This window comes from Rhinopithecus roxellana, chromosome 19, assembly GCF_007565055.1.
Source record: "Rhinopithecus roxellana isolate Shanxi Qingling chromosome 19, ASM756505v1, whole genome shotgun sequence".
Lineage (NCBI taxonomy): Eukaryota > Metazoa > Chordata > Mammalia > Primates > Cercopithecidae > Rhinopithecus > Rhinopithecus roxellana.
This window is the reverse complement of record NC_044567.1, coordinates 13,920,593-13,982,558: the sequence shown is the minus strand read 5'-3', so window position 1 is coordinate 13,982,558 and position 61,966 is coordinate 13,920,593. Positions and strand designations below refer to the sequence as shown.

Genomic DNA, 61,966 nt, shown 5'->3' with positions numbered 1-61,966 from the left:
ACTGGGTGTGGCCTACAGCCTAGCAACACACTGCCCCCTGGTGTCTGCTAAAGCCAGCAATCAGGAGACGTATGTGATCTGGAAGAAGCTCAAGGCTGAGGAGCACTGGACCCTGGGGTCAGAAAACTGCCATCTCCAAAGCGAACAGTTCCTTGTGTGTTTGTTTGTTTGTTAGTTTGTTTGTTGAAACAAAGTCTCACTCTGTCACCCAGGCTGGAGTGCAGTGGCACAAACATGGCTCACTGCAGCCTCGACCTCCTGGGCTCAAGGATCCTCCCATCTCAGACTTCCAAGTAGCTGGGACCACAGGTGTGTGCCACCATGCCCAGCTAATTTTTTTTTTTTTTTTTTTGAGATGGAGCCTCATTCTGTTGCCCAGGCTGGAGTGCAGTGGTGCAATCTTGGCTCACTGCAAGCTCCGCCTCCCGGGTTCACGCCATTCTCTTGCCTCAGCCTCCTGGGTAGCTGGGACTACAGGCGCCCGCCACCACACCCGGCTAATTTTTTTGTATTTTTAGTGGAGACGGGGTTTCACCATGTCAACCAGGATGGTCTCGATCTCCTGACCTCGTGATCTACCTGCCTCGGCCTCCCAAAGTGCTGGAATTACAGGCGTCAGACACCGCGCCCAGCCCACTCTGAGCCTCTTCAGGGACTTTCCTTCTTGTTGAAATATCTGCCTCCTTGAGTACATGCATGTCCATTTCTTGGGGCATCTGCCTTTTCCATATATGCTTGTATGCTTCCTGGAACATGCCTATTCATTCTCTGAGACACACATCTCTCAGGGCACATCTGTTTTTCTAGGCACACATATGTTCCCTAAAAATATTTTGAGTTTTCTGACTGGGCGCAGTGGCTCACACCTTTAATCCCAGCACTTAGGGAGACCGAGGCTGGTGGATCACCCGAAGTCAGGAATTCGAGACCAGCCTAACCAATATGGTGAAACCCGTCTCTACAAAAAATATAAAAATTAGCCGGGCACTGGGGCGTGTGCCTGTAGTCCCAGCTACTTGGGAGGCTGAGATAGGAGAATCGCTTCAACCTGGGAGGCAGAGGTTACAGTGGGCTGAGATCGCGCCACTGCACTCCAGCCTGGGTGACGGAGTGAGATTCCGGCTCAAAAAAAAAAAAAAAAAAAGTATATAGATTTTGAGTTTTCACCTGAAATACAGGTTTGCTTTATTTCTATGAATGCATCTGTCTTCCCTAAAGGTATATCTACTCCCTTTGTGGCATGTATTTGCCTTCATGCATTTTATTAATGTACATCAAAGACCTGCTGGTATAAGACATTGTGTGCACAGTGGCTTACGCTTGTAATCCCAGCACTTTGGGAGGCTGAGGCGGGTGGATCACGAGGTCAGGAGTTCAAGACCAACCTGACCAAGACGGTGAACCCTAATCTCTACTAAAACTACAAAACTTAGCCAGTTGCAGTGGCAGGCACCTGTAATCCCAGCTACTCCGGAGGCTGAGGCAGGAGAATCACTTGAACCCAGGTGGCAGAGGTTGCGGTGAGCCGAGATCATGCCACTGCACTCCAGCCTGGGCGACAGTGAGACTCTGTCTCAAAAAAAAAAAGACACTGTGTGGTATATTATGTTGGAAAGATAGATAGAGTCTTATTTCCTGCCCTCAGTGGCTTTCATCTAGTGAGAAAGTTGACATGTATACACATTAACAAACAAACAAAAAAAGTGTAATAAGAATCATGCTAGGGATACAAACCAAATGTTATCTGAGTTGGAGGGAAAAAGGGATCACATCTGGCTGAGAAGATCACAAGGGATGTGATCACAGGAGGGTGACTGCAGAGTTGGTAGATGTCTAGGTCATAGTTGGAGTATGTTCTCCTAGGGGAAAGAGTAGAAAGGGAGGTGAATTAGGAAATTATTGCAATAATCCAGACCTGAGAAAACGAGGACATGGAGCAAAGGAGTGTTGAATGGGGAAATGGAAAATAAGTATAAAGCAGAGGATAGGATTAAAAACGGGAGGGAGAGGCCAGGTATGGTGGCTCATACCTGTAATCCCAGTGCTTTGGGAGGCTGAGGTGGGAGGATCACCTGAGGCCAGGAGTTCAAGACTAGACAGAGTAGCATAGTGAGACCATGTCTCTACAAAAAAACAAAACACAGGCAGAGCGAGGTGGCTCATGCCTGTAATCCCAGCACTTTGGGAGGTTGAAGCGGGTGGATCACTTGAGGTCAGGAATTTGAGACCAACCTGGTAAAACACCATCTCTTTTTTTTTTTTTTTTTTTTTTTTTTGAGACAGAGCATTGCTCTGTCACCCAGGCTAAAGTACAGTGGTGCAATTTTGTCTCACCACAACCTCTGCCTCCCTGGTTCAAGTGATTCTTGTGACTCAGCCTCCCAAGTAGCTAGCACTACAGGCATGTACCACCATGCCCAGCTAATTGTCATATTTGCAGTAGAGATGGGGTTTCACCATGTTGAGTTGACCAGGCTGGTCTCAAACTCCTGAGCTTAGGTGATCTGCCTGCCTCGGCCTCCCAAAGTGCTGGGATTACAGGTGTGAGCCACCGCGCCCGGCCTGAAACCCCATCTCTACTAAAAATACAAAAATTAGGCCAGGCACGGTGGCTCACTCCTATAATCCCGGTACTTTGGGAGGCTGAGGCAGGCAGACCACCTAAGCTCAGGGCTTCGAGACCAGCCTGGCCAACATGGTGAAACCCCAACTCTACCAAAAATACAAAAACTAGCCAGGTGTGGTGGTGCATGCCTGTAATCTCAGCTACTCTGGAGGCTAAGGCAGGAGAATTGCTTGAACCTGGGAGGCAGAGGCTGCAGTGAGCCGAGATCGCAACACTGCACTCCAGCCTGGGCAACAAAGCAAAACTCCGTCTCAAAAAAAAAAAAAAAATGCTGGCACAGTGGCTCACGCTTGTAATCCCAGCACTTTGGGAGGCCGAGTCGGGTGGATCCACGAGGTCAGGGGATTGAGACCATCTTGGCTAACATGGTGAAACCCCGCCTCTACTAAAAATACAAAAAATTAGCTGGGTGTGGTGGCACGCACCTGTAGTCCCAGCTACTCAGGAGACTGAGGCAGGAGAATCGCTTGAACCCAGGAGGCAGAGGTTGCAGTTGCGCCACTGCACTCCAACCTGGCGACAGAGTGAGACCCCATCTCAAAAAAAAAAAAATTTGCTGGGTGTGGTGGTATGCGCCTGTAGTCTCAGCTACTTAGGAGGCTGAGGCAGGAGAATCACTTGAACCTGGGAGGCGGAGGTTGCAGTGAGCCAAGATCACGCCACTACACTCCAACCTGGGCAACAGAGTGAGACTCCGTCTCAAAAACAAACGAACAAATAAACAAGAACTCAGCTGGGTGTAGTGGCACATGTCTGTAGTTCCAGCTACTTGGGAGGCTGAGTGGAGAGGATCAGGAGTTCACGGTTATGGTGAGGTATGACTGGGCCACTGCACTCCACCACGGGCAACCCTGTCTCTAAAAAAAAAAAAAATACAAAAATAAAATACCAACAGACCCTTGATGTATATTAATAAAATGCATGAAGGCAAATACATGCCATGAAGGGAGTAGATATACCTTTAGGGAAGACAGATACATTCATGGAAATAAAGCAAACCTTTATTTCAGGTAAAAACTCAAAATATTTCAGGGAATATTTTCCACTTCCCCATTCAACACTCCTTTGCTCCATGTCATTTTCTCAAGCCTAGATTATTGTAATAATTTCCTAATTCACCTCCCTTTCTACTCTCTCCCCTAGGGAGGAAATTAACAGGACTTGGATAAAACAGGAGGGAGAGGCCAGGGCTGAGGGAGAGGAGAGGTTAGGGGTGACTCAGGCTTTGGACCTGAGTTACTAGGACAATGATGGCAGTAATAATAGAAAAGAACCATTGAGGAGGAGGAACTGTCCTAAAGAAAAGAATGTACAATTATAAGGTAATAGTGGAACAAGCTGTTATGTTCCATAGAGAGTTAGAAATGGGGGTGATGGGAGTGGAAAGAGGTTGGGTCTGGAAATACAGGTGTGGGAGTCTCCTGCACAGAAGTGAGCTGTAAAGGCCTTAGATGGATGAGAACTCTTAAGACAGGATGGTTCATTGAAAAGAGGAAGGTCGGCCGGGCGCGGTGGCTCAAGCCTGTAATCCCAGCACTTTGGGAGGCCGAGACGGGCGGATCACGAGGTCAGGAGATCGTAGACCACCCTGGCTAACACGGTGAAACCCTGTCTCTACTAAAAATACAAAAAACTAGCCGGGCGAGGTGGCGGCGCCTGTAGTCCCAGCTACTCGGCAGGCTGAGGCAGAAGAATGGCGTGAACCCGGGAGGCGGAGCTTGCAGTGAGCTGAGATCTGGCCACTGCACTCCAGCCTGGGTGACAGAGAGAGACTCCGTCTCAAAAAAAAAAAAAAAAAAGAAAAGAAAAGAGGAAGGTTGGCCGGGAGCAGTGGCTCACGCCTGTAATCTCAGCAATTTGGGAAGCCAAGGCACGCGCATATCACCTGAGGTTGGGAGTTCAAGACCAGCCTGGCCAACATGATGAAACCCTGTCTCTACCAAAAATACAAAAATTAGTCAGGTGTGGTGGTGTGCGCCTGTAATCCCAGTTTCTACAGAGGCTGAGGCAAGAGAATTGCTTGAACCCTGGAGGCAGAGGTTGCAGTGAGCCAAGATTGTGTCACTGCACTCCAGCCTGGGACACAGAGTGAAACTTCGTCTCAAAAAAAAAAAAAAAAGAAAGAAAAGAAGAAGGCTGAGATTACACTCTTAGGAAACATCACACTTAAAGAATGAGAAAAGGGCTGGGCGCAGTGGTTTATGCCTGTAATCCCAGCACTAGGAGGCTGAGGCAGGAGGACTGCTTGAGCTTAGGAGTTCGAGACCAGCCTGGGCAACATGGCAAAAACCCATCTCTATAAAAATTTTAAAAGTTAGCCAGGTGTGGTGGTGCATGCCTGTAGTCCCAGCTACTCAAAAGGCTGAGATGGGAAGATCGCTTGAGCCTAGGAGATTGGGCTACAGTGAACCAAGATCATGCCACTGCACTCTCCAGCCTGGGCAACAGAGTAAGATGCGGTCTCAAAAAACAAATATATAGGCTGGGCACGGTGGGGTCACGCCTGTAATCTCAGCACTTTGGGAGGTCGAGGCAGGCAGATCACGAGGTCAGGAGATCGAGACCATCCTGGTTAACACAGTGAAACCTCCTCTCCACCAAAAATACAAAAAATTAGCCGGGCGTGGTGGCACGCACCTGTAGTCCCAGCTACTGGAGAGGCTGAGGCAGGAGGATCGCTTGAATCCAGGAGGTGGAGGTTGCAGTGAGCCGAGATTGCACCACTGCACTCCAGCCTGGGTGACAGAGCAAGACTCCATCTCAAAAATAAATAAATAGGCCGGGCGCAGTGGCTCACGCCTGTAATCCCAGCACTTTGGGAGGCTGAGGCGGGCGGATCACAAGGTCAGGAGATCGAGACCATCCTGGCTAACACGGTGAAACCTCGTCTCTACTAAAAATACAAAAAAAAATTAGCCGGGCACGTTGGTGGGCGGCGCCTGTAGTCCCAGCTACTTGGGAGGCTGAGGCAGGAGAATGGCGTGAACCCGGGAGGCGGAGCTTGCAGTGAGCCGAGATCTGGCCACTGCACTCCAGCCTGGGCGACAGAGCGAGACTCCGTCTCAAAAAAATAAATAAATTAAATAAATAAATAAATAAATAAATAAATAAAAGAGTGATGGAGGGAAGATCAGAGATGTAATAGCAGAACAAGAATAAAAGAGTGTCAAAGGCCAGCCGTGGTGGCTCATGCCTGTAATCCCAGCACTTTAGGAGGCCGAGGCAGGCAGATCACGAGGTCAGGAAATCGAGACCATCCTGGCTAACAGGGTGAAACCCCGTCTCTACTAAAAATACAAAAAATTAGCCAGGCTTGGTGGTGGGCGCCTATAGTCCCAGCTACTTGGGAGGCTGAGGCAGAAGAATGGTGTGAACCCAGGAGGTGGAGCTGGCAGTGAGCTGAGATCGTGCCACTGCACTCTAACCTGGGCACCTGGGCAACAGAGTGAGATTCCGTCTCAAAAAAAAAAAAAAAAATTAGCCAGGCCTGGTGGCGGTGCCTGTAATCTCAGCTACTCAGGAGGCTGAGACAGGGAGAATTGCTTGAACTCGGGAGGCAGAGGTGGCAGTGAGCCAAGATCACACCACTGCACTCCAGCCTGGGTGACAGAGCGAGACTCCATCTCAAAAAAAAAAAAAAAAGGCCAGGCCAGTGACCAAGGCAGGCGGATCACCTGAGGTTGGGAGTTTGAGACCAGCCTGACCAACATGGAGAAACCCTGTCTCTACTAAAAATATAAAATTAGCTGGGTGTGATGGCGCATGCCTGTAATCCCAGCTACTCGGGATGTTGAGGCAGGATAATTGCTTGAACCCGGGAAGCGGAGGTTGCAGTGAGCCAAGATCTTGCCATTGCACTCTAGCCTGGGCAATAAGAGCAAAACTCAATCTCAAGAAAAAGGAGTGCCATAAAGGCAAAGGAAATAGTGAGCTTTGAGAAGGTATCATCAACCGAATAGTTCATTCATTCATTCATTTAACAAACATTTGTTGGTCATTCTGTGGACCAAGTACAGTGCATAGTGTTTTTACCTTTTTTTTTTTTAATTTCTTTTTTGTTTTTTTGAGGTAGAGTCTCACTCTGTCGCCCAGGGCTGGAGTGCAGTGGCATGATCTAAGCTCACCATAACCTCAGCCTCCCGGGTTCCAGCAATTCTCCGGCTTGAGCCTCCTGAGTAGCTGGGATTACAGGCGTGCACCACCATGCCCGGCTAATTTTTTGTATTTTTAGTAGACACAAGGTTTCACCATGTTGGCCAGGCTGGTCTTCAACTCCTGACCTCAAGTGGTTCACCCACCTCAGCCTCCCACAGTGCTGGGATTACAGGCGTGAGCCACTGCAGCTGGTCTTTTGTTTCTTTTATTTTCTTTTACTCAGAGACTAAGGTCATAGGAATTGCGCACATGAAGGATTTGGGTGAGGGAAAGGTTGGAAATCAGACAGAAAATTGAGATGGCAAGGTCAAAGTTTGTACTTTTTTATTTATTTATATCTTTGACAGAGTCTGGTTCTGTCTCCCAGCCTGGAGTGTAGTGGTGTGATCTAGGCTCACTGCAACCTCGACCTCCTGGGTTCAAGCAATTCTTGTGCCTCAGCCTTCTCTATAGCTGGGATTACAGGCGTGTGCACCACCACATCCAGGTAATTTTTGTACTTTTAGTAAAGACAGGGTTTCCCCATGTTGCCCAGGCTGTTCTCGAACTCCTGATCTTAAATGATCTGCCCGCCTCAGCTTCCCAAAGTGCTGGGATTACAGGTGTGAGCCACCATGCCCGACCTATACTTTTTTTTTTTCTTTAAGAGAAAGGGTCTTGCTGTGTCATCCAGGCTGGATTGCAGTGGTGCGATCACACCACACTGCAGCCTCAAACTCCTGGGGTCAAGCATTCCTCCTGTCTCAGCATCCCAAAGTGTTGGGACTACAGGCATGTGTCACAATGCCTGGGTAATTTCTAAAATTTTTTGTAGAGATGGAGTCTTGCTATGATGCTAAGGGATGTAAATATTATTATTATTTTTGAGATGGAGTTTCGCTCTTGTTGCCCAGGCTGGAGTGCAACGGTGCGATCTCAGCTCACTGCAACCTCCGCCTCCCGGGTTCAAGTGATTCTCCTGCCTCTGCCTCCCAAGTAGCTGGGATTACAGGTGTCCACCACCACGCCCAGATAAGTTTTTGTGTTTTTAAGTAGAGACAGGGTTTCACCATGTTGGCCAGGCTGGTCTTGAACAACTCCTGACCTCGTGTGATGCACCTGCTTCGGCCTTCCAAAGTGCTGAGATCATAGGCGTGAGCCACCGCGCCTGGCCCAGGGATTAAATATTTTTAATTAAGGAAGACCTGCACATGTTTATAGTATACGGGAGAGGAGCTAAGGGCAAGGGAGAGAAGGAAGATGATAGAGAAGTCCTGGAGGAAGTTGAAAAGGGGAGGCAAGAACATATGCCAAAAGGTGCAACACTTCTTCTGAGTCCAAAAGTAGGGAGTAGGCTGGGTGCAGTGGCTCATGCCTATAATCCCAGCACTTTGGGAGGTCAAGGTGGGCAGATCACTTGAGGTCAGGAGTTTGAGACCAGCCTGACCAACATGGTGAAGCCCCGTCTCTACTAAAAATAAAAAAATTAGCTGGGCGTGGTGGCTCATGCTTGTAATCCCAGCTACTCAGGAGGCTGAAGCAGGAGAATCACTTGAACCAGGGAGGCAGAGGTTGCAGTGAACCGAGATCAAGCCCCTGCACTCCAGCCCAGCGATAGTTTGAGACTCCATCTCAAAAAAAAAAAAAAAAAAAAAAGGAGGGAGTAAAAGTGGAGAGAAATTTTTGAGTGGAGAGAAATTTTTGAGTGATGAATCAAGTATAGAGACGGACAGAGGGAAAACTTCAAGGGTTCACATGCATAGCCTCAATCTCATAAAGCAGGAAGGAAAGGCATTCCACAGAGAGCAGAGAGATGGGGACAGGTGGAGTGGCTTGATGAACGTGGAAAAGTTTGAATAGTTATCTTGAGGGTGACAGGGAGTCAATAAAAGGCAAAGGATCACGGAGCTGCCCTTAGAGCCTGGCAGTGAGGCTAGTCAGGGAATCTGGGGCTTGGCAAACATGCTCTGGTTATTTTTCTTCCAGCAATACTCCAGAGCCCAGGAGTGAAAAAAAGAGGTGGGGGACATGGAGCAACGATCATTGGTTTGGGAACTGACCTGTAGGTAGGTAGGTAAGGGGACAGAACTGAGTAGTTTAGGCTAAGGAGTCAGATAAAACCAAAATGGGTCCTAAGTCTTGAGACAAGAAAGGCGAGGTCACGGCAGAGGTGAGAGATAGGTGGCTGTGGTCAAAGACTGCAGCTCTGAATTATGGAAGTAGAGCTGTCTCTAGTGATTCAAGCTACAAAGTGTGCTCCCATGGGTGCTGCAGGAGCCTTGAGGAATGGTGGAGTCAAAGGAAATTGGAGGGCCGGGTTGGTCACCTGTTATCCCTTTGGGAGGCTGAGGTCTGGAGATTGCTGGAGCCCAGGAGTTTTGAGACCAACCTAGGCCAACATAGTGAGTGCCCATCTCTAGAAAATATTAGCCGGGTTGCTGGGAGTATTAACTCACGCCTGTAGTCCCAGCACTTTGGGAGGCCGAGGCAGGAGGATCACTTGAGCCCAGGAGTTTGACACGAGCCTGGGCAATAGAGCGAGACCCCCGTCTCTACCAAAACAACAACAACAAAATGTATTTAATAACTGGGTGCAGTGGTGTGCACCTGTAATCCCAGCTACTCAGGAGGCTGAAGCCAGACAATCGCCACAGCTTGGGAGGTAGAGGCTGCAGTGAGCTGTGATTGTGCCACAGTACTCCAGCCTGGGCAACAAAGGGAGACCTTGTCTAAAAGATAAATAAATAGATAAATAATTAAAAATAAAACAAAGGACACTGGAATTGAGGAGCTTGGGTAATTGTGAGTTGATCAAATTAAATGGTAATTCACAGAAATGTTAATATTAAAAGAAGTCTAGTACAGAGGAAACAAAGGTAGGCTGGGATCTGGAGATCTGGGGTCTATTTGCCGTTCTACTTCAGCAACAAAAATTCGCCGCTTTGGGGAAGCCATGACCTTTCTCCGGGGTTGAACCAGAAGACTTCCCAGGGCTCTTCCTGCTCCAAAAGACACTGCTTTTTAGGATAACAGCGAAGGACTGGCTGATGACAAGGACTCCTCCTGCAGCTCTTCCTCTTTCCAGAAAGACATCCGGAACCTTTCTGCATTGCTTTCTGCCCGGACGCGCGGAAGCGAAGGCCGGAAGTCCTTAGCCGGTAGCTTCCGGGTTTCCTGGGTTACTACGATGGCGATGAGTTTCGAGTGGCCGTGGCAGTATCGCTTCCCACCCTTCTTTACGTGAGGCTCAGACCCCAAGAAGCCCCGCTGTGCCTCCCTCCCCTCCCGTGGACCGTGGGCTCAGCCCTGATGCTTCAAATGGGGAGGGGGAGAAAAGACCCGGCCGCCAAGCCCCTCAGTCCCTTACTTTCTTCCCGAAACGCGTCCCGGGCAAGTGCTGCCTCTCGCCCTCTAATTCTGCGCCCCACTCCCTTCACCCGGCAGGTTACAACCGAATGTGGACACTCGGCAGAAGCAGCTGGCCGCCTGGTGCTCGCTGGTCCTGTCCTTTTGCCGCCTGCACAAACAGTCCAGCATGACGGTGATGGAAGCTCAGGAGAGCCCGCTCTTCAACAACGTCAAGCTACAGCGTATCCTCCCTCAGGCTCTTCCACAGCCCAAACTGATGTACTTCTGCGCTTTCCCACATGCCCAGACGCCCCCCACCTCCCCCCCACCCGCCCCGCCAGCTCCCCTTTACCCATGGTAGGCAGATTCCTACCCAAATTGGGCTTAAGGAGTGAAAATGTGTAGCTGACATTTTTTACCCCCCAAATGCAGTACCAGATCCTCTTGTTTTTGGCAGTGATGACTGCTCGGATGTCATTAAGGTCTTAGAATTTCTGCCCTGAAGCCAAGTTCCAAGCTTTTCAACCTAAACCTTTTTGACTGTATCTCCCATCCTTTTCTGTGTGAGGCCCAGATTTGGGTAACTATCTTTAATTATTTTTTCTGCCCCTCTCCTGCCAGGAAGTAAGGGTCATTTGTTTTTGCTGCCTGATTCATCCCTAAATATCTGTGGAGAAAAGCTGAAGGAAGGCAACAGACAGAGGGTGAGGAATGACAGTACCTTTCATTTTCTAAAGCTGTTTTTTTTGGAGACAGGGTCTTGCTCTCTTGCTCAGGCTGGAATGCAGTGGCACAATCACATAAAGCTCCTTTTAATTGGAAGAGTTTCTCTTTACCTTCCTCCTTTGAATATCCAGGAAATGACAATTCATATCATGTTGGGAAATTGCACACATATGTGTGTGGGAGAGGAAGCAGCAGGTGTTTCTCAACATGGGACTGGCTCTGAGAATTTTTATCCTACCCAACTCATGTGTATGCCATTCCCTTAACCTTAAACCAGGAAAGCTTCCTGTGGAGTCGATCCAGATTGTATTAGAGGAACTGAGGAAGAAAGGTGGGTTCAGTTCCCCAGATTCCTTATTTTTCTTCCTAGTTGGATTTTCCTGAGGGCAAATTAGGATAACTCTTTTTCCCTTTAATAACTTTTTCTCTCTCCTGGCTTGAAGGCCAGAGTCTTCTGTGAAGTAGGCAGCCCAGTTCCCAAGTCCTTTCTTCTTCTTTGTACACAAAATTGAAATCTCTGTGCCCTAAACCTGAAGAGCAGTGGAAGAAGGATGAGTACCTTGTAGATAATAATAGTAAAATAAATATTGAATCTCTCTGAAAGCTGAGTCTCTTCTACTCTGTCCCATCTTGGTATTTTATTTGCCTCTTTGTTTCTTTTTAGGTCATGATGCTTTTTTTTGGGCGGGGGGAGATAGGGTCTCACTCTGTCACCCAGGCTGGAGTGCAGCGGCTCAGTCATATCTTACTGCAGCCTTGACTTCCTGGGCTCAGGTGATCCTGAGTAGCTGAGACCACAGGCATGTGTCACCACACACCTGACTAATTTTTTGTATTTTCTGTAGAGACAGGGTCTCGTTATGTTGCCCAGGCTAGTCTCAAACCTCTGGGCTCAAGTGATCCTCCCGCCTTGGCCTCCCTAAGTGCTGGGATTACTGGTGTAAGCCACTGTGCCTGGTTATGCTTTCATAAGTATCTGTTTTACAGGGAACCTCGAGTGGTTGGATAAGAGCAAGTCTAGCTTCCTGATCATGTGGCGGAGGCCAGAAGAATGGGGGAAACTCATCTATCAGTGGGTGAGATCATCCTGCTGCCAAATATTCATCAGTGACCCATGGCAAAGGATAACTATATTAGGGCCTAGCAGATACCTGGTGTCCCCAGATCCAGACTGAGCAAAATGGGGAGGGGGCAGAAAGGAAGTGTAGGCCTTCCAGGCAAATCTCTTTCAGTGACTCAATGCCTTTGGCTGTGTAGGACCTCCCTTTCTTTGCCTGTAGGAGGCCAGGGGCTATGTGAGGCCATATTTGGAGAATGCAGAACTGGGAACCCTGAGTGCTATTGTTGGCTGGAGCCTCTGGCCACAGGAGATAAATGGGGAAAGGAGGGGAAAAAACCTGGGGCCCCTCCCCCACTTCACCCTTATGGGACTGTCCACAACATGAATGAGATATTCTGAACCAGTGTGGGTGTGGGGACAGAATACCCTTCCTCCTAAACCACCAGCCCCAAACATTCCCAAGGAAGAGAAGAGGGTAAGAAGCATCAACATTCTAAATATAACAAATACACAGCATCCATTCTTGAACAGGAAAACAACCAGAATGAGAGGTCGAGGTCACTCCTCAGACACGTGAAGACCTGTGGTTTAGTGGTTCCAAATGAGTGTGTACACATATAAATATAGCACTTGTAGGGTTTATGGTTTTTAGGCCACTCTGCAGAGGTGACAGTGAGTCCTGGTTTAGGAATAGGTATCATTCCTGGACCAGAGGGGTGGAGCTGATGAATTTACTGTCTCCCAGGAGATTCTTGTTTCTAATTCACTCCTCATTCTCTGTGTTCACAGGTTTCCAGGAGTGGCCAGAACAACTCCGTCTTTACCCTGTATGAACTAACTAACGGGGAAGACACAGAGGACGAGGGTAATGCCTTTCCCTTCCCACCCACAGTTCATTTTTTGTTGTTTTGTTTTGCTTTGTTTTTGTTTTTGTTTTTTCTGATATGGAGTCTTGCTCTGTCACCCAGGCTGCAGTGCAGTGGTGCAATCTCGGCTCACTGCAACCTCCGCCTCCTGGGTTCAAGCGATTTTCCTGCCTTAGCTTCCCGAGTAGCTGGGATTACAGGTGCACGCCGCCACGCCTGGCTAATTTTTTGTATTTTTAGTAGAGATGGGGTTTCATCATGTTGGCCAGGTTGGTCTTGAACTCCTAACCTCTTGATCCGCCTGCCTTGGCCTCCCAAAGTGCTGGGATTAGAGGCGTGAGCCACCGTGCCCCGCCTGTGTTTTTTTTTTTTTTTCTTTTTGAGACAGAGTCACTCTGTCACCGAGACTGGAGTGCAGTGGCACAGTCTGCTCACTGCAACCTCCACCTCCTAGGTTCAAGCAATTCTAAGTTCTTAACCCATGTCCAAGGATTCCATAAGCCACCTGAATTCACATGCAAAAAATCCCAAATTTTATTTTTGTGGATGCATGTGCATTTTTCTAGGGATAGATATTATAAGATTTCCAAGGGCATCTATGACCCATGAAAGGTTAAGAATTTCACTTTTCAGCTGGGCACAGTGGCTCGTGCCTGTAATCCTAGCACTTTGGGAGCCAAAGGCAGGAGGATTTCTTGATTCCAGGAGTTTGAGACCAGCCTGGGCAGCATACGGAGATCCTTTCTCTCCAAAAAATTTAAAAATCAGCTGGGCATGGTGGTGTGCACCAGTAGTCTCAGCTACTCAGAAGGCTTAGGTGGGAGGATTGCTTGAGCCCAGGAGGTCAAGGCTGCAGTGAGCTATGATCACACCACTGCACTCCAGCCTGGGCAACAGAGCAAGACCCTATCTTAAAGAATAACAATAGGCTGGGCGCAGTGGCTTACGCCTATAATCCCAGCACTTTGGGAGGCTGAGGCGGGTGGATCACTTGAGGTCAGGAGTTCCAGACCAGCCTGGCCAACATAGTGAAACCCCGTCTCTACTAAAAATACAAAAATTAGCCGGGCATGGTGGTACATGCTTGTAATCCAAGCTACTTGGGACGCTGCAGCAGGAGGATCACTTGAACCCGAAGGCAGAGGTTGCAGTGAGCCAAGATCGCACCACTGCATTCCAGCCTTGATGACAGAGTGAGACTCCATCTCAGAAAATAATAATAATGATAATAAAGTATTATAAATAAACTTTCTTCATTCAGCATCTGCTGTAGATGCCGAATGAGGAACAAGGGCAGGGGATTAAGCTTGAAATCTCATTCCTTGCTGACTCAGGCTCTCTTCCACCTTTTATTCTTATAGAGGACTCAAGATTTGTGGCTGTCAGCTGAAGAGATTGGGCAACACCCCCAGCCCATTTAAATAATTTGGTGTCTGGCCAGGCAAGGATTTGTATAGTGTTTGATTTTTACGTAGCGTAAACACTCTTGTTCTTTTTCTCTGACTCCATATTCTGATCCTCTGGATCACCACAAGTTTCAATCTTAGCTGGGATCATAGGGGATGTCTCCCCTTTCTGCCAGGCCCTGGCTGCCCTAGCAGAGTTTACAGCTCTTGGCTGTTCCCCCTCCTGCCCTGCAGGTCTCTGCTTGCTACTCCCACCATCACCCCATGATTTCGGCACTGTAGCCTTGCCCAGCCCACCACTCAGGCTGGGCAAAGTTGGAGGCTTCCTCAGAAAGCAAGTTCCCTGACTTAGCTGAGCCCCCGCAGGGGGTGAGGTAAGCAAGCCTGTCAGGGCTTGTGTGCTGCCTCCCACATCTCCCTGCAGTATCTTACCATATCTCCACATACTCAGCTAGCCATTGGCTCCCAAATTTTTTTTTTTTTTTTTTTTTTTTTTGAGACGGAGTCTTGCTCTGTCGCCCAGGCTGGAGTGCAGTTGCGCGATCTTGGCTCACTGCAACCTCCACTTCCCGGGTTCAAGTGATTCTCCTGCCTCAGCCTCCTGAGCAGCTGGGATTACGGGTGACTGCCACCATGCCCGGCTAATTTTTTGTATTTTTAATAGAGACAGGGTTTCTCCATGTTGGCCAGGCTGGTCTAGAACTCCTGATCTCAACCGCTGACCCTCCCGCCTCAGCTTCCCAAAGTTCTGGGATTACAGGCGTCAGCCACCGCACCTGGCCTGTGATCCCAGCTTTTAACTAGAAAAAGGGCAGATAACAGTGCTAGAGTTTAACAGTCTCCTGGCCAGGGGTAGTGGCTATATTCTTTGTGTTAGGATTGGTCCTCTAGGGTCAGTGTCTAGTGACAATGGCTCCGATCTCCCTAGGCCTGATTTTCACGGCCTCTTTGTGGCCCTAAAGCAGATGGTGTCATTCTTGAGCATCAGACACAAATGGGAGGTGTGGGGGAGGTTGAGTCTGAGAGGAGAACCAGGAAGGGGGAAATAAGCACAAACTCATTTCATGCTGATTCAGGCTTTCTTCCACCCCTTAATGCTAAGGAGTGCCTGGGAAGTGTGGGTAGCAGCTGCAGCAGTATAGATGGCATATGCATACCCTACCTCTGGGAGGTCTCAGCTTCTAGCCAGACCACTCTCCTCAGAGGCCTTGGGCCCCAGGAGCTGATTGTCTCTGACTGCCCATCTCTCCCTGTTCAGAGTTCCATGGGCTGGATGAGGCCACTCTACTGCGGGCTCTGCAGGCCCTACAGCAGGAACACAAGGCCGAGATCATCACCGTCAGCGATGGCCGAGGCGTCAAGTTCTTCTAGCAGGGACCTGTCTGCCTTTACTTCTTACCTCCCACCTTTCCAGGGCTTTCAAAAGGAGACAGACCCAGTGTCCCCCAAAGACTGGATCTGTGACTCCACCAGACTCAAAAGGGCTCCAGTCCTGAAGGCTGGGACCTGGGGATGGGTTTCTCACACCCCATATGTCTGTCCCTTGGATAGGGTGAGGCTGAAGCACCAGGGAGGAAAGATGTGCTTCTTGTTGCCCTACCTCCTTTCCATCCTAGACTGTCCTTGAGCCAGGGTCTGTAAACCTGACACTTTATATGTGTGCACACATGTAAGTACATACACACATGCACCTGCAGCACATGCTTCTGTCTCCTCCTCCTCCCACCCCTTTAGCTGCTGTTGCCTCCCTTCTCAGGCTGGTGCTGGATCCTTCCCAGGGGATGGGGGAAGCCCTGGCTGCAGGCAGCCTTCCAGGCAATATGAAGATAGGAGGCCCACAGGCCTGGCAGTGAGAGGTGTGGCTCGACACCGATTTATGATATTAAAATCTCAACTCCCACTGCCTGCCTCTTAAATTACTACAGTACTGGAATGGGGATGGGGAGGGCTGTGAAGTGTTGCCACCTGAGTAAATCCCAGCCTGGGAGAGGGGAGAGAAAAGAAAGCTTATGGCTTTTGTAGAAGAAAAGGTCCTCCAGGGCCCTGCGGGCTCCAGTGAGCCTGTGGTTTTACATCTGCTGGGTGGGCTGTGTGGAGGAGTGCTGATGGAACACAGCTTGGGGACAGACTGCTTTCTCTCTGAATTTGAGTCACTTAAGGGTTCCCCCTTCCCTCACCGTCTCCCCCATGGAAGTCCTGAACTACTCTGAAGCCCCTCCCTCCATCCATCTGGTCTGGGTGGGGTAACTGTGGCCAAGGGGAGCTGAGGGGGTAAGCCGGATGTGGACTTTGGTTTATTGGAGACTTTGGCAAACAGAAAGGGAGGAAGGAGAGCCCACATTGCAAAAACAGCCACTCTGGCCAGGACTAGGCTGCGGCCAAGGTGGCCTGGAGGGGATGGATGACCGGGCAGTTTGGGGGAGGGACTTATCCTGGGGAGCACACACCCATTCCCTATGCAGACCAGAGGGACAACAACGTCAGACCTTTCCACTGTCCTCTCTGTATGTTCGGCCTGGGGCTACTCCGGACAGCTAGGAGGGGATGGTGCTGCCTTATCTGGGGTGTGCAGGCCGGTGGTAGCCTACTCCTAAGTAATCCTCCACTAGGATCCGAGTGTCTTCCTCTCCTGCACTCCCCCGCGCGCAAACAGGTTTGTGCACTCTTAGTGCGGGAGGACGCACCGCGGTCTCCCACTCAGTTCTGGCCTCAGAGTGAGACTGCGGCCCGGGGCTCGGGAAAGAGGGGGACGCGGCTGGGCGGGGCGGTGACTAAGGTGAGGGGCTGTTCGCGGGGATCCGCACCGCGGGAGCCGCTCGGAGGGGCGGCCGTGGGGGGCAAGGGCGGGCCGCGGGGCGGGGTCAGGGGCGGGGCCGGGCCGAGCCGGGGGCTGGGGCCCCAGCCGCTCAGCCGGAGGGCTGCGCACCCAGCGGGTCTGCCTGTCAGACCGCCTCCTCTCCGGCCGTCTGGTTTTCTACCCTTCGGCGCCTTGCTCTTCCTCATGTTGGCACCCCCGACCACGGAGACCACCGTCCCCATGTCCCAGACTGAGGCCGACCTGGCGCTGCGGCCCCCGCCGCCTCTTGCCACCACGGGACAGCCCCGCCTCGGGCCCCCTCCTCGCCGAGCGCGCCGCTTCTCCGGGAAGGCTGAGCCTCGGCCGCGCTCTTCTCGTCTCAGCCGTCGTAGCTCAGTCGACTTGGGGCTGCTGAGCTCTTGGTCCCTGCCACCCTCACCCGCTCCGGAACCCCCTGATCCTCCGGACTTCTCTGGTCCTGGCCCCGCAAGGAGCCCACCGCCTAGCTCCAAAGAAATCCCCAAGTGCACGTGGACCGAGGGAGCCCCTGTGAAGGCTGCAGAAGACTCCGCGCGTCCCGAGCTTCCGGACTCTGCAGTGGACCCGGGGTCCAGGGAGCCGCTGAGGGTCCCTGAAGCTGTGGCTCTAGAGCGGCGGCGGGAGCAGGAAGAAAAGGAGGACATGGAGACCCAGGCTGTGGCAACGTCCCCCGATGGCCGATACCTCAAGTTTGACATCGAGATTGGACGTGGCTCCTTCAAGACGGTGTATCGAGGGCTAGACACCGACACCACAGTGGAGGTGGCCTGGTGTGAGCTGCAGGTGCGGCTGGGAGCCCCCTCGGTGGCACCTTGGGATGGGACTCTGGAGGTCTTAGGATGAGAGACAGAGGGTGGGGGAGACAGCGTCAAGGGAAGGATATATTTTTCCAAATGTCTATAGACATCTCTGCTGTCTTTGCCCTGAATGATCTGGCTGACTCTGGGCTGCAGAAGGAGAGACTGAGGCAGGTGGTGTCTGGTGACTCCTCCATGGGTATGAACATTCTCACTTTAAAGTCTCCATACTCAACCCTGAGAGGTGGAAGATAGGATGGGAAGTTGGGCAGGGGATCCAGTTCAGGTCAGTTTCCTGCTGGTGGGTACCCACAATCCCTTCCTCTCCCCTAAGTCCTGAGATCCTCAGTTATGGTCCTCTTGATCCCCTCACTCCTCCCCGTCCCCACCTATTTGCAGACCAGGAGGCTGGGATGTGGGAAGCCAGGAACTGGGCAAGGGTCCTCTCCAACTCTAAAAGATTTAGGGCAGTTGTGGCAGAATGGGGCCCCCTAGTCCCTTCTGGAGCAGTCAGACTTCTGGACTTCACAGCTGCGAGGAGGGGGACATAGGGAGCTCCAGCTCTGGAGTGAGTCCAGTTCTGCTTCTCATCCCACTGCCTACCTGTGCTCTCCCTTCCCTCCCATATCTAAAGGCACTAAGCCCATGGGCTTTAGGAAGACCTTCCTCCCATCACTCCCATGCTACATATGGGTTAGGAGAACCCAGTCAACTTGGGGCCCGAAGCTTCGGATTCAGATCGGGGGACAGAGCCTAAGGGAAGGGTCTCTCTCCAGCCCTGGCACAGGGCTCGCCCCTTGCGCCTGCCAGTGCCGCGCCCCAGGCTCTGGGCCAGGCCAGGAGACGCAGCCAAACTGGGGGGTGAGGGGAGGGAGAGGAGCCGGGGCGGGACAACTATGGGGGTGGGCGGCCTTTTGGCACCTAGTTCTGGATCTTTTCTTTCCTTCTCAGTACCTCCCTCCATATCCCTCCTGCCTTCTGTCTGGATCTAGCAGTTCCCAGTTTCTGGGGCCAACCCCCTTGCCGGCCCCAGTTCCCTGCCCGCGGTCTCCTGCTGCCCGCCTGCTGCCTGCTCACTGCCAGCACCCGGGTGCTCCCTCCCGCCCCATGGCTGGCCTGGGCAGCCACAAAGGCGCTATTGAGCTCAGGGCTCCGGGACCGGGCTGCATAAAGGAGCTTGTGTCCAGCAGGGGGTCTAGGGGGCTGCCCCAGGCCCAGGTTGGGTGTGTCCTTGGATCAGCTTATGTGGGGGACTGTTGGAGAGTTCAGGGTCTGCAGCCCACTGGGCGAGAGATCCCACTAACCCCACCCCATCTGTGGGCTCCAACCCTTACCTCTTCCCCCAACCCCACTCCAGGTGTCCCTGTTCCTTTCTGTGGGGGTCCTGGGCCTGACATGACACCTGTCCCCCATCCCACAGACTCGGAAACTGTCTAGAGCTGAGCGGCAGCGCTTCTCAGAGGAGGTGGAGATGCTCAAGGGGCTGCAGCACCCCAACATCGTCCGCTTCTACGATTCGTGGAAGTCAGTGCTGAGGGGCCAGGTTTGCATCGTGCTGGTCACCGAACTCATGACCTCGGGCACACTTAAGACGTGAGCTCTGCGCATGAGTGGGTGGGGAGAGGGAGACTGGGATGTGTGCCCACTGCTTCCTGAACTCCCAGGTTCCTCAAACTCTCTAATATCCAGGTGTAAAACCAGGTTCATCATCTCCCTCTCACCCAGCCTTTGCCTCGGTGAGTGGCAATGTCCACCCAGCACTCCAGTCAAAAACTTGGGTGTCTCCCCAGACTCCCCTCTCTCCACTCTGCCCCCTCATCAGTCTGTCCCCAAGTCTTTCCTTAACCTTTCCCCACCTGGCTTTCACTGCTTCATCCATGCCACCACCTCAATGCCATCTCGCTGATCTGGAGCCTGCAGCAGCCTCCTGAAGGGCCTTTCCAAACTCTGCCACCCTCTAAGCGATCCTATCTTCCTGCAGCCTGGAGGATCTTTCCCAGTCGAAAATCTGAACTGTCACTTCCCTCCTTAAAACCCCTTCAAAGTTTCCCATGGCCTTGGAATAAAGCCCACACAGGCTCACCTGTTCACAAACGCCTTAGGATACAGCCTCATTTTCAGCCTAAGTTCCAATCACACCAAATTCCTGGCACCTTGTCCCACCCTGCCTTGTCACTGGCTTTTTCCGTGCCTTTGAGCACGGTGTCCTGTCTGCCTGGGAAGTCTCCATCCCTTCCCCCTTTCACCTTTGAGCTCCTACTCATCATTCAAGATGCAACACAAAAGTATTTCCTCTCCGAAGCCCTCATGCTTGGAGCAGTTAGTCATCCCTTCCTGCGCTCCCACAGCACCTTGGCTGCGGCGCTGTCAGTTTACTTCCCAACCCGTTTGGTAACGTCACGTCTATCCACCACACCCCCGACTCAGTTTCTCCCTGGGGCCAGGCAGACATAGACTAGGAGAATGCTGGCAGAAGATGCGGAGGCGGCAGCGGGGTGCTGCAGGGGGGAACTTCCCAGTGGGGGACTCCTCCCCATTGGCCGTGTCCCCCACCAGGACCCTTGCTATGTGCCCTCCCCCAGGTACCTGAGGCGGTTCCGGGAGATGAAGCCGCGAGTCCTTCAGCGCTGGAGCCGCCAAATCCTGCGGGGACTTCATTTCCTACACTCCCGGGTTCCTCCCATCCTGCACCGGGATCTCAAGTGCGACAATGTCTTTATCACGGGCCCTACTGGCTCCGTCAAAATCGGGGACCTGGGCCTGGCCACGCTCAAGCGCGCCTCCTTTGCCAAGAGTGTCATCGGTGCGTCTCTCCAGGAGGGTCCATGCCATTCCTTCCTCCCCCACCTCAGAAGAGTACCTGGGTACCCCCTCCCCTCAGCAAGGGCCTTCAAGGTCCACAGAACTACCAGATGACAGGGGAGCTGAGGAGACCTATGGCATCCCTCCTCAACCCCACTGTGGGCCGGGGTCACTTGCACTCGCAGGGCTGCCTGGGGCTACGTAGCCCAACGGAAAGGACAAGGCCAGAGTGCCCAGCAACCTGATCCCTGCTGTTGACCCTACAGGGACCCCGGAATTCATGGCCCCCGAGATGTACGAGGAAAAGTACGATGAGGCCGTGGACGTGTACGCGTTCGGCATGTGCATGCTGGAGATGGCCACCTCTGAGTACCCGTACTCCGAGTGCCAGAATGCCGCGCAAATCTACCGCAAGGTCACTTCGGTGAGAGGGATGGGGCTGGTGGGAAGGGCAATTCCAGGGCCACCTCCCATTTTCCTGCCCCAGCCAGCCCGCAGTCAATGCCCTTTGCCTGCACGAAAACAGGCTAGACAGAGTCGCCTTGGTGAACACAGGATATTGAATGCACACGCACCCACTCCAGTACACGCTATTTAGAATAATATGTGTGGTGCTCCCAAGAGTTCACAAATGATTTTGCATCCCATCTCTCATCCAATCCTTCCAGCTGCCCTGTGAGGTGAGCGGGGCAAATGTTCCACCCTGCGATTTACAGATGAACAAACAGCGGGAGACTTGTTCAAGGTCACACTGTAAATACTTGCGGGGGGGGAGTGAGATTGGAAATCACATCTTCCACTAACAGTCAGGCTTTTGCAACTGCACGCGCAGCTGCCTAAGGCCGGAGTGGCGTAAGGGGTGGGGGGGGTGTCAAGCCTAGAGCTGGGGGTCAAAGTACCGGAGGTGTCATGCAACCCCTTCCCCCAGGGTAGAAAGCCGAACAGCTTCTACAAGGTGAAGATACCCGAGGTGAAAGAGATCATTGAAGGCTGCATCTGCACGGATAAGAACGAGAGGTGGGGGTGAAAGGGCAGAGCATGGGTAGAGTAGGGTCGCGGGCCGCGGCGGGCTGGGCTAACCCCTCGCGTCACCCTCAGGTTCACCATCCAGGACCTCCTGGCCCACGCCTTCTTCCGCGAGGAGCGCGGTGTGCACGTGGAACTAGCGGAGGAGGACGACGGCGAGAAGCCAGGCCTCAAGCTCTGGTTGCGCATGGAGGACGCGCGGCGCGGGGGGCGCCCACGGGACAACCAGGCCATCGAGTTCCTGTTCCAACTGGGCCGGGACGCGGCCGAGGAGGTGGCACAGGAGATGGTGAGCGGAGGACAGACTGTGCTGCCACTGGGCGTGTAAAGGGCATTGACCCGAGGGGATAGTGCGACAGGGATGGGGCGCAGGAGGCGTGGCAGCGATGGGGGCAGGGCACCTTACCCCTCTCAGAATCTCCTGCAGCGTCTCCCTACCTCTCCAGCCCTAACTTACCTGCACCCACACCCAGTTTTCCTTTACAGAGGGAGCCCTGGGTCCTCCAGCATCCCTGCTTTACCTCCAGCTGATCTGTTCTTCCTGGAATGCCCTTCTTGCCAATTTATCTTTTCCTTCTTTCCTCCTTCCCCCTTGTTCTTTTTCTTTTTCTTCCAATATGATCAGAACCATTGATTTCGGGAAACCGTCCCCTCTGGGGACTTAAATGCTTCTTTCCACTTCAGCAAGTTCTCTGTTACAGCACTCCCCACTATCGATCCTGTCTTAGACCTGAATAAGTTCCTATCTTTCTTTTCCACTAGACTATAAACTCCCTGAGGGCAGAGACTGTGTTTATTGATTCTTCTATCCCTGGCAGTGCTTGGCACATAGTAAGAGCTCATTAATAGCCCACATCTGTACATGGCTTAAAGCACTTTCACATGCATTTGATCTTTGCTACCCATCCTGCATAGGGGGCAGTTTTATCTCAACTTGTTGATAAGGAAATGGAAATTTAGAAAGGTTGAATACCTTGTCCAGTGCCCTAAGTAGGTAAGTGGAAGAGCTAGATTGAAACTGAGGTGGTTCAGATTTTAAATCAGGTTACCCTTCCCCACCTCCTTTACTCACTCAGCAAAGCTTGTGGCTAAAAGGAATGAGGAGGTGATGAATGGAAGCCGGTAGAAGGGGAGAGGCATAAGATTCAAGGGCAGATGCTCGGGGACTGGCTTAGGAAGTCCTGAAGGGAGTATGAGATTCTTATTGGGGAGTAATGGAGTCTCACTCTGTCATCCAGGCTGGAGTGCAGTGGCACTATCTCAGCTCATTGCAACCTCTGCCTCCTGGGTTCAAGCAGTTCTCCTGCCTCAGCCTCCCCAGTAGCTGGGATTACAGGCACAAGCCATAACACCCAGCTAATGTTTGTATTTTTAGTAGAGACGGGGTTTCACCATGTTGGCTGGTCTCGAATTCCTGACCTCAAGTGATCCACCTGTCTTGGCCTCCCAAATTGCTGGGATTACAGGTGTGAGCCACCGTGCCCAGCTGAGTATGGGATTCTTAATAGAGACATGACAGTTGCAAGGGTGGAGACCACCTACGGTGGGACAAGAACCTGAGAATGTGTTAGAAATTTAGAGCAGGTCTCCATATCATGGCCCAACCTGACCTGAGATCCAATCTTCATCCATTGCTGACAAGAGATTCTTGGCCTTGGCACTGTTGGCATCTTTGTTTTAGGGACTGCCCTGTACATTGTAGGATATTGAGAAGAACCCCTGGCTTCTACTCACTAGATTCAGTAGCATCTACCTTCGAGTTGTGGCAACTAAAAATGTCTCTAGATATTGCTAAACATCTCTTCTTCCCATTGGAAATCACTGACTTACTGTATAACTATGAACTGGTCAATTCATTAATCTCTAAAATGGAATGGTAAGATTTATCCCACAAGGTTGTTTGGAGGATCTAATGAGCTAATGTAAGGAGCTGCCAGTTAGCAGACAGTGGGGGCATCAGCAAGTGTTGGTTTCCTTCCTCCCATATCCCGGAGTTCCCAAGAAGGTGTCCTGATGAATCTTTGGGAGGGGGTCCCAAACTGTGTTTCTCATCCCCCACCCCAACTCCAGGTGGCTCTGGGCTTGGTCTGTGAAGCCGATTACCAGCCAGTGGCCCGTGCAGTACGTGAACGGGTTGCCGCCATCCAGCGAAAGCGTGAGAAGCTGCGTAAAGCAAGGGAATTGGAGGCACTCCCACCAGAGCCAGGACCTCCACCAGCAACTGTGCCCATGGCTCCCGGTCCCCCCAGTGTTTTCCCCCCTGAGCCTGAGGAGCCAGAGGCAGACCAGCACCAGCCCTTCCTTTTCCGCCACGCCAGCTACTCATCTACCACCTGTAAGTCACCCCTGATCTTGAGACATAGGTCCCAGAACACCTTGGACTCTGCCCCAAACCCAGCAATTCACCCCCACCGCAGTCACTTACCCTGCCTTCCACCTGTAGCCATGAAGCTCCCTCCAGGAAGGAACTCTCCCACAGCTCCAGGCCCCTCCTTGCTTAGGCAGGCCCCCTCCTCTGCCACTATTCCCTTTCATTTCCCCTTTTTTTGATCCCCTCCCTCCCCAACCAGCGGATTGCGAGACTGATGGCTACCTCAGCTCCTCTGGCTTCCTGGATGCCTCAGACCCTGCCCTTCAGCCCCCTGGGGGGGTGCCATCTAGCCCGGCTGAGTCCCATCTCTGCCTGCCCTCGGTGAGAGGGGGTCGCATGGGGGACTCCCAGCCATTCCAAGCCTATGACCTATCTCCCTCCTTGTGAAACCCAATCTCATGATCCAGCCCTATGTCCCTGGAAATCTACCATTCTTGTCCTCCTTTTCTCTAATTCCATCTCCCTAATATCCTCCCAGCATCCTTGACACCATCTCCCTAGCCTTGCAACAGTTATCTTCCCCTGACCTCATGAACCCTTATCCTGTTTCAGGCTTTTGCCCTATCCATTCCACGTTCTGGCCCTGGAAGTGACTTTTCCCCTGGGGACAGGTATGTTCTAGTACAAGTTGGGGTGCCAGGGTGAGACACCTGGGGCACTGGGGTCTCAGTGTCTGCTCTGACAGTCATTCTATCTCCTTTCTCTTTACCAGCTATGCCTCAGATGCAGCTTCAGGCCTTAGCGATGTGGGAGAAGGGATGGGACAAATGAGGAGACCCCCAGGGAGGAATCTCCGGCGCAGACCCCGATCCCGGCTGTGGGTCACTAGTGTAAGGATGGAGTACAGGAGATAGAGCGTAACCTACAGGGCCAGAAGGGGAGTGTCAGGGGAAAGCCGGGGGGGGGGTCACCCAGAAAAGGGGAGAAGCAGTGTGTGACTGGTACTCAAGAGGCAACCAGACTTTAGGGGTGGGATCTACTTATCTCCAAGTCCATTGTGGCTGCTGTCACTTGGCTGAGGTAGGGTGGAGACACAGCATGATGACAGAGGGCTTGACTTCCTCCCCTCTGCTGACTTTGAATCTGAAGGTCTCAGACCAGAATGACAGAGTGGTTGAGTGCCAGCTACAGACCCATAACAGCAAGATGGTGACCTTCCGATTTGATCTGGATGGCGACAGCCCGGAAGAGATTGCAGCTGCCATGGTGAGGGGGAGAGAGATGAGGACAGAGTATTTGGATCTGGAACAAGAGTCTCCTTCCGGATGTCCGCTGGGGCTGAAACCCACTGATCCGACAGCAGGGGTTTTTAAATCTCTGGTTGACACTTAGCACAGTGACACTGAAGACGTCTCAGCCCTTGTTTTGGGGGAGATTTCTGTTTATCCAGTGAGGTTTGGCTTCTCAGCTGAAGCAATTTGAGACTCACATTGACCGGGTACACACAAGTGCTACGTGTAAGTGCCTGGTGGACGTGCAATACTGTGGCTGTAGGTGAAGGATGGACTGGGCAGCAGGGGCAATGGGCTTACCCAGGACCTTGGCAGATGGGCGAGAAAGGCCGTGAAGGGTGGAAAGGCTGTGAAGGGTGTCCCTATGCAGGGACAGCATAAGCAAAGGCATTCCAAGTAGAGAGTGACTTGGAATATGGGGCTGGGAGGGCTTCATGAGGGAATCACTATCATTAGAAGTCAAGATTCCTAGAGGAGAGCTGTGGGGAGTGAAGCTGGGTAGGTAAAGTGGGTCTAGATTATAGAATAGACAATGTTAAGAGTTAGGCAGAGGCCAGGCGCAGTGGCTCATGCCTGTAATCCCAGCACTTTGGGAAGCTGAGGCGGGTGGATCACCCAAGGTCAGGAGTTCAAGACCAGCTTGGCCAACATAGTGAAATCCCGTCTCTACTAAAAAATACAAAAATTAGCCGGGCCTGGTGGCGTATGCCTGTAGTCCCAGCTGCTCGGGAGGCTAAGGCAGGAGAATTGTTTGAACCTGGGAGGCAGAGGTTGCAGTGAGCCGAGATCGTGCCATTGTGCTCCAGCCTGGGTGACAAGAGTGAGATTCTGTCTAAAAATAAATAAATAAATAGGCAGAGTGGGCTGGTTCCAGTGGCTCACACCTGTAATCCCAGCACTCTGGGAGGATGAAGTAGGAGGATCGCTTGAACCCAGGAGTTCAAGACCACCATGGAAAATATAATGAGACCCTATCTATACAAAAAATTTAAAAAATTAGCCATGTGTGGTGGCACATGCCTGTCATCCCAACTACCTGGGAGGCTGAGGTGGGAGGATCACTTGAACCTCGGAGGTCAAGGCTGCAGTGAGCTGTGATCATGCCACTGCACTCCAGCCTGGGAGACAGATTAAAAAAATAAGATTAAAAAAAGGCAGAGTGTAACATGGTGACAGTAGGCTTTGTGAAGACCATCTGCCATAGGATGTGGAAGGGGGTTAGGGGAAGGGAGGGAAAATACCTGGGAGGTAGACCCAGGAAACCACCTGTGGACAAAGGAGAGAGTAGCTTATGGGAGGGAAGAGGAGAAAGGGTGAATCTGAGGGTTGTTTCGGGAAAATAAGTTACTCTGTAATCCAGTAACCTATTGACGTAGTACAGAACATAGTACATAGTAGATGCTCAATAAATATTTGCTGAGTTGATATGATAGGGAGTTAGGGAGAAGGGATGTCAAGGACAACTTGTAGGCCACCAAAGGAGAGTAGGAGAGTAGGTGACCAAAGGAGAGAGGAAGTTAGAAATGAAAGAATTTTTTTAAGAGGTCATGATGAGCTTGAGTGAAGAAGGGACAGCCAAGACAAGATCCTCCGTAGCTGTGGGATATGGGTCAGGCAGGGCTGGAGAGAGGTGGATGGAGGAGTGGTCAGTACAGAGTTGAGAGTGAAGGGAGATGAGCCTGCAAAGCCAGAGACACAGAGGGTTGCAGAGAGTGTTTCAGCACATACCACCAGTTCTGGAGTGGGAAGCGGGAGGGTAGGTCATGGAAGGACACAGAGATGAAGCCAGAGAGGTAGGAGGAAGTTAGTCAAAACTGAGTGAGGAGAGAGTTTCAAGGAGGTGGCATAGGGTGAATCCTCAGGCAAGACCACACCGCCTTTTGTTAGGAGATCTTTGTGGGAGACCAGTTTCAGTGGAGTGGAGGTGGTGGATGCCAGCCCCGGGGGTGAAGGAGGGAAAGGAATGGGAGAAACGCCAGGTATTAGGAGCCCTCTCTAAAGCATCTCCTCCATCATGTCATTCACCTTGTGTCCAGGACAAAGACACAATATCACCTGGCACACAAGGCTCATCACTTTCCGTCAAACCACTTGACCCTTTCAGAGTCTTCCCTCCAGCCACACTGGTTTCAAAACGGGCCTCTGGAGAGGTTGGGTGCCTTCCTGCCTCTGCCTCCACCTGCTTCAGGGGCTCTCACTCTTAGAGCCTTCTGTATTGGGCTTTCAAGCCCCCTCTGATTCTGCACAGCCAAAGTGACCCCACCCCATGCATCCAGAGTCCTTTGCCCTCTTTTCTCTCCTTACCCAGTCCTCCCTCCACTCCTCTGCAGCAGAGTTCTCCTGAGACTTGGATCTGATCTGTTGATTTTTTTTTTTTTTTTTTTTTTTTTTTTTTTTGAGACGGAGTCTCGCTCTGTCGCCCAGGCTGGAGTGCAGTGGCCGGATCTCAGCTCACTGCAAGCTCCGCCTCCCAGGTTTACGCCATTCTCCTGCCTCAGTCTCGGAGTAGCTGGGACTACAGGCGCCCGCCACCTCGCCCGGCTAGTTTTTTGTATTTTTTAGTAGAGACGGGGTTTCACCGTATTAGCCAGGATGGTCTCGATCTCCTGACCTCGTGATCCGCCCGTCTCGGCCTCCCAAAGTGCTGGGATTACAGGCTTGAGCCACCGCACCCGGCCTGATCTGTTGATTTTCACCCAAAATTATTTAGTGGCTACTTGTGGTTGTAGAGTAAGGTTCAAATTCCAAAGCCTTTAAAATTCACAGCACACTCAGCTACACTTGAATCCTCACTATTTTAAGAACAGGCCATGCCAGGCGTGGTGGCTCATGCCTGTAAGCCCAGCTACTCGCGAGGCTGAGGCAGGAGAATCACTTGAACCCGAGAGGTGGAGGTTGCGGTGAGCCGAGATCACACCATTGCGCTCTAGCCTGGACAACAGCAAAACTCTGTCTCAAAAAAAAAAAAAAAAAAAAGAAAGAAAAGAAAAGAGAAAAGAAAGAAAAAAGATTGAATAGGCCAGGCGTTGTGGCTCATGCTTGTAATCCCAGCACTTTTGGAAGGCCAAGGCAGGTGGATCACTTGAGGTCGGGAGTTCGAGACCAGCCTGGCCAACATGGTGAAGCCCTGTCTCTACTAAAAATATAAAAATTAGCTGGGCGTGGTGGCAGGCGCCTGTAGTCCCAGCTACTTGAGAGGCTGACGCAGGAGAATATCTTGAACCCAGGAGGTGAGATTGCAGTGAGCCGAGATCATGCCACTGCACTCCAGCCTGGGTAATAGAGCAAGGCTCAGTCTCAAAAAAAAAAATAATAATAATAAATAAATAAATAAATAAAATAAAATAAATAAATAAAATAAATAAATAAAAATAATAATAATGTACCACGCCTTGCATGCTTCAAAGCTACTACACTGTTCTCTCTGCCTAGACTGCTCTTCTCTTGCTGGTGAACAGCCTGGAATAGAGGAAGGGATCGCTTTCATATAATACCTAAGTTCAAACTTCAGCTCTGTTATTTACTAATCCAATGAACTTGGGCAAGTTTCTTAACCTCTGTAAACTTCAGTTGCATATAAGTAAAATGCAGATGATAGTATTTGTTTTGCAGAGATGTTCTGATATGATACAATGTAATGTAGAAGTGTCCACACATGGTAGGTCCTCAACAGAGGTTGCTTTTCTCATCTGTCAATGTTCAGCTCCAAAGACTTACTCTGTGAAAGTGTCCCAGCTTCCCCCCATCCCCAGTGTGGTATTCTGTCTTTGGAATAGCATTTTTAAAAATTGTGATTAAAAAACATAAATGTAAAATTTACCACCGTAACCATTTTTAAGTGCACAGTTCAGCAATGTTAAGTATATTCACATTGCTGTGAAACAGATCTCCGGGGGTTTTCTTTCCTTGCAAATCTGAAACTCTATACCCATTAAACAACTCTGCCTTTCCACCCCCTGACACCCGTAACCCTGGAACAGCATTTCTATCTATATCTCACTTGTAAGTGCCTTACCTATTACAGGCTGCCTTGCAGTAGGTTTAATTATGTATTTATGTATCTCCTCCACTAAGTTTTGGGCTTTGTTAAGACTAGGACCTTGTTTCATGCTTCCCTGTATTCCCACAGTACCCAGCACAATGCCAGCACATAGCAGGTGCTCAATAGGTATTCATGGATTTGAATGTGACATTTGCCATTTATTGCCTTATTTTGACTAACTTTGTGGGATGGGTGTATGTGGTCCTGTGTGTTATACTTTATAAACCCTATGGGGCAGAAATCGTGTCCAAAAGCATGTGAGGCAACAGTGAAGATAACTCAGGCTCTGGCTTTAGGTAGATGTGGGTTTAAATCCTGTGACCTTAGGCAGATGAAACTTAACCTCTTTGAGGATTGGTTATCTTAATTCTACTACAGCGATATTAATATGGGCCCCAGAAAATTATTGGTGTTAAATGTGATAATATATGCAAAGCAGCTAGCATATATATGCATCCTATGAATGTTAGCACCTTTCCTTCTAGGCTGTATTTCTCCTTACACCACACAGTGCCTGGAACACAATAGGGATTTACTTGTTTTAGGCTGGTGGTTGGCAGAAGCAGTAGTGTGAAGGGTGGATTTTTTTTTTTTATTTTTTTTGAGATGGGAGTCTTGCTCAGTTGCCAGGCTGGAGTGCGGTGGTGCGATCTTGGCTCACTGCAACCACTGTTTTCCAGGTTCAGGTGATTCTCCCATCTCAGCCACCCGAGTAGCTGGCATTACAGGCCCCAACATCATGCCCGGCTAATTTTTGTATTTTAGTAGAGATGGGGTATCACCATGTTGGCTAGGCTAGTCTTGAACTCCTGACCTCAGGTGATCCACCCGCCTCGGCCTCCCAAAGTGCTAGGATTACAGGCATGAGCCATCATACCTGGCCTGATTTTTTAAGATCAGAAGCAGGGGGAGAGGGATGAGAGAGATAACAAGCTCTCCCTCCCCATCCTATTGACCCTTGCCAGGTGTATAACGAGTTCATTCTGCCCTCGGAGCGAGATGGATTTCTCAGACGGATTCGGGAGATTATCCAGCGAGTGGAGACCCTGTTGAAGAGAGACACTGGCCCCATGGAGGCTGCTGAAGACACCCTAAGCCCCCAGGTCAGACCCCTCTGGACACTTCCAGGGGAAATGGACTCTCTGCTCCAGGGTTCATTACTCTCTGCCTTCAGCGGTCCCCTTGGATCTTCCTCCTCTTCATCTCTGGGACCCTAAAACAGTGGCTCTCACCCCATTTGAGAATATGATGAAAGCCATCACCTCTTGTTCTGGAAAACTTGTTCAATACATACTTTTCTTTTAACTCATTATTTTGAAATAATTTCAGACTTGTCGAGAGAAGTTGCAAGAATTGTATAAAGAACCCCTGGATACCCTTTGCCCAGATTTGCCAATTGTTAGTGTTTTGCCACCTTAGCATCATCATTCTCTCTTCCTCTCCCCTCTGTATGTGTGCATACATACTATATTTTTCTGAACCACTTGAGAGTAAGTTGCAGACATCATGCCCTTTTACCTCTATATACATTTCAGCACATATGCTTCTGAATCCCTTGAAACTCATGTACAGACTCCTAGAGGTTTATGGGTCCTAGCTTAGGAACCCCAGTCTGACACCTTCCATCTCAGACTGCTCTTCCCCACTGTGACTGTGGACTCCTTTCTCTGCCTCAGGAGGAGCCAGCACCATTACCTGCCCTGCCCGTCCCCCTCCTAGACCCATCCAATGGTATGTACTGAGTTCTGTCCTTGCTCATCCCAACCCTTGGGGTTGCTCCTGGGAAGGGCACAGGGCATGTGGGACCGTGGTCTCAACATACCCTCCTTTCTAGCAGAGCTCCAGAGCAGCAACTCCCTGGAGCACAGGAGCTGGGCAGCCTTCTCCACCTCCTCATCTTCTCCTGGGACTCCTTTGTCTCCTGGAAACCCATTTTCCCCTGGAACCCCCATTTCCCCAGGTCCCGTCTTCCCCATCGCTTCTCCCCCATGTCATCCCAGCCCTTCCCCATTCTCCCCCATTTCTTCCCAGGTCTCCTCAAATCCCTCTCCACATCCCACCAGCTCTCCACTTCCATTCTCCTCCAGCACACCTGAGTTTCCAGTTCCACTCTCTCAGTTTCCCCAGAGTTCTCTCCCCACGACTTCTCCGCCTACATTCTCTCCCACTTGTTCTCAGGTCACTCTTAGTCCCCCTTTCTTTCCTCCATGCCCCTCCACTTCTTCCCTCCCCTCCACCACAGCAGCCCCTCTCCTCTCTCTGGCTAGTGCATTCTCACTGGCTGTGATGACTGTGGCCCAGTCCCTGCTGTCCCCCTCGCCCGGGCTCCTTTCCCAATCTCCTCCAGCCCCTCCTAGTCCCTTCCCTAGCCTGCCCCTTCCCCCTCCCCTTGCTCCTGGTGGCCAGGAGAGTCCTTCACCCCACACAGCTGAGGTGGAGAATGAGGTGAGTAGAAAACCAAGAGGGATGATCGGGGAGACTCCACTCTGCACTCTTCCCTTCTCATGGCCCCACACTTTCTAGGCTTCGCCACCTCCTGCTCGGCCTCTCCCAGGGGAAGCCAGGCTGGCGCCCATCTCTGAAGGTGAGGCCTCTGACCACTGACCTTCCCCTGCCATTATCCCTACTCATTGTCTCTCCTGTCACTGCTCTCCTTTCCTCATGCCTTCTTCCTCGTCGCCCTACAGAGGGAAAGCCGCAGCTTGTTGGGCGTTTCCAAGTGACTTCATCCAAGGAACCAGCTGAGCCTCTTCCCCTGCAGCCAACATCCCCCACTCTCTCTGGTTCTCCGAAACCTTCAACCCCTCAGCTTACTTCAGAGAGCTCAGACACAGAGGACAGTGCTGGAGCCAGGCCAGAGACCAGGGAAGCTCTGGCTGAGAGTGACCGTGCAGCTGGGGGTCTGGGGGCTGGAGTTAAGGAGGAAGGAGATGATGGGAAGGAACCCCAAGATGGGGGCAGCCCCCCACCCCTGAGCCATCCCAGCCCAGTGTGGATGAACTACTCCTACAACAGCCTGTGTCTGAGCAGTGAAGAGTCAGAAAGCAGTGGGGAAGATGAGGAGTTCTGGGCTGAGCTGCAAAGTCTTCGGCAGAAGTGAGTCTGGGGAGGATGGAGGAGCGAGAGGTGAACCTGGGAGAGCATGGTGTGTGGCTAGCCCTTTCATGCCCTCTGTGCATCCTCAGGCACTTGTCAGAGGTGGAAACACTACAGACACTACAGAAAAAAGAAATTGAAGATTTGTACAGACGGCTGGGGAAGCAGCCCCCACCGGGTATTGTGGCCCCAGCTGCTATGTTGTCCAGCCGCCAGCGCCGCCTCTCCAAGGGCAGCTTCCCCACCTCCCGCCGCAACAGCCTACAGCGCTCTGAGCCCCCAGGCCCTGGTGAGACTGCAGTCACCCAGCTTCCATCTTTTCCCTGAGACCCCTTCCTGTCTACTGTTTTTTTCCAGGTCCTGGGGGTCTGCCCCAGGGGAATATACCCCCTCTCCCCACCTCCCCTTTCCTCACTTAGTGCTCTCCCTCCCCCATCCTGCTCCCAGGCATCATGCGAAGGAACTCCCTGAGTGGCAGCAGCACCGGCTCCCAGGAGCAGCGGGCAAGCAAGGGGGTGACATTCGCCGGGGATGTTGGCAGGATGGTGAGGGCGGGCCCAAGGGAGGGAGAGCCCAGGGAATCAGGGAATGGTACCTGGCTGCAGCTTCGCCATCCTCCCACCTTGGAGGTTTCTTCATCACTTTTTCTTTTCCCTCCAGTGAATTCAGAACAGAAGCCATGTATCTCCCCCACACCAGGGCCCACCATGGAGCTTGTGTTCTCAGAATCTGATGCTTTTCTGACCAACACAACTGAGCAAGGAAGATCCCAGCACTGAAGGGGTAGAAGGCCAGGGGGAGCATGGAGAGTGCAGCTCCATTATAGTGAAGAGCCAAACATATGTGAACTGTTTGCTGTGTGGAGGTGTTAGTCCTGCAGCCTGCCATCTTCATCTCTAGTCCCTCTCCCCTGCCAAGAGTCAACCACTAAGCAATCCCGCCCAAGTCCAGATGCTTCTAGAGGGGCCCACTCCCAGCTGGGAGAGTGTAGGGGATATGCTCACACATTAGCAGCAACCAATAAAAATGCTGGAAACAAGGACGCCGTGAATCCATATGCCATGCCTTAGGAAGTGGGGGAGCAAAGCCTTGTGGGGTGAGGTAGGGGAAGATTTAAAAGGGACTTTTCTTTTTGCAGTGGGAGGCAGCAGTGGAAGCTGCCCAGCCCTCTGGCTTCCTACCATCAGTTAATGAGGAAACTGCAAGGTCAGTGATCCACTTGACTAAGTTAGGATCCCTTCCAGACCCCACCCTCGACCTGTACAGGCAGGTACAAGGGAAAGTTAAAAGAACGAAGACTGCTTGTCTTTCACCCTTCATCCACCTCTCTCTCTCCCCCTCTCTCTCTGGGGATGGGAAAAGCAGTAGAGCTACAGTATGTTCTTGTGGGTAGAGGACAGAAGAGTGACCTTCCTTCCCCTAAGACGTGGGTTCAGTCTCAAACCACCCAGTGATCTCTCCCTTAAATCAGGTGGAAAGATCTCATGGAAAAAGTAATTCTAGTTAAACATTTACAGCTCCCTGGGGCAGTGCCACCACTGCAGCTACTGCTTGTGAAGCTTTCCAGCATGAAGTGCAATATACTGCCTCTCAGCCTCCATACTCACTTGACTCCAGGAGAATGACTCAGTTTATTATTCTCAATTTGACCCTATCTATACCACTTTAGGTTCAAACACTGCACAGAGCTGCCACACCTAACCTCATAACAATCACATCCCTGGAAGGTGAAGGGGGTAAACCACAAAGTCAGAAACATTGGGAAAGCCATGGTCGCACGCACACCTCTCAAGGAAACAAACTACAAACAAGGGCTCAGTCATTGTACACAGCAAGTGTGCAGTGGGCAAAGTTCTGTCCTTTTGACAGTAGCCAAATGCTTAAGTCCCTGGTTTCTTGGGATCAATCATGGCCCAAGGTTAGTAAGAAGGCCAACAATGTTGTGAGCAGGATTCAATTTGTACAGGGTCATGGGGCATCATCCACCATGTGAAGGGGCTCCAGCAGGTTGGACATGATCAATACCCATCCAGATTAGGATCCTGATGCCCTTGCCAGAGCTCGGGCTCGGGCAGCTTTGGCCTCGTCTTCTAGCTCATCTAGGAAACGCTCCTGGGAAATCGAGTAGAAGGTGTAACCATCTGGGGAGGTAGGTTCAGGAAACCACACGGACTATGCACATTCCCCTTTCCTAGATTTGCTCTACCACGCTTGTTACCTTCCCAAATCAGTGATTCCGGCTTCCCACCGCTGCTGTTTCTAAGCCCTGAACCCCAACTCCGTTATTAATAAATCAAAATAAAAGAGTACCTTAGGAATAACAAAGTACTAACCCCATTTTACCCCAAAATTAAACGGGTGGTTCAGCCCTCTTGCACACTCTGTTCCCCTTCCCCTATATGCGGTCCCCTTGAGTCTACAACAAGGACGGATACAAATAGCTAACACCAGGGCCCCGATGCCTAGGCCGGTCACGATGTTCCGGGTCCGCCGCTGCGGTAGGACCTTCTGCCACTGGGCAAGCTGCGTCCGCCGCATGGAATACAGTTGCTCGGGTGTCAGCTTCTCCCGCGTAGGGTCGATACGCTGAGCGAACCGGGCCTCTCCACGCTTAGCATCCAGAGGGTCACCAGCTCCCGAAGCCGCCATGTCGCCGCTCCTCTCTTCGCGTTGCCGCCGCGCGGGGCTCGCTGGGAACAGTAGTCCTGGGCCACTGCAGTGGACTCTGGGAGTTGTAGTCCGCGTGCCCTTTGCCAGGCTGAACCGCGGTTCCCGGGCACACGGGATGGACGCGGGAGGTGAGAAGCGGACGTGCTTTCTGATTGGCTGAGGAGTCCGCGGCCGTTGGGGCGGGAAAAAGCTGTGGAGGGTTCCAGGCTGTGGTGATAATTGGGTTTTCCTCAAACTTGAGGCGACGACACACTCACTGGAAGGGGACGAGTAATCCAGGGTGTGGCAGAAGACTAGAGAGGAGCTAAGGGGGTCAGTATGTGGATCCAGTGAACCTGTCCGGGTGCCCCAAGAGGCTCATGAATATGGACGGACCCATGAGGCCAAGATCGGCCTCTCTCGTTGACTTTCAGTTTGGAGTTGTCGCCACAGAGACGATCGAAGACGTCCTGCTTCACTTGGCCCAGCAGAATGAGCAAGCAGTGCAGGAGGCTTCAGGGCGGCTGGGCAGCTTCAGGGAGCCCCGGATTGTGGGTGCGGCTGCAGGGCAGGGGAGCTGGGTTCATGGGAGACTGGGGCTTGTGTCTTTCAGGCACCGACCTTGAGATTCCGTTGATTTTATTCATTCAGAGAATGTTTGCTAACCTTCTCTGTGGGGTGCTGGGGATATACTGATGGACAAGACTCACCAGTGCCCTTCCCTTGATTTCTTTGACATGTATGGAGTACTTATGAGTGCCACCGCTTGGCTAGAAAGGAAATAGAGGGCCAGGCATGGTTGCTCACACCTGTAATCCCAGCACTTTGGGAGGCTGAGGTGTGAGGATCACCTGAGGTCAGGAGTTCAAGACCAACCTGACATAGTGAAATCCCGTCTCTACTAAAAATACAAAAATTAGCCAGGTGGGATTACAGGCGCGCACTTGTAATCCCAGCTACTTGGGAGGCTGAGACAGGAGAATCGTTTGAACCCAGAAGGCGGAAGTTGCAGTGAGCTGAAATCATGCCATTGCACTCCAGCCTAGGCGACAAGAGCGAAACTCCATCTCAAAAAAAAAAAAAAAAAAAAAAAAAAAAAAAAAAAAAAAAAAAAAAAAAAAGACCGGGCGCAGTGGCTCACGCCTGTAATTCTAGCACTTTGGGAGGCTGAGACGGGTGGATCACAAGGTCAGGAGATCGAGACCATCCTGGCTAACACGGTGAAACCCCATCTCTACTAAAAGTACAAAAAAATTAGCGCGTGGTGGCGGGCGCCTGTAGTCCCACCTACTAGGGAGGCTGAGGCAGGAGAATGGCGTGAACCCAGGAGGTGGAGCTTGCAGTGAGCTTGGAGTGCCACTGCACTCCAGCCTGGGCGACAGAACGAGACTCCGTCTCAAAAGAAAAAAAAAGAAAGAAAGAAAGAAAAAAGAAAGATGAAGTAGAGATAGAGGTCTTGCCTTCAAACCATGTGCAATTTGGGGGGAGATACTAGAACAAATATGCAATGACTAGGTACTATGATTAGATAAGTGATGTCAGAGAGAGATAAAACAAGCGTTTATGGGGGTTGAGAGGAGCGATGTGGTAATAGGAAGAATTCAGGGGATGGCCCAGGCATCGGGACATTTCAGGCAGACCTTGAAGGAAGGAGGACATTGGTTTGGTGAAGGGGGAGGAAGGAGACAGCGTTTCTACCAAAAAGAGGTAGCATGAGTAACGCTATGGAAATGGGGTGCTTAGGGTGCAAGTGGGTACAGTATAGTCCATGTCGGCCAGTGCATGTGGAAGAGAGTTGAAATTAAGACCGGAAAGGTAGTCTGGAGACATTCCATGTGGAAGTTTGAATGCCAAGGGGAAGAGTTTATCCTTGGTTTAGTAGGAAACCAAGAAGACATTGAAGGTTTTTAAATAAGGGATATGACGGTAACCCTCCCTTAGTAAGCATTATTTTGGCAGTGATGTAAAGGAGGTAAAGGATGGATTAAACCAGAGGGAGATGGGAGGTAGGCAGACAGGTAGAGTCAATGTCAGCAGGCTAGGTGATAGAGTAGAGGGAGTAACAAGGGAGGGTGTATTAAAAACATTCCCAAGGCAAAGTCTAGGGTTCTGCTGTGGATACATTTAGGAAGTGAAAGAGGAAAAGGTGACTATGCTAAACGGTTGAGCCTAGAAGACTGGAAGTATAGTGGTCACTAAAAGAAACACATAGACACAGCCAGGCACGGTGGCTCACGCCTGTATTCCCAACACTTTGAGAGGCCGAGGCGGGTGGATCACAAGGTCAGGAGTTCGAGACCAGCCGGGCCAACACAGGGAAACCCCATCTCTATTAAAAATACAAAAATTAGCTGGGTGTGGTGGCAGGCGCCTGTAGTCCCAGCTACTCGGGAGGCTGAGGCAGGGGAATTGCTTGAACCTGGGAGGCGGAGGTTGCAGTGAGCCAAGATCGTGCCACTACACTCCAGCCTAGGTGACAGAGCAAGACTCTGTCTCAAAAAAAAAAAAAAAAAAAAAAAACAAAAAAACAAAAAAACACAGACACACTACACAAATAAAGCAGGAGGAAAAGTGACTTTTGTTTGGGAAAGATAATAATAGCGTTGAAGCCTGGCCAACATGGTGAAACCCCGTCTCTACTAAAAATACAAAAATTAGCCAAGCGTGGTAGCAGGCACCTGTAATCCCAGCTACTCAAGAGGCTGAGGCAGAAGAATGGCTGGAACATGGGAGGCAGAGGTTGCAGTGAGCTGAGATTATGCCATTGCACTCCAGCCTAGGTAACAGAGTGAGACCTTGTCTCAAAAAAAAAAAAAAAAAAAAAAAAAAAAAATATATATATATATATATATATATATATATGTTAGAAGAGAGGTCAGAAATGGAGATCAAGGTTTTCAAGTTACCGTCACAATGATACTGTTGAAACTGTGGCAGAGGATGAGCTCCTAGAAGGAGAAAAGAAAAGCAGGTCAAGGACAGTTCCTTGGGAAAACACTTTGTGTTCAGGGAATTGGAGTAAGAAGACTTGTGAAGGAAATAAAAGAAGGAGATAGGAATAGAACCAAGGGACTTTTGGATGTCAAGAGGAGACTGAAAAGGATGATGGTCAGAAGTTTCAGATGCTTTAGGGATATCAACAGAACTAAAGATTGCAAAAAGCCATGATATTTAACACTTTGGACGTATTTACTGTCCTCTGAGAATCATTTCAGCAAGTTAGGAAAGGTAAAAGCCAACATATAGAAAATTAGGGAGTGAATGATGAAGTGGAAGCAGTAGGTGTGTAAACCAGGCTTTCAAGTAATTCAACAGTGAGGCTGAGACAGGAAGACTGCTTGAGCCCAGGAGTTTGAGACCAGCCTGGGCAATGTAGGAAGATCCTGTCTATTTATTATTTATTTATTTGTGATAATTCAGAGCAAAACCAAACCAAAACTCAACAACTGCACACACACACAAAGAACAAAACTAAGAAATAAAGCCTAAAGTCAAGCAAATAAAATGACTAAGAGACACAATTACATGTTCTAGGGTATTTTGCTGAATTGCTTAAACTAATTATGTTCTGCATTAGACATTGCTAGCCAAACCACAGCCTCTGTAACGATGAGGTTTTGTACATCTATCTATGTGTAATGTGTGCTGAGTAGATTGTTAAACTGTCTTGTGTAAGCTTGACTTCATTTTCTAAGAAAGTTAAATTTTCTCTGAAGACATATGATTATTTGACTAAATGTGTAATTCTCTACTGATCAATGCTAAAAGGTCTTTGGTCTGTAGGAGCTTTCTTTGTTGAGAACTGATATTTACCTTTGTTTCCACCCTCTAATGATATTGCAAGATAAATATAATTCTATCTGGAGCTGTTCTTGCAAAGAGAAACAGAGGCAGGCTAAAATCTTGCCAAGGTATCTCACCCTTCCCACCTTCCCAATGACTCCCTCCCCCTAAATTGGGCTATGTTCCCCAATTTAGGGGATGTTTCTTCAAAACAAGCCACTTCACAGTAACACACTTGCTCCTGGGGAGAGGCTCAGCCACCAGATTTACCCAACAAACTGGTGGTGGAGAGATGGTGTCCAGCTGTAAGGTGACTTGTGTTTGTAAAGCAATGGGAGTTCTCCAGAGGGTGGTTACTAAACAAACAGTGTCATAAAGAATATTGAAGCTCCAGGAGGGATCTTTCTGTTCCTGCCAACATTCCACAGAAAACAGAATATAGCGGTTAGGGTTTTTATCCATCCAAGAATCTTCCTTGAAGCTGGGGGTTCCCAGCATGGTGTAGAGGTCACCTAGACCAGCTGGTATGTTTGTGTATAACTGGCCAAGCCTTTTATCAGCTGAAACCCACAGGAAGGCTCAAGGGTCACTGAGGGGGCTTGGTAAACCCTTGTCTTTGGCACTCAGTCAGCCTCCTTTTCATGCCTCTGATCTGCCTATTGGCAGCAAAGGAAACTAAGCTCAGCTTTGGTTGTTTTAGTCTCATCTTTCTCACCTCCTGACCCTCTTCCCTTGGCCCCATCATGGCTTTTACACAATGCCAAGAGTTCACAGAGTGGTTTTGGTTGCATCTTGTCAATTAGGCTCTTTTTTCCTGTTTTGGCAGAGTTTGTTTTTCTCCTGTCTGAACAATGGTGTCTGGAGAAATCTGTGAGCTACCAGGCTGTAGAAATCCTAGAAAGGTAAAGCCCTGCCATAACGTCTTTGTGAGCGGCACCTCTCAGAGTGGCTAATGTACCTACATCTTTAAGAAAGTACAAGTAGTTGCCCCTTACCCTGAGACCTGGTTTTACATCCTCTCTAACTTGCAAATATAAATTTCTTTGTTGTTATTGTTGTTTTGAGACAGGGTCTTGCTCTGTTACCCAGGCTGGAGTACAATGGTGTGATCTTGGCTCACTACAGCGTGGACCTCCTGGGCTCAAGTGATCCTCCCCCCTCAGCTTACTGAGTAGCTGGGACTACAGGCATGTGCCTTCTTACTGACACACTTGGCACTTGGCTAATTATTATTATTATTATTTTTTTTTTTTGGTAGAAACAGGTTTTTGCCATGTTGCCCAGGGTGGTCTTGAACTCCTGGGCTCAAGTGATCTGCCTGCCTCGGCCTCTCAAAGTGCTGGGATTACAGGTGTGAGCCACCATGCTCAGCCTCAAATGTAAATTTCTTAGCCAGCAAATTAAACTCCCTTTAGTTTGAGTGTAGATTGTTTACTCTCCTTCCCTTCCTTATAGGTTTATGGTAAAACAGGCAGAAAACATCTACAGGCAAGCCACAATCCAGCCAAGAGATAATAAGAGAGAGTCTCAGAATTGGAGGGCTCTGAAAGAGCAGCTTGTCAACAAGTTTACTCTCCGTCTTGTGTCATGTGTTCAGTTGGCCAGCAAACTTTCCTTCCAAAACAAAGTAAGGAGCTGGGGTTGCTCATGGGCACCTGAGTGTAAGGAAGAAACCAGCTTTTATACAAAGGGGGCTGTGATGAGCTTCAACTCAGTGACAAGAAGAAAATAAATAAATTACAAAGTAAAAACAATGGCCGGGCATGGTGGCTCATACCTGTAATGCCAGCACTTTGGGAGGCTGAGGCAGGTGGATCACCTGAGGTCAGGAGTTCAAGACCAGCCTGGCCAACATGGTGAAACCTTGTCTCTACTAAAAATACAAAAATTAGCCAGGTGTGGTGGTGCACATCTGTAATTCCAGCTCCTCAGGAGGCTGAGGCAGGAGAATTGCTTAAAGTCGGGAGGCGGAGGTTGCAGTGAGCTGAGGTCGTGCCATTGTACTCCAGCCTGGGCGACAGAACGACTATCTCAAAAAAACCAACAACAAAAAAAACTAGGTAGCTGTGAGAAACCTACTCCTAGGTTAGGTGATACAACTCGTGGAAATTCCAGAGTGTAATTATGCTTCCTAAGCATACCTCCTACACACACACACACACACACACACACACACACACACACACACACTCACTCTCTCTCTTTCTCCCCCTCTCACTCACACAGAGGTAGTTATTAAATAGCCTGAAGTTCTGTTCCCAAAGTATAATTGGGACAGATGCCATCATTCATACTGGTCACCTTTCCTCCCCTTGGACTCAAGGGCAGTTTACATAAGGGGCCTGAATTGCTAGCATACCTATCAGCAGTAAAGGCAAACTGTTACATTTACAAGGGAAAAAAATGTTTCCACATCACTACCCAATGCCTACACAGTAAAATATCATTCATTCAACAAATACTGACTTCATTCTATGGCCAGATGCTGCACTAGGTGCCATGGCTACAACAGTAAACAATATTGTCTGTGCTAACAAGGAACCTATTATGTAATGGGAAAAGACACATACAAATAGTGTGAAAAAAAAGCTCCGATTAATGTAAATAGAGGGCTATAAATGTACCTCATCAGCCTTGGAGAGTCAAGGAAGTGTATTTAGAGAAAATGACTTCTTGAAATGGGGTGGATGGGAAATGGGAAGATCCTAAGAGAAGAGGGAGAGGAATTAGGGAGGAAAGGAAGGGAGATCCAGGTATAGAAAACAGCCTGTGTAGTGGCTTGGAGAGGGACAGCATGTTGGGTTTGGGAACTGCAAGTAATTCTGAATGACAAGCAGAATATGAGGGGGAATTACCACGAGACAAGACTGAAGATGAAGGAATGGGCTGGATTATGAAGGGCTTTGTGCACTCTGCCAAGATGTATGGCCTTTATCCTAACATTCTTCTTTCCTTCTCTTTTCTTTGCTCAGATCATCAGCAACATTACAGTCCTGAATTTCCTCCAGGCTCTAGGCTATCTACACACTAAAGAAGAACTGCTGGAGTCAGAGCTTGATGTTTTGAAGTCCCTGAACTTCCAAATTAATCTGCCCACTCCCCTGGCATATGTGGAGATGCTCCTAGAGGTTTTAGGTATCTTACTGTGTTAGGGAATATGGGTTGGAGACTTCCATAGAAAACAATACAAAATGTGCATGGTGAGGTAGGCATGGCTCACGCCTATAATCCTAGCACTTTGGGAGGCTGAGGCAGGTGGATCACTTGAGGCCAGGAGTTCAAGACCAGCCTGGCCAACATAGTGAGACCCCATCTCTACTAAAAATACAAAAATTAGCTGGGTGTGGTGGTGGGCACCTGTAATCTCAGCTACTTGGGAGGCTGAGGCACAAGAATTGCTTGAACCTGGGAAGTATAGGTTGCAGTGAGCCAAGATCGTGCTACTGCGCTCCAGCCTGAGCGAGAGAGGATTCCTTCTCAAAAAAAAAAAAAAAAAAAAAAAAAAAAAAAAATGTACACAGGGATTTGGGAGCAGTGGACAGAACCTACCAATGAGGAACAGTAGGAAGCTTGATGGTGTCTCTGGATGACTGAAAAAGGTGTTCCCTCTGGCACTTGTCAGGGAAAGAAGCTCAGAGGTCTTAGCAACTGGTTTCTGTTTGGACTTACTAGGCACTCTTATTGCAGGATCGAAGAGTTGACTTTATAGAGAAGCATAAGATAAGAGAGGGACAACTACATGCTAATTGTACATATACTAAAGATGGAGGTTTCTCTACCTTTACTTTTGTCCTTCAAAACTGATCTCCAGCTAAACAGGTTTCTTGTAGAACATAGCAACCAGGAAGCACATTAGCACCTCAACAGCTTTATGTCACAACTGTGGTTATGATCAGAGAAGATAGGATCATAAATTATCCCTATCATTCCCATACTCCACCTAGGATACAATGGCTGTTTGGTTCCAGCCATGAGGCTGCATGCAACCTGTCTGACACTGCTCGACCTGGTCTATCTTCTGCATGAACCCATATATGAGAGCCTGTTGAGGGCTTCAATTGAGAACTCCACACCCAGTCAGCTGCAAGGGTAAGACAACTCCTATAGGGTAGGCTCCTTCCAGGAACAGGGAAGGGGAGACAGACCACAAGAACTTGGGGAATGGAATTAGCCTAGCATGGCATCCAGTCCCAGATAACCTACTCAGTCTACCTGGTTCTCATTAGCTTCTGATATGTTGTTTGGATGCAGAGGACTGAGCCCGGTCAGGAAAACCCTAAAGGCTTTTACTTTTAAATTACTTTAAGTAATTAACATATTTTCTTTCCTAGTTTTTCCTTTATAGCTGCATATAACTCAAGGTTACTGGACTGCTTTGGTCAGTCACTTAGAAAAAAAAAGTCGCCGGCATGGTGGCTCATGCCTATAATCCCAGCACTTTGGGAGGCCGAGGCGGGCGGATCACGAGGTCAGGAGATCAAGACCATCCTGGCTAACAAAGTGAAACCCCGTCTCTACTAAAAATACAAAAAATTAGCCGGGCATGGTGGGTGCCTGTAGTCCCAGATACTCGGGAGGTTGAGGCAGGAGAATGGTGTGAACCTGGGAGGCGGAGCTTGCAGTGAGCCGAGATCGCGCCACTGCATTCCAGCCTGGGTGACAGAGCAAGACTCCATCTAAAAAAAAAAGAAAAAAAAAAAAAAGAACAAACAGTCACAGGGTTGCAACTTGGACAAAAGTGTTTGATCACTGTAAAGTCAGGCTGTTTAAAAGCCTCACAGTTACAACCAACCATTAGGGAGACAAATAGAACTACAAAAGGCCTATAAACCATTCAGACATAAGGCTCACGTTAATTCCAGTTAAGTTGGGGGAGAATGGGAGAGCAGGTAAATGAGCTATTACTTGATCATTTCCTTCCATGTCTAAAAAATCCAAGATGATTGACACAAATAATTCATAGTTGAAGTTCCATGACACTATGATTTGGAAGATCAAGTTCCATTCTAGCTTTAAAATTAATGTGGTTTTAATCACTCAGGGAAAAGTTTATTTCAGTGAAGGAAGACTTCATGCTGTTGGCAGTAGGAATCATTGCAGCAAGTGCTTTCATCCAAAACCATGAGTGTTGGAGCCAGGTATGCACCACTGAGCAGGACCAGCATGGTAAGAATTCATTTAACAGGAAACATTTCACCCATCAGTTAAAGGAAAACAGAAGACAACCTACAGAAGTGCCAAGACCCAGGATTAGGATTAGTGTGCAAGATTTGAGAGGGAAAAATCTAGGATAGGGCTGAAATGTTTCCTTGTTTTCCTTTTATAAATCTGGAAACGGAGGCCCAAGTTCGGCTTGTTCATTTCTCTTTATAATGATAACCTGCTATTATGTTAAAAGTCCAGGCTGGGCATGGTGGCTCATGCCTGTAATCCCAGGATTTTGGAAGGCCAAGGCAGGAGGACTGTTTGAGCCCAGGAGTTCAAGACCAGCCTGGTCAACATAGCAAGACCTTGTCTCTACAAAAATTAAAAATTAGTCATAGCTGGGTGCAGTGGCTCACACCTGTAATCCCAGCACTTTGGGAGGCCGAGGCAGGTGGATCACCTGAGCTCAGGAGTTGGAGACCAGCCTGGGCAACATGGCGAAACCTTGTCTCTACCAAAAATTAAAAAAAAAAAAATTAGCTGGGTATGGTGGCCCACGCCTGTGGTCCCAGCTCCTCAGGAGGCCAAGGTAGAAGGATCGCTTGAGCCTGGGAGGTAGAGGTTGCAGTGAGCCAAGATTGCGCCACTGCACTCCAGCCTGGGAGACAGAGTGAGACCCCATCTCGAAAAAAAAAAAAAAAAAAAGAAATTAGCTGGGCGTGGTGGTGCATGTCTATAGTCCCAACTACGTGGACTACTTGGCTGAGATGGGAGAATCACTTGAGCCCAGGAGTTGTAGGCTGCAGTGAGCCATGATTATGCCACTGTACTCTAGCCTGGGCGACAGTGAAACCCTGTCTCAAACAAACAAACAAAACAAAACAAAACAACAACAAAAAACCAGAAAAAAAAAAAAAAAAAAAAAGAAAAAAAGGCCGGGCAGGGTGCCTTACACCTGTAACTCCAGCATTTTGGGAGGCCATGGCAGGACTGTTTGAGCCCACAAGCTGGAGACCAGCCTGGGCAACACAGCGAGACCTCATCTCTACAAAAAATAAACAAAAGTAGCTGGACATGATGGCTTGTGCCTGTAGTCCCAGCTACTCCGGAGGCTGAAGTGGGAGGATCACTTAAGCCCAGGAGGTGGAGGTCGCAGTGAGCCAAAAATCACACCACTGCATTGCAGCCTGGCAGCCTGGGCAACAGAGTGAGACCCTGTTTCAAAACAAAGTCCAACAATTCTATCTTCTCAAATAATGAAAATGTCAAGGCCCAAATATCATTCTTATATTTCACAAAACTTATCTCCAGCAGAGGGAAATGTCTAGCAGGAAGTTTCCATGCTAACATTATCAGGGAAAAGGTATCCTAATATAATTTGACCATTGGCAAACACTGGAATCTGGATTTCAGAAAAATGAATTTACAATTGCCTTGAGAGAACATCCCAAGTAATGTGTGTGTTTGTGCACTAAAACATGTTGATTTTTTAGTAATAAGAAATCTGTCTCTATTTCTGAAGGTTGTGGGGCATTTGCAGAGCATCACTGGTATTGCCTTGGCAAGCATTGCTGAGTTCTCTTATGCAATCCTGACTCACAGCGTGGGAGCCAACACTCCGGGGAGACAGCAGTCTATTCCTCCCCACCTGGCAGCCAGAGCTCTGAAGACTGTTGCTTCCTCTAACACATGAGGGAGGCTGAATCCACCAAATATAAACAGCCTTCCGTCACTGCACTCATGCCTCCCTCTGTTTACTTTCATACTAAGGGTACAGAAGTTCCAAGTCTCTTTTGAACTATATTTTGTATGCCAGTTTCATGCTTATTTTTTCTCTATCAGAGAGAGTTAAGGTGGACGAGCATGCCCTTTTTGTCATATCAGCCTGAAAATGTTAAAAAGCTAAGTGGAGACAGATCAGTTGTTTCATTTTTGTTTAACAAGATATTTATACTTTTAATTTCATTAAGAGGAACATTAGGCATGGAGATCAGTATTAACCAGGGGCTCAAATACAGACTATCTGGGTGACCTTGACTAAGCATCAAGGAGGTAGCCTTTATTTCCCCTTAAAATTAGTTTAACATCTCTGTTCCATTATTCAGATCTACACAAACAGGGCTTCCTCAACAGTTATCTGTTTTTACTAGAGTCTTTTTTTAAAACTAAAACTAACTCTGAACATGTTTCAACAGAATTTCCACATACTTGCATTAGAATTCAATTCTCCCAGAATACAAAGTACTCTATTTTAAAGAAAAACCCAACAGTGCGCCCCTGGGCAGTTTTCAGACTGCAGCAAATCTTTTATTACAAATAATTAAATCTCTCCATAATGTCTCAAACAGTATCAAACACCATTTCATATCTTTAACACAGAGCAGAGTCGAGAACCGAGTGAGAAGTGTTACATTTCAAGCATCTGATCACATCACATGGTGACCAGGTAAAGCTTAGATGTCATTTTCCCACATTATCCAACTGTGCATCTCAAACATAGCCTCGTCTCAGTAAAGACGAAAGTTTCTATTTCATACTGTTAAGTGCGGGAAGTTGAGAGAGATACAAATCCAGTGAAAACACATTAATCTCAATTCAACTCAGTTAAAAAAAAAAAAGCAAATTTAAATTAGTTTTTTTCAGAGAAGAAAGGGAAAGGAGTCCATGGGGTTAAGAGTCAAAACTGTGACAACGGTTGGCAGCTATACCTGGCATGTTGTAGCTCTGGAAACTATCTGTCATATGATATTTTAAAATAAAGTGGCTTTTGTGGATTTTTTCTTTTTTGGTATTGTAAACATGTACTGTTTAATATTACCCGAATTTAATTTAAAACATGTTTGCAAACAAAACAAAATTAAAAGCCTTTAAGGCAAACCTCCCCCTAAGGAAAAAAGTCATTTGTTATAAAATTGTGAGGATACCCACGCAAGACCCCACTTAAGATTCGTCAGCATGAACTTGAGAGCTTTTGTCCACTGCTCCTCAGAGTTAAACTGGGTTTTGATGGAATAGGAGCCACCGCTGCCTCCTGTGTCTTCAATCTTGCCTTTTTCCACATCCATCCTGCAGATGGACACAGCAGAATTCATTAGTAACTGAGATCTCAGTTAAGTCAGTTCAGGGCAGGGACTTGATCATGGGACCATTCACGTCATTTTGTCTATTAAAGAACACTTGGTAAGGAACGGTAGTGTATTTTGGATTTGCTTGAAAGCCAAAAAATCAAGAAGACTGTCACAAGAGCCTCATTGTCACTGCAGAGTACAGGGACAGGACACACACCCAAAGAGAAGAGAAGCCTGGAGTAGAGGTGAGTGAGGGTTACAGTACTTCTTGCTGTTTTCCTAGGCATCACTGAACTTGGCAGGGGAGAAAGGAGGCAGTAGAAAAAAAAGCTTATTTTGTGGTGATAGAAGCAGCCTTACTCTAGGTAAAAACTAGAGTTTCCATCCATCACTGGGATCCTAAAAAATCAAAAGTAGCATTCCTGTGTATTTCCAAGGACTTCAGGGAAACACCTTCTTGAAACTGGAGAGGAGGCTTGAGCTCTATGCCAATAAAACCCCCTAAACCATCTAAGGCCATATTCTTCTACCAAGGACTAGGTGGTCACATTCTGTCCTGCTTGCAGTACTGGGTCAGTCTCTGCCCATCAATGTCATGTGATTCTATGCCATATTTTTGCTTTCCCACCATTTATACTGTTTTGCCTCCATTCTTACTGCTGCTTCAATTCTGTTCAATTTGGTCCTATACAGGTTGACTCAGCATTGCACTATACTGACCTGTAGGGAAGACAAAAACGTGTCTCGCCTTTCTCAACCTCTTCTTTGAACTGCTGCACACAGTCCAGGAAAGCCACCATTGCATGGTCAAACTTGTTGTCCCAGAAAAACCGCAACCCCCCAGAACAGTATAACGGCAGCTCCTGCCCAAGAAGAGAAAACTGGCTATGGGTCTGGCACCAAGACAAGCTTCTAGAGATTGTTCCCAATCCTATCAATCTCTCAAGTCATGTTCTGTCTGTATCCCACTGGAATTTGAACAACTACAAATAACAATGGGCAAATAACAATGCACTTAGAACTGTTTCACCATCAATGAAAATGTACCATAGGTTGAGCATCCTGAATCCAAAAATCCAAAATGCTACAAAACCTTTCCAGGAAGAGTAGATGGGAAAAGAAAAATAAATAAATAGACCAGGCATGGTGGCTCACACCTGTAATCCCAGCACTTTGGGAAGGCAAGGCAGGTGGATCACCTCAGGTTGGAAGTTTGAGACCAGCCTGACCAACATGGAGAAATCCCGTCTCTACTAAAAATACCTAATTAGCCGGGCGTGGTGGTGCATGCCTGTAATCCCAGCTACTCAGGAGACTGAGGCAGGCGAATCGCTTGAACCCAGGAGGCGGAGGTTGCAGTGAGCCGAGATCATGCCATTGCACTTCAGCCTGGGCAACAAAAGCGAAACTCCATCTCAAAAACAAAAACAAAAACAAACAAAAAAACCACAAAAAGAAAAGAAAAATAAATAAAAATAGGTTGGGCGCGGTGGCTCACACTGGTAATCCCAGCACTTTGGGAGGCTGAGGCGGGCGGATCATGAGGTCAGGAGATCGAGAGCATCCATGGTGAAACCCCGTTTCTTTTAAAAATACAAAAAATTAGCCAGGCATTGTGATGGGTGCCTGTAATCCCAGCTACTCAGGAGAGGAGGCTGAGGCAGGAGAACAGCATGAACCCGGGAGGCAGAGCTTGCAGTGAGCCAAGATCACGCCACTGCACTCTAGCCTGCATGACACAGTGAGATTCTGTCTCAAAAAATAAATAAATAAATAAATAAAAATAATAAAAAATGCTACAAAACCTGAAACTTTTTGACCATTGATATGATGCCACAAGTGGAAAATTCCATACCTGACACCTTTGTTTTCTGATGATTCACTGTATAGAAGCTTTGTTTCATGCACAAATTTATTTAAAATATTGTATGAAATTACCTTCAGACTACATGTATCAGGTATACATAAAACCTAGAGGCCGGGCACGGTGGCTCATGCCTGTAATCCTAGAACTTTGGGAGGCCAAGGCGCGTACATCACCTGAGGTCAGGAGCTTGAGACCAGCCTAGTCCAACATGGTGAAACCCCGCCTCTACTAAAATACAAAAATCAGCTGGGTGTGGTGGTGGGTGCCTATAATCCCAGCTACTCGGGAGGCTGAGGCAGGAGGATAACTTGAACTTGGAAGGCAGTGAGCCAAAATCATGCCACTGCACTCCAGCCTGGGCAACAGAGCAAGACTCCGTCTCAAAAAAAGAAACATAAATGAATTTTGTGTTTAGACTTGGGTCCCATTCCCAAGATATCTTAGTATCTATATGCAAATATCCCAAAATCTGAATAAAAATCCAAAATCTAAAACACTTCTGGTGATACCCAAGCTATAAACATCTATGTCATGGTGATTCTTTTCCTATCCTAGTGCACATATCCTCCTCTGACCTGCCCATATCCTTTCTCAACAGACTGTCAAAACCTAATTTTTGTCTACAAGCCCCCCAAAACTAAACCTGAACTAGACAAGATATTGAACAATACACTGGCTCTTCATGATTATCTAGGTCTAAAAAATAAATTGAATGCCAATATCAAAGCAAACCGTCCATTGTGTTAAGAGATATAAGAAGTCTGTATTTCAGTGAAAATGGAGCTTCAAAGAGTACCTTAGATTTGTCTGTCAGAGACTCCAGATATGAATGGTTTCCGTAAGGAACAAGTCGATATCTAAAACAGAGACACAAACAGAGATGGATACAGGACTCCTCCTAAAGTGATTATTGGGAAGTTATAACCCAATGATTTCACTCTTCATTCTAGCCAAGGGCTTCTTTTATTATGTTCAACTGCCTCTCCCACCTCCCCACTGGATCCATGTTTAAAAGATTTTGTTTAATAAACAAACTACATTTATTATATAATTGCCTGGAGGCCTTCCATGAACAAATGTTACGTTGTGGTTTAAATTTAAGAAACAAAAACTGAAAATATCCTGAGGAACGCTAAGGCTCTGGGGACTATAGGCTGGGAACTACGCTATGGTCATGCACTCAGTGACTGTGATCAGCAGAGAGAGCCCTGTGATGAGGGGAAAACCAGACGCTGACGGCTCTCCAGCCACAGAAAACTCCCAGACTGTGGGCAGCAAGGGCTCCTGACATGGTGGAGAGCAGTACCAGGTTAGAGATACAAATTATATCAAAGACACACCACTCCCCAAGAAAGGGCTACACTTCCTACCTCTGAAATTTCAGACCCATCTTATTGGCCAGAGCATGGAGCAGCAACACAGTCTGGCCCCAAGCAGCATTAATCTCATTCCATTCTACAGGAACACTGGGCAGGCGACCCAGCCTGAAGTTATTGATTGTGCCAAACTGTCCACTGTGCCTATAGAGGAAGGCAGAAAGGTTGGGGGAAACACAAGGATTACTTAAAACTTTTGAGATTTCCCACTCTCACCCCAAACCTAGCTTCAATCTGTCTTCAAGTCCATATATGCAAGCTGTACTTGGCACTTTAAATACATGTCCAAAACTTGAGTCATCATCTTTTTCCTTGCTGCTCAGATGCCAAAGCAGAAACCTGGGTGATATCCCTGAATGCTCCCTCAGCTCCTTCCCCACAAAACTGCCAACCTCTCCTGATTCTACCTGCTAAATCTCTTAGATCTGTCCACTTTTCTCCAAATTCAATGTTACTACTCTTTTCCTTTAGATTCCTACTGACAAGTATCCTTTCCAACGATTCCACCCCTTTACCCCAAGTCATTCCCCATGGTGCAGGTAAAACCATTGTTCACAAATACAAGTGTAATTATGTCACTTCCCTAGCCAAAATGCTTCAGTGTCTTCTTTGCCTTTTGGATCAAGTCCAAACCTCTTACTGAGGCCTACGAGATCCTTCAGGAACTGGTCACTCTCCAATTTCATATCCGGTCACTCTCCCCTTTACACTCAATCTTCAGTCACAATAAGCTCCTTTCTGTTCTCTGAATTCACCACTCCCTCTTTCCCATTGCTTTGCACATGATGTTCTCTCTGCTAAGAACAACGCCCTCTCTGTAGACTTCTACTTTACCTCTCAGTTTAAACATAAGTTTTCTATGGGGAAACTCCATGTGGCCTCCCCAAACTGGATCAAGTGCCCTTATGTGTTCCCACAGCACTCTGGGTTTACCATCATCACACTGCATTACAACTGCTTGTTATTTATCCATCCCTTCCACCAGACGATATGCAACTAGAAGGTTGACTGCACACTGTTTTGCTGTTGCCCTCTTAGCACTCAGCACAGTGCCTATTGCAGAGTAGATGCTCAACAGTTATTAAATTGATGAAACATCAAACACCCTGGGGATAAGAAATCAGCACCAGGCAGCTTACCAGGTTTTTAAGTGGCTGAAGGGCTCAGGCCTTTTCCTTTCTTTAGAAGGGTGGATGTCACCAAGCTCTAGCATTCCAATCCCTACTGTGCCTATCCCATCACTACGAATGAAAGAAATCTAGCTGGGTGAAGATAAACTACAGTCCCTCTTTTGTGGGAAGTGGGCACCCAGGCTTAGTGATCAACAGCTAAGGTCCAGGTATGTGCGGTGCTCCTCATCCCCCAGCTCTCATTACCAGATGTGGAAGGTTGCATTAAAGACATTGGTTTTCTTCAGCTTATCCAGCTGAATCTGTGCATAACGCATCTGGTTTTCCACACTCTTCAGCTCATCATCCAGCTCTAGCTGTTGCCGTTTAAATTCACTGTATTCTCTCTGATACCTGTGAGCAGCCAAGGGGGACATTGAAGGCTGTTAGTTTGGGGGCTAAAGTTTCTCTCTCACCACACTATGAATGATTCTTTAGTGATCATAGTTACATCTAGCTCTAGCATCTTTTATATTTGGCATAGCTCCCATTCTGACGAACATGTACGTCCTAGCTGTTTTGCCTCGAAGGAACAGAAATGTTCCTTCTGCCCATATGCAAAAAGGTGGAGGAAAAAAGAATTCTCCCAAACCAGGGCAAAAAATCTCTTTATTTCTGATCTTTTTCAGAAGTGAGGTGAATGGGTTAGGAGTGGCTTCTTGGGGCCGGGTACAGTGGCTCACACCTACAATCCCAGCCCTGTGGGAGGCCAAGACGGGTGGATTACTTGAGGTCAGGAGTTCGAGAGCAGCCTGGCCAACGTGGTGAAACCCCGTCTGTACTAAAAATACAAAAGTTAGCCAGTCATGGTGGCACATGCCTGTAGTCCCAGCTACTTGGGAGGCTGAGGTGGGAGAATTGCTTCAACCCAGGAGGCGGAGGTTGCAGACAGCTGAGATCACACCACTGCACTCCAGCCTAGGCAACAGAGTGAGACTCTGTCAAAAAAAAAAAAAAAAAAAAGTGGCTTTTTCCCGCTGGGCATGGTGGCTCATGCCTGTAATCCCAGCACTTTGGGAGGCTGAGGCAGGTGGATCACTTGAGCTCAAGAGTTCAAGACCAGCCTGGGCAACATGGGGAAACCCCGTCTCTATAAAAAATAAAAAAATTAGCCAGGTATGGTGTTGTACGCCTGTAGTTCCAGCTACTTGGGAGGCTGAGGTGGGAGGATTGCTTGAGTGCAGGAAGTCGAGGCTGCAGTGAGTCATGACTGCACCACAGCACTCCAGTCTGGATGACAGAGTAAGGCTCTGTTTCCAAAAACAAAACAAAACAAAACAAAACAAACAAACAAAACAGTGGCTTCTTCCGTGAACTGGCCATAATTTGCCTTCTAAAGTTGCACGTCTATACACTTACTGTCCTTTAAATAGTTACTATACCCCACTTCCAGTGAAACTTGTTATACTACTGTGTGAAAAAAATGGACTTTTCTCTGTCCTTCATTTTCACAACTTTAGTTAGTATGGACATTGTGTCTCCTCCACTAGACAGAAGGTTCTCTCAGGTCAAGGACATCCATAATGTTTTTATTTTTTGAGACAGGGTCTCAACTCTGTTGCCCAAGCTGGAGTGCAGTGGTGTGATCACAGCACACCGTAACCTTGAACTCCTGGGCTCAAGGTATTCTTCACTCCAGCCTCCTGAGTAGTTGCTAGGACTACAGGTTTACCACAGCAGCCTAGTTTTTTTAAAATTTTTATTTCTGTAGACATGGGGTCTCACTATGTTGCCCTAGACGGTCTTAAATCCTGGCCTTAAGTGATCCTCCTGCCTTGGCTTCCCAAAGTGCTGGAATTACAGATGTGAGCCACCACACCTGGCCCCCGTGAAATTTTTAAGCTTGGAGAGAAAAACGTAGACTAATTAGCTCATCTTTTCAGACAACGATGGCTAGAAAGTGGCTGATTCATCCAAATGAGCCCATTCCCTACAGGACAGAGCCAAGACTGGAGCTCTGGTTTCTGCACTCTCTCTTTAACCAATGTCCTTTTCTCATCAATCATGCCAACTCTTCATAGGTAACTCTCCCAGCAAACCTCTAGAAACAGGGCATGGAAGCAGTAAGCAGGATCTGGGGCAGGCATGCTGCTGACTGACAGCTGACTAGAGTTTACAAACTAATTAGACACATTCAGCTGGAAGTCATTTCCTCTCCTGGAGCCTTGAGTGTGAGAAGATAGAACAGGGTGAGCACTCACTGAGCTTCCTCCTGATCCAGTCTCTCAGCCTCAGCCTGGACCTTCTCGAGATTTTCTGCCACTATCTTGCGGTTCTTTTCCACGTCTTCCAGCTCCTGGATCAACCTCTCCTCCTCTAGTGCTAGCTCCTTTAGCTCCATCTGTAGCTGTTCACTGTCATCCTCATTCATTTGCTCTAAGATCTCCAAACAGCGTCTGCCAAAGACACAGGAAGACTATACTTACTAGAGCTCCATTTGCCTGAGTGGAGTAGGGCTCTTGGGTAAGCACCAAGTAGTCCCAGAGCAGTAACAGCTCTGAGCCCTGGCTCTGGAGACACTCACTTGTAGTTCTGACACTCATTTTCAGTGACGTTGAGCTGAGTGTCCAGCTGGTCTAAAAGAGTATCTGTGCATTCCTCACAGAGTGGGTGATCCACATCTGTCTGGCCCGACATGATGTCAAAAAGGTCTCCAGTGACCTGGAAGTGTGGGAGAGTCAGGGTAGAGCCTCCCCCATGCTTCCTGCTTAATTACCCACTCTCCCAGCCAGGCCTACTGCTTGCCACTGGAATGGGGCCGACTTGCCTTCAGTCTTCGGCTGAGGTTCTCCATGGTGCCGCCATCAGATGCCTCCCCAATCAGAGTGAAGCTGTTGGCACTTTCTGTGGACATCATCCTGCAGACAGCCCCCCGCCCACGGGCCACATGAGGGAACAGAGAGGCTTCCTCCACCTACTGCAATGCCAGTGGCAGAGACTCTCAAGCACCAGCTGAGGGGCCTCAGGGCACATACCCACTCCTAGCCCAACTGACCTCCCAAGGGTACCTCTCTCCCAAAGGAAGGCCATGCTGGTCTTCCACAGAGACACTCAGCACGAAGGTTGGCCTTGATGGACTAAGGAGGGAAAGGGAGCATAAAAAATTGATATGTCTACAGTGGAAAAGGACGGAGAACCAGGAAAGGCCATTTAAAAAAACATTACACCCCTTGCCAGCAACCTCTTTACCTGCAGCAATGAGAACTAAGGACCCAAACATCTAACAACATTTGCTATTTTGAAACTTCTCAAGAGCCCATCTCTTGGTGATTAGTCAATCACTCCCTCAATTTTTTTCAATACTTCATCATTACAGCTACTACCCTTTCCCACTGTGTGAATGGCTACAGGAAAACATCCATACTGGAAGGTGACGGGCCAGGTATAGGGGGAATACATCTTTTCTGAGAGGGTCAAAAGGCTAGGTGATGATGCATCTCCATCACCTGGCTCCAGGTCTCGATTCCTGGATTTAATTAAAATTCTACTAGTCTTTGGCAAGGAATGGGGGCTGAGAAGTAGTAGGCACCTGGCTGGGGGGATGAATCTGCGAGAGACACCATCCTGGCGAGGAGTTTCAATAAATGGCTCCTGGGAAAGAAATAAGAGGGCATTAGAATTCTGGCAGCTTAGAGGTAGAGAGTTCATCTCCCAAACACCCTCAGAACTATATGGCTTTAGTCTTTTTTTTTTTTTTTGAGACAGAGTCTCGCTCTGTGGCCCAGGCTAGAGTGCAGTGGCTGGATCTCAGCTCACTATAAGCTCCGCCTCCCGGGTTTACGCCATTCTCCTGCCTCAGCCTCCCGAGTAGCTGGGACTACAGGCGCCCGCCACCTCGCCCGGCTAGTTTTTTTTTTATATTTTTTAGTAGAGACTAGGTTTCACCGTGTTAGCCAGGATGGTCTCGATCTCCTGACCTCGTGATCCGCCCGTCTCGGCCTCCCAAAGTGCTGGTATGGCTTTAGTCTTGATTGATAACCACAAGACTTGATAAACCACAGAGACTTAAAAAATGGGTATTATCAAAGCAGTGGAGGTATTAATGACCTCTACTAAACCTGACATCAGCACTCTCCCAGTGACTGGCAGCAGCGGGTAAATAAACACTCCAGCTCCCTTGCTACTTGAGAGGAAATCTCAGGTGTGTATTCAACACTATCTCACAGGATGTTGCTCCACAGATGCTCCACAGGATCACTGATATTATCACAACTTAAAATGACATGTTCTCTAACACTGACAATTCTTTCTGTCCAAGGTAATCATACAATTCGCTGTCCTAACCAGGATGCTTTTGAGAATGGAGAGGAGCGGATATTAACAACTAGCTAGAACAGATGCAAATCAATGCTCTGGCACGGCCTGGACACACAGATCATCCCATCTCCAACCGACAATAATTTATAATTCTGCTTCAAGTAAAGAGCCCTTTCCAACATTTTTAAATGGCTCATTCAGTAACCCTGTGACCTCAGGTCTGTACCTCCAATAGCGCACAACAGCCTGATCGTGTAGAATGTCTCCTTACCCAGAGACCCCAAAAGTCTGGGGGCTCTAGAAGCGCCAAGTAGCCTGCAGAAAACAAACCTGCATTCCTATGTTTTCATATCATATCTCCCATTTGGAATGTTTACTACATGAGGAAGATAGGGGAGAGGGTACTTCTATTACCTCTCCTGAGTTAGTCTCTTCCTCCTGGGTCTCTCCTGGTTTCGCCTGGGCTGTGGTAAGTAATGGAGCTAAGGGCAAGGAAAATATTGGGTCAGATACAGTCTTATTAAAGCAGGAGGGCATCTGAAAGTATGGGAAAAGAGTCTGAAATATGCTCATCACCACCCTCACCTCCAATTTTTCTTAAAGTACCATTTACACCAAAAAGAATCTGTGATCCTCCTCACCCCCATTAAATCAGATTAAGGAAATGTTCACTTTTTTAAGGCATAATGGTGTCATGATTATTATTATTATTTTGAGATGGAGTCTCGCTCTGTCGCCAGGCTGGAGTGTAGTGGCACGATCTCGGCTCACTGCAATCTCTGCCTCCCGGGTTTGAGTGATTCCCCTGCCTCAGTCTCCTGAGTAGCTGGGACTACAGGCGCGCACCACCACACCCAGCTAATTTTTTGTATTTTAGTAGAGACAAAGTTTCACCATGTTGGCCAGGTTTTGATCTCCTGACCTCATGATCCACCCGTCTCGGCTATCCAAAGTGCTGGGATTACAGGCTGAGCCACTGTGCCCAGCCAGGATCATTTATTTTTAAGAATCCTTACCTGTCAAAAATACAGAAATATTTACAGTATTTATGTTTGGGATTTGCTTCAAAACAATTCAGGGTGGGAAGGAATGGATGGGGTTGTGGAAAAAGCGGGATGAAATATGTGTTGATAATTGTTGCAACTCGGTGATGGGTACACAGGGGTTCGTGATATACTCTGAAATTTTTCATCACAAAAGTAAACATCTGTTTCCCCCAGAATAGCAAGGAGGGAACATAAGGAAACTTTCTGGGAAGATGAAACATTGCTAAATTGCAGTGATCCAGATTACATGAGTGTATCCATTTGTCAAAAATGCATAGCTAAGATTCATATATTTCAAGGCACGACAATTTACCTTTCTAAAAAGGTGTGAAAAACATAGTAATTGAGCGGGGGATGGGAGGTGAGTGGAGGTGTAGATAACATAAGAATGTGAGAATATGGCTGATTGTTGAAGCTGGGTGATGAATACAAGGCAGGCTATGCTATTCTCTTGACTACACAGGTCTGAAATTTTCCATAATAAAAAGTCAAAAACTGTTATTAAAAGAGTTAATTTCGGCCAGGCGCGGTGGCTCACGCCTGTAATCCCAGCACTTTGGGAGGCTGAGGCGGGCAGATCACAAGGTCAAGAGATCGAGACCATCCTGGCCAACACAGTGAAACCCTGTCTCTACTAAAAATACAAAAATTAGCTGGGCGTGGTGGTGTGCACCTGTAGTCCCAGCTACTCGGGAGGCTGATAGAGGTTGCAGTGAGCCGAGATTGTGCCACTGCACTCCAGCCTGGCAACAGAGCGAGACTCCGTCTCAAAAAAAAAAAAAAAAAGAGCTAATTTCCCCTCAAAAAAGAGAAACCAGGTCATAATAGCAGCTAACATTTATTGAATGCTATTTGCCCAGCATATTCCTAAGTGTTTCTGTGGTTTGTCATATTTGAACTTTATAAATTTCTTTATGAGGCAGTTTTAACATTTTACAGATAAATCAGAAACCAAGGCTTGGAGAAATGAAGTAACGTGCAAAAAGTCGTTCAGCTAGTAAATGACAGCCAGGATTTAAACCCAAGCAGGCTGACTCCAGGCCCATAAGCTTATCTATGCTGCCTATTCAGCCTTCTCTTTTACTGTCTGACTTAATCTGAATTCTTCCGACTTTGCGGGGTTTTGGGGTTTTTTATTCTTTTAATTATAGAGACAGGGTCTTATTGTGTTGCCCAGGCTGGTCTTGAACTCCTGCTCAAGTGATCCACCTGCCTCAGCCTCCCATAGTGCTGGGAGTACAGGTGTGAACCACCACTCCTGGCCTTTTTTATTGATTGATTGATTGATTGATACAGGGTCTTCCTCTATTGCCCAAGCTGCAGTGCAGTGGCATGATCATAGCTCACTGCAGCTTTGACCTCCTGGGCTCAAGTGATCCTTCTGCCTCAGCCTCTACTACTCATCACACTCAGCAATTTTTTCTTTTTTTTCTTTTTTTAGTAGAGACAAGATCTCTGCTAGGTTGCTCAGGTTGGTCGTAGAACTCCTGAGCTCAAGCAATCCTCCCACCTCAACCTCCCAAAGCACTGAAATTACAGGCATGAGCCATCATGTCCAGCAAATTCTTCAGACTTTAAGACTGTACTCCATTTACCAGCTGTTGGACCTTAGGTGAGTCACTTAATCTCACTGTGCCTCAATTCTTCACCTGAAAAATGATGTAATGATGGTGTACCCCGGAGGGGTTGTGACAGGGACTAAATGAAGTAACATGTGTAATGCACTTGGTATTACTATACAGTAAGTCCTCAACAAATACCATTTATTATTATATATACATATTCCTTCTCTCTGAAATGCAGGAGCCGAAAATAAGGATCTTTCTTTTGCTACGGAAAGCTCTTTTTGTGAGACGGAGCCTCGCTCTGTTGCCCAGGCTGGAGTGCAGCGGTGCGATCTCAGCTCACTGCAACCTCCACTTCCCGGGTTCAAGCGATTCTCCTGCCTCAACATCCCGAGTAGCTGGGACTACAGGCGCGTGCCACCACGCCCGGCTAATTTTTGTATTTTTAGGAGAGACGGGGTTTCGCCACGTTGGCCAGGCTGGTCTCGAACTCCGGACCTCAGGTGATCTACCCACCTCGGTCTCCCAAAATGCTGGGATTACAGGCGTGAGCCATCGCTCCCGGTCGGTCGGAAAGCTCTCAGAAGCCCACAGTGTCAGAATGCTTTATGTTCCCGAGGAGAAAACAGGGAGCCAGAGAGATGAAGTGACTTTCCTAGGTTCACACGATGAGTTTGTGGCAGACTACACAGCCACCATAAGAATTATATCACCAAAGCTGCCCACCTTCCACATTCTTGACTGACCACCCTCTTTCCAAGGGTCTCGCTGACCTGTGAGTTCCTGGATGGTGACACGGTCCAGGATCTTGAAACTCGTGTCCAGTTTCAGGGGCTGGCTGCAGCGCTGGCACACGAAGCTCACCTGCATGGTGCTGTTGTTGGACGTCTTAGACCCTTCCATCCCTGCGGCGGTGGAAAAGAGGCAACATTATGGAGAAGCGACGCCCTTGAACCTCCGGCCCGGGGTTACCACACGCCTTGGTGACGACGGTAAAGGGAGGGAACTCCCAGTCTGCGCCGTTCCCTCTAGGAATGGTATGATACGGGGCGGACCTGCTTCCGGGGCAGCCTGAGCAAAGGTAGTTTAGAACCCAGGGTCAGGGAAGGGACTCCAATAAGAGCCGTGAGGGTTCCCAAACTCCCTTCTAAGGTCCCACCTCAGCCCCGATGCTCTTCACCTCGGGAGCCCGGAGCCCGTCACCCAAGTCCGGTCTACCGCGGGGGCACTGTGGCCTCGGGTCGGTCCCAGAGCGAGGCCTCCAGAACTGCCATCGCTCTGTCTTCAGCGACTTCCCGGTCCGCCGGCGGAAAACTTCCGCCCGAGACCGGACGTGACGCCACGACGGCAGCAGGCGCTCCTGGTCCACAGGCTCACGGACCCGGCAGCGGCCCCCAGAGGCCGGGCTGGGAAAAGCAGCGGGCTTCAGCGGACGACCAAGGTTACCACGGGAAGCGTAAGCGCCAATTACGCAGAGAATGGGGAGGCTCCGCTATTCTCTAAATTCAGGGAGCTGCGGGCGCGGTGGCTCACGCCTGTAATCCCAGCTCTTTGGGAGGCCGAGGGCGGATCACGTGAGGTCACGAGTTCGAGACCAACCTGGCCAACACAGTGAAACCCCATCTCTACTAAAAATACAAAAATTCCCCGGGCGTGGTGGTGCGCACCTATAATCCCAGCTACTCGGGAGGCTGAGGCAGGAGAATCGCTTGCACCTTGGAGGTAGAGGTTGCGGTGAGCCGAAATCTCAAAACTACAACAACAACAAAAGGCTGGGCACGGTGGCTCACGACTGTAATTCCAGTACTTTGGGAGGCCAAGGTGGGTGGATCACAAGGTCAGGAGTTCGAGACCAGCCTGGCCAATATTGTGAAATCCCGTCTCTACTAAAAATACAAAAATTAGCCCAGCATGGTGGCGTGCTCCTGTAATCCCAGCTACTCAGGAGGCTGAGGTAGGAGAATCGCTTGACCCCCGGAGGCGGAGGTTGTAGTGAGTCAAGACCACGCCACTGCACTCCAGCCTGGGTGACAGAAGGAGACTCCATCTCAAAAAAAAAAAAAACCACACACACACACACACACACAAAACAAAAAACCACAAAAAAAGAAAGTGTTATTCAAATAAAGGCTTGAAGAAGGTGAGGAAGGAATTCTTGCCTACATCTGAAGGAAGAGCATTCTAGGCCAAGGGAACAACAAGAGCACAGAGGGTGCCTGTTCAGGGATTAGCAGAGACTGGTGTGGCTAGAAGATGGGCAAGGAAAAGAGATACAGAAAATGGGGTGAGGGAGGTAAGGGGGTGAGGGAGGTAAGGGTGTTGAGCTGTCTACCACCTAGGCTCTTACAGGGAGTGTAAAGCTCTGGCTTTCACTTTGAATAAGATGAGATGGCTGGGTCTTGAGCAGAGGGACTTACTTCATTTTTAAAAACAACTTTATGGGGTATAATTTACATACTGTAAGACTCACACTTTTTAAATGTACAGTTCAATAATTTTTAGTACATTTACAGAGTTGCACAACTATCACCATAATCCAATTTTAGAACATTTCCTGTCTCCCCTTGCAACCCCCCCAGTGTGGCCTCCCAAAGTGCTAAGATTACAGGTGTGAGCCAATGTGCCTGGCCAAAAGTTTTTCATTTCAATAAAGTCCAGGGCTAATGCTTTTGGTGTAAAAGAAACCACTGCTTAACCCAAAATTGTATGTTGTATTGTCTATTTTATTTTTATTTTGAGACAGTGTCTTACTTTGTTACCCAGGCTGGAGTGAAGCGGAACGAACAAACATGGCTCACTGCAGATTTGACTTCCTGGCTCAAGCAGTCCTCTTGCTTCAACCTCTGGTGTAGCAGGGACCACAGGTGATCGCTACCACGCCCAGCTAATTTTTAAATTTTTAAATTTTTTGTAGAGATGGGGTCTCACACTGCACTCCGGCCTGGGCGACAGACTGAGACTCCATCTCAAAAAAAAAAAAAAAAAAGGAGATGGGATCTCACTTTGTTGCCCAGGTTTCTGCTTTTTAAATTTAACATTTTTCTATGTTGCTACACAGTTATTGTAGTTATCATGGCTACATTACACTACACTAAATGTACTACCTTAGTGTATTTATTTTTACTGCTGGAAATTCTGTTTCCCCTTTGGGTGAATACAATAATGCTGCAATGAAGAGCTGACTACTTACTTATGATAGAGACTCATAACTGGGATTACAGAATTAAGACTGTGTCGGCTATTTAATGTCTCTTCCTTAACATTGGGAATCATTTTCCAAAGTGCTTGTACATAACTATATTCTGCCTCCAGTAATGTATCAGGAAGCCTGTTTTCATATTGCCTTGGCCAGTATTGGGTATCATATATTTGGGGAACAAAAGCAAAAAATGGCACTTCCTTGTTATTTTAATCAGCATCATTCATTGGTGATAAGGCTGAACTTTTTGCTATGTATTTGCTTATTGTAGTTACTTTTTTTTTTTTTTCTTTTTTTTTTTTTGAGATGGAGTCTCGCTCTGTAACCCAGGCTGGACTGCAGTGGTGCAATCTCGGCTCACTGCAACCTCTGCCTCCCAGGTTCACACCATTCTCCTGCCTCAGCCTCCCGAGTAGCTGGATTAGTAGCACCCACCACTACACCTGGCTAATTTTTTGTATTTTTAGTGGAGAC

General features: G+C 48.7%; 5 protein-coding genes across 11 annotated transcripts; 3 read left to right on the top strand and 2 right to left on the bottom strand.

The window, feature by feature from the left end:
* Positions 1-9,913: 9,913 nt before the first annotated feature.
* On the top strand, positions 9,914-16,066 carry VPS25 (vacuolar protein sorting 25 homolog). 2 transcript variants are annotated; one of them, XM_010385942.1, is made up of 6 exons: positions 9,914-10,000; positions 10,205-10,350; positions 11,112-11,165; positions 11,822-11,910; positions 12,684-12,759; positions 15,425-16,066. In XM_010385942.1, exons 1-6 carry the CDS (start codon positions 9,948-9,950, stop codon positions 15,535-15,537), a joined length of 531 nt encoding a protein of 176 aa, XP_010384244.1. In that variant the 5' UTR covers positions 9,914-9,947; the 3' UTR covers positions 15,538-16,066. The 2 variants fall into 2 exon arrangements, with proteins under 2 accessions (XP_010384244.1, XP_030779212.1); XM_030923352.1 differs by lacking the exon at positions 15,425-16,066 and adding an exon at positions 14,122-14,629.
* A 693-nt stretch (positions 16,067-16,759) lies between these two features.
* Positions 16,760-34,021, top strand: WNK4 (WNK lysine deficient protein kinase 4). 2 transcript variants are annotated; one of them, XM_030923347.1, is made up of 19 exons: positions 16,760-17,785; positions 19,220-19,392; positions 20,382-20,602; positions 20,868-21,025; positions 21,530-21,618; positions 21,700-21,916; positions 23,698-23,962; positions 24,198-24,319; positions 24,551-24,609; positions 24,711-24,828; positions 25,088-25,204; positions 30,238-30,375; positions 30,949-31,003; positions 31,110-31,717; positions 31,796-31,856; positions 31,960-32,368; positions 32,458-32,657; positions 32,816-32,913; positions 33,029-34,021. In XM_030923347.1, exons 1-19 carry the CDS (start codon positions 17,168-17,170, stop codon positions 33,029-33,031), a joined length of 3,729 nt encoding a protein of 1,242 aa, XP_030779207.1. In that variant the 5' UTR covers positions 16,760-17,167; the 3' UTR covers positions 33,032-34,021. The 2 variants fall into 2 exon arrangements, with proteins under 2 accessions (XP_030779207.1, XP_030779206.1); XM_030923346.1 differs by having other exon boundaries at positions 32,816-33,407.
* Positions 33,981-35,059, bottom strand: LOC104680098 (cytochrome c oxidase assembly factor 3 homolog, mitochondrial). Its single transcript, XM_010385916.2, has 2 exons — positions 34,804-35,059; positions 33,981-34,509 (listed from the first exon to the last, which is right to left on the bottom strand). The coding sequence occupies exons 1-2, from the start codon at positions 35,015-35,017 to the stop codon at positions 34,403-34,405; spliced, it is 321 nt and encodes a 106-aa protein (XP_010384218.2). The 5' UTR covers positions 35,018-35,059; the 3' UTR covers positions 33,981-34,402.
* Positions 35,060-35,128: 69 nt separating this feature from the next.
* CNTD1 (cyclin N-terminal domain containing 1) lies at positions 35,129-46,719 on the top strand. 2 transcript variants are annotated; one of them, XM_010385858.2, is made up of 7 exons: positions 35,129-35,572; positions 39,627-39,702; positions 40,256-40,427; positions 41,773-41,935; positions 42,745-42,889; positions 43,842-43,938; positions 45,468-46,719. In XM_010385858.2, exons 1-7 carry the CDS (start codon positions 35,398-35,400, stop codon positions 45,636-45,638), a joined length of 999 nt encoding a protein of 332 aa, XP_010384160.1. In that variant the 5' UTR covers positions 35,129-35,397; the 3' UTR covers positions 45,639-46,719. The 2 variants fall into 2 exon arrangements, with proteins under 2 accessions (XP_010384160.1, XP_030779211.1); XM_030923351.1 differs by having other exon boundaries at positions 35,197-35,354.
* BECN1 (beclin 1) lies at positions 46,226-59,636 on the bottom strand. Of its 4 annotated transcripts, none has more exons than XM_010385888.2 (12): positions 59,453-59,636; positions 59,067-59,198; positions 56,097-56,164; positions 54,955-55,016; positions 54,193-54,283; positions 53,950-54,086; positions 53,627-53,821; positions 51,633-51,779; positions 50,251-50,400; positions 49,677-49,737; positions 47,734-47,876; positions 46,226-47,011 (listed from the first exon to the last, which is right to left on the bottom strand). In XM_010385888.2, the coding sequence occupies exons 2-12, from the start codon at positions 59,194-59,196 to the stop codon at positions 46,843-46,845; spliced, it is 1,353 nt and encodes a 450-aa protein (XP_010384190.2). In that variant the 5' UTR covers positions 59,197-59,198; positions 59,453-59,636; the 3' UTR covers positions 46,226-46,842. The 4 variants fall into 4 exon arrangements, with proteins under 4 accessions (XP_010384190.2, XP_010384183.2, XP_030779209.1 ...); XM_010385881.2 differs by having other exon boundaries at positions 59,474-59,616; XM_030923350.1 differs by lacking the exon at positions 47,734-47,876 and having other exon boundaries at positions 46,227-47,011.
* Positions 59,637-61,966: the final 2,330 nt, after the last annotated feature.

Excerpts from the sequence above, each read along its gene's own strand:
- BECN1 (XM_010385888.2), bottom strand. The coding sequence starts at position 59,196 with ATGGAAGGGTCTAAGACGTCCAACAACAGCACCATGCAGGTGAGCTTC. Across the intron at positions 54,284-54,954 it reads AGATTCATCCCCCCAGCCAG|GATGATGTCCACAGAAAGTG; the intron begins GTGCCTACTACT and ends GGCTGTCTGCAG. Across the intron at positions 47,012-47,733 it reads CGTTTTTGTCTTCCCTACAG|GATGGATGTGGAAAAAGGCA; the intron begins GTCAGTATAGTG and ends GTCCATCTGCAG.
- WNK4 (XM_030923346.1), top strand. The coding sequence starts at position 17,168 with ATGTTGGCACCCCCGACCACGGAGACCACCGTCCCCATGTCCCAGACT. Across the intron at positions 23,963-24,197 it reads CAGCTACTCATCTACCACCT|CGGATTGCGAGACTGATGGC; the intron begins GTAAGTCACCCC and ends CTCCCCAACCAG. Across the intron at positions 31,718-31,795 it reads CAGCTGAGGTGGAGAATGAG|GCTTCGCCACCTCCTGCTCG; the intron begins GTGAGTAGAAAA and ends CACACTTTCTAG.
- VPS25 (XM_010385942.1), top strand. The coding sequence starts at position 9,948 with ATGGCGATGAGTTTCGAGTGGCCGTGGCAGTATCGCTTCCCACCCTTC. Across the intron at positions 10,001-10,204 it reads CGCTTCCCACCCTTCTTTAC|GTTACAACCGAATGTGGACA; the intron begins GTGAGGCTCAGA and ends TTCACCCGGCAG. Across the intron at positions 12,760-15,424 it reads GGAAGACACAGAGGACGAGG|AGTTCCATGGGCTGGATGAG; the intron begins GTAATGCCTTTC and ends CTCCCTGTTCAG.
- LOC104680098 (XM_010385916.2), bottom strand. The coding sequence starts at position 35,017 with ATGGCGGCTTCGGGAGCTGGTGACCCTCTGGATGCTAAGCGTGGAGAG. Across the intron at positions 34,510-34,803 it reads GGCCCTGGTGTTAGCTATTT|ATGGTTACACCTTCTACTCG; the intron begins GTATCCGTCCTT and ends CTACCTCCCCAG.
- CNTD1 (XM_010385858.2), top strand. The coding sequence starts at position 35,398 with ATGAATATGGACGGACCCATGAGGCCAAGATCGGCCTCTCTCGTTGAC. Across the intron at positions 39,703-40,255 it reads GCTGTAGAAATCCTAGAAAG|GTTTATGGTAAAACAGGCAG; the intron begins GTAAAGCCCTGC and ends CCTTCCTTATAG. Across the intron at positions 41,936-42,744 it reads GATGCTCCTAGAGGTTTTAG|GATACAATGGCTGTTTGGTT; the intron begins GTATCTTACTGT and ends TACTCCACCTAG.